Below are 68,839 nucleotides of genomic sequence, written 5' to 3'. Positions count from 1 at the left end.
TCTCAAGTGAGTCAAAGGGCATCTAGACCCATTAAACTTTTCAAAGTCAGTGATTATAAATTTTTGCGACAAGACCACATTCGGTACTAAACACAAATAAAAAACTTCCATTGATCCAAACAAATTGGTTCCTTACATGGCCTGTAGGCGCTTCTCTAGTACCTCGTATTTGTGGTTAGCTTCCTATCTGAGAGTCTATTCTTTCGCCATCCTAGAATCTAAGATCACAATTGGGGGTGTCCCAACAGACGGGAACCACAGAATTGGCATGGTGGGCACAAATAGTTGGGCACTCAGTCCTGGGCCAGTTGCCATGTTAGCGGTCTGGGATGACGGGTGCCCGTAAACGAGAGTGAACCCTAATGGGTATAAAGGTTCTTCCTCTGTTATGGCCTCAGAAACCTATGCAGCCTTCCCTTTCCTTGCAGTGATCATTAACTCCATCAATTTGTTCATCTGTTCCTTAATTTCCCTAACATCTTTGTAGTGATCCAAAAAAAAATTAATTAATTAATAATTATTAATTAAATAATATAATATAATAATATATTAATATTGTGACGACCCCAAATTTTACTTCTCTGATACCTTAATTATAACGACCCGAACCCAAAGTGGGGTACTAGGTATCCTGTCCATAATTCCTTATCAAGCACGCAACGAAAAACATAAATACCACAATTGCTATACCAAAGTTCTAATACCACCATAATTATACATATACCTTAAAAATCCTAATTATTTACATCCCAAACAATCAAAAACATATCTACATATACATACCAATATCTCACGAAAACTTACCTACATGATACTAACTAATCCCGCCCCTGAGCTCTCTGGGCTTGGTTCCTGGTACTTCCTGAAAATGTTAAAATGCTGGAGTGAAACACTTCTCAGTAAGGTGGAATAGATTATTATTAGTATGTGACAATATGAGTTTTAGTGTGGCATAAGCTCATCCTTAAATAATTAACTTTAACTGATAAATCATGTAAATCTAAACTCACATTTATATATTTGAAAACACATGTTTTCTTCTCAAAATAAGCTTTATCATAATACATATTTTTCTGCATATGTAAATCATTAATATATATATATATATATATATATATATATATATATATATATACGTAAGAAATTTTCCTCTGAATGGACAATCATATTCCATCATGTAATAACCCCACATGATTGGGTTGTGTGGCCCAAAGGCGGGACTTAGTCATGGCTGGCCTACCACCAGGCTAAGTCAAAATTCCTTACTTCAGTATGATTTGCCTACCGCAGCTAGGTCCAAACTCCAAGGGCGTTCCACAACACTTCGCAGGGTAAATCGACTTCCATTACCAACACTCTTTCTAAGCAGTGTGGTTGCACTAACATATCATAATAGCTACGGTACCATGCTTTGAATCATAACTAGTCCATCAGTTTTCTACTACCATATAATACAATTCGCATAAGTCATCTGAACTCGGCACACGGCCGTCTGAACTCAACACACAACCGTCTGAACTGTCATTTCATTATTCCACATTATTCATAACATTTTCTAGAATCAGCATAAAATCATACTTGTTCTATATCATCATAGAATATTCTAACATGTTTATTTATACAGTAAAAAGAACCTTACTCATGCCACACAATTTGAGTGAAAAATCATAATATAATAACTGCCTGGGAGAAATATATTTTTGCTGAGAAATAAATTTATAGTCATCTCTATGATTTGTTAAAACTCAAATATCTAATTTTTCCCAAATGTGCACACACATACACATATACATAGAAAATAAATCAAATTATCATTTTCATATGTGAGAGTTATGGTGTATTCCCAAGAGGGGGATGAATTGGGTATTTAAAAATTCTTTCTAGGTCAATTTATCCATATTTTAATTCCACAATCAATATAACACAACTTAGGGTCTTTCTAAACAAGCATGAATCCCACCAATAATAATGTAAATATTTAAAATAATTATAACATTCAACACAAATTGAACATAAGCATACAAGTGCGGAAAGTAAAGTACAGAAATTAAATAGAGTAGGGAAGAGGGAGCGCAAACACAAAGTTTTTAACGAGGTTCGGCAACTCTCGCCTACGTCCTCACCTTGAACAAACCACCCAAAGATTCCACTATCCGCTCCTTAAAACTAGGATAAAGCTTCCTGTTACGATCCAATTCTTACCAGGGCGAAGTTTCTTTTTACAATCCGCAGCTTACACAAGGCATAGCTATCTCTTTAAAATTAGCTGCTTACACGAGGCGTAGCTACCTTTTCCTAGTTCACAACTCGAACTGTAAATACAAATGATATGGAATTTTACATTCAAGTAAAATGCTTCTAAAATAAGTTGATTTGTACAAATAAAATTCTTAATGCACTCTCAAATGATTTTCAAATGAAACTCGGTAGAGTATGATAAAACCTCTCAAAAAATATTTTGCAATTAATTGAGTGAGTGAATGGAAAATGATTTTCTTTTCATATGACCTTTGATAAATCAAGAAGTCTCTCAAGAAATTAATATATGAGTTAAAATATGCTCAAATCTTTTTGTAATACTCAACAAGAATTTTTTCCAAAATTGATATTTCAAAGAAAGAGTAGGAGAGTGAATTTCTTCAAGATTGACCTTTAAAAAGCATCAAATAGAAAGAAGGCTTTCAAGCAATATATATTGGTATAAACATATTCTAAAACTCAAGACTTGCTTGTAAACCCCAAAAATAATTCCCCCAAAAAGATTTTCGAGAAGAAGAGTAGGAGAAATAAGTTTTGATCTTCAAAAATGGAGTATAAAATATGTTTGGGAAAGAGAGAATATGCAAGAATGCTCACAAATGGTTTTTCTAAAATTTTACAAGTGTTTGGACATGTATTTATAGGCTAAATTGGAGATATAGCAGTTTTATGGCCGTTGGGGTAATAATATATAATTTTATTTGAAAACTAGCCATTTTTCGGTCATTGGGGCGCTTTCTGCACTTCAGTTTTTCAATCATAACTTTTGCTATACAACTCTAAATTGGACGTTCTTGGTATCAACATAAATCTAAGGGAAAATCTTACAATTTTAATGTTGAACATTTTTTAAAATAAGGAGTGATTGATTGATAAAATTACTCATCAATGGGACAAAAGAAACATGAAGGGAATTTTTCTACTACAGACACCATTCATTATTTTGGATATAACATTTTCTATACAACTTCAAATTGAACTTACATGGCATCAACAGAAAGCTAAAAGCAAATCCCACAACTTTCATGTTGGACACTTTTTAAGATAAGGAGTTTTTGATAGAGAAAAGTGCTCACTAATGCGACGGAAGAAACATGAAGTGGTTTTGAAAAGCTTGTTTTGGAGTCTTCGTGCTTTGCTCCTTTGCAATCCCTTGGAATACGCCAGGGTATGATCGTTTTCGTGCTCTTACGGCTTCCATTTCCCATCTATTACCCATGCTTAGAAAAATGAACCTGTTTATACACGTAGCATACAGATGAGATATTGTTATTTGTCATAATCAAAATAAGGATTGGACTCAAAAATCCAATAATATGCCTGATTATTTAGAAAAATCATATATAATACTCCTATAATCATATACTTCAGTTTAATCAATTGAATTTCTAAAATTACTTGACATAATCTATTCCCCTTACCTTGTCCCTGTAGTGGTGCCTAAGATCCCAAAGAGCAACTCCACTCCGATTAAACTGCAAAGGATCGAAGCTGGGATCCTGAAATGGTGTTTATTCCTCAATTCTGGCTAAAATCTGGGGAGAAAATGATGGGAGAGAGAGAGAGAGAGAGAGAGAGAGAGAGAGAGAGAGAGAGAGAGTGAGTGAGTGAGTGAGGAGAGAGTGAAATTTCTAAAAAGAAATGACTTAAAGCCTATTTATAGGCTGCTATCCCCAAGCAAAACCGTCAATGGTTTTCCTGAAACCGTCGACAGTTTGGTCTTTAACCAAACTGTTTTATCGCATATTTACCTTTAACGACCCTCGGTAAATCAAAATCATCGACGGTTATCCTGGGCTTGCTAAAATCGTCGACGGTTTGGTCCTGCACCAAACCAAATTTTTATTTTATTGCTATTTTTTTTTTTATTATTTTCTGAGTCTCTACTTCCTCCCCTCCTTATAAAAATTTTATCCTCAAAATTTGCCAACCAGCTTTTATCTTATCATTTGAAAATCACTCACATATTTACTTGATTCTACAAAGAGCCAACGGCCACTCACATAGCAGCCCCGTACCAAATTTATTAATTACCCTAAATTATGGCGGAGGAATATCATGGTTATATATATGGGTTCTGGGAGATTACAAATAGTCAAATTAAAACTCCCCCAAAACCACTCAAGACTTAAACCAAAACAAAAATATTATTGAGAAGTAAGGTGTACTCCCAAGATTGGGGTGAATTGGGTTTTTAAAACATCTTTGGATACTTTAATCTAGTATAACACTTTTTAGATTAAATTAATTACAATCACACTCTCCAATTAACAAGACAATTAAATTTATCAGCAACTTCACAAGTACAGTTGATTTGCTACGATAAAGGTCAAAATTTCAATATTTAGAATTCAACTATATTAATCCAACCAATAAGGTAAGCTTGATTTCACAATAAAATAGAAATTTTAGCAAGCTTCCAAAATTCAGGTTTTGATATCAAATAAGTTGCTTGAGTTGAAGTATGTTAATGAACTTTGATATTTATCAACACACTCCCTTTAATCAAGGTTTCCGCAATCATCGTACTTCCTTTAATCAAGGTTTTCGCAATTCCCAATAACTATTTAATTTCTAACAATTAAGTAAACATCCACGCAATTTATATATACAGAAATTAAAGAGATTTAGGGAAGAGAAAGATACTGAGATTTTACGAGGTTCAGCTATACCCGTCTACGTCCTCACCTTAGGCAAACCACCCAAGGATTTCACTACACCACTCTCTTAACCGGGCAAAACAAATCGTTTACACACTCCTTCAAGTAGGATGGAGCCCTCCTCTCCAAGCAATACCCCATGCTCAGTAGTCCAATGATTCAACAATCTTGAACCGTAAAAAACAACAAGAATAACAAGAGCAATTCTTGTGTACAAAAAGCACTCTCAGTAAGAGCAGATTAGTACAAGTTAAAACCAATATACTTCAATCAAATAATAATATAGAAATAAAGCTCAAGAATTTATCACTGGGGTTCTTTTTTAGATTGAGAAATTCAGTAGAAATACAAAGAACCGTAGGCTTTAATCAACAAATTCTCAGTAGGCACTTCAGCAAGAGTTTTAGCATGATAGCTTTTTGAAGAGTAGAAAATATTAAGCTTGAATGCTGATTGTAGGTGTTGGTATGTTTAATCCTTTGATTTAACATGTATTTATAGATGGAAAAAGTTTAATTTTCGTATTCCCCAAGTTACTTGGAGTGTTTCCCAAGTTTTCATAAAGTTTAGGAGCCAAGCAATCTATTTTGGAAATATTCCCTCGCTGTTTTGTTTTGAATTTTACGAAGGTCAGTCGCCTGATCTATCAAGGTCAGTCGTCTGAGCTTATTTTGTTTCAGTAAAAATTCAAAATTAGAGTGGGGTCAGTCGCCTGATCTCATAGGGTTATTCGAATGGGCCTATTCAGTTTGCTCAGTTAATTTAGCATAAACATATCAATTGACTGATCTATTTTGGTTTGTGCATCTTGCACAGATGCAAGATGCAGAATTGGTAAGGATCAAGGATAAAGTGCAGAGTAGATAGGGAATTGATTTTAATATTTTAGATGATGGAGCTTTAAGGTTTCATAACAGGTTATGTGTACGTGATGACGCTGCAATTAAAAAGACCATTTTGGAAGTAGCGCACCATTCCCTGTATACGGCACATCTAGGAAGCACAAAAATGTACAGAGATTTTCGGGTACCTTTATGGTGGAGCAATATGAAGAGAGAAATTACCCAATATGTAGAACAATGTTTGACATGACAGTAGGCAAAGGCTGAGCATCAGATACCGGTGGGACCGTTGCAACCACTTCACATCCCTGAATAGAAGTGGGAGCACATTTCTATGGATTTCATCACAAGGTTATAGTCGGCACTTCGTGGCCAGGATGCCATCTATGTAGTCGTTGACCGATTAACGAAGACTATCCATTTTCTTCCCATCAGAATTAACTACTCCATGGGTATATTGGTAGAGCTATATATACATGAGATAGTCAGACTGCATAGCATGCCAATGTCCATCATTTCTGACCGAGACCCACGGTTCACATCTCAATTCTAAAAAAGTTTACAAAGAGCCTTAGTTTCTCAGCTGACATTCAGTACAACATTTAACCCTCAGACTGATGGATAGACAGAGAGGATAATACAGATACTAGAAGATATGCTGCAGGCTTATATGTTAGACTTTGGTGGTAGTTGGATCCAGTATATGCCACTGGTTGAGTTTGCTTATAACAACAGCTACGAGGCTAGTATTGGGATGGCCCCGTATGAGGCATTGTATGGTCGGAGGTGTCGATCTCTGTTATATTGGGATAAAATTGGTGAAAAATAGATTTTGGGATTAGAGATTGTATAGCGGACTTCTGAGAAAATCAAGCTTATTCAAGAGAGAATTAAAATAGCTCAAAGTCGACAAAAAAGCTATGCAGATTCCAGCCGACAAGCGCCGGAATTTGGTGTGGGAGATAACATGTTCTTGAAAATTGCACCAATGAAAGGAGTTATGAGATTTGGGAAGAAGAATAAGCTAAGCCCTAGGTATATTGGGTCGCTTGAGATACTGGAAAGAATCGGTCTAGTTGTCTATAGGTCAGCGTTACCCCTAGCGTTATCCAGAATCCATGATGTATTTCATATGTCTATGTTGAAGAAATATGTCCCAAATTCGTCACACATAATAATTTATGAGGCACTGAAGCTTAGGGATACTCTATCGTATGATGAAGTGCCAGTCCAGATCCTAGATCATAAAGAGCTATGCACCAAGAAAATCTCACTAGTAAAAGTACTCTGGAGGAACCATGCAGTTGAGGAAGTCTTCATAGGAGCTAGAAGAGAAAATGCTCAGAAGTACCCACATCCATTTATTATTATTATTATTATTATTATTATTATTATTATTATTATTAATGGTTCAGGTAAGGATTCGTTGTATGTAAGACATTTGTGGGATTTTTGGGAGCAGCTTATGGGTTTATTGGAAGGAGTGGATTTTTCGATAAATCATTCGTATAGAGAAGGGAACAAAGTAGCAGATGCCTTGGCTCGACAAGGTGCTATGGGGAGGAATAGTTTGTATACAAATAGTAGTCAACTCCCTAGAGTTAGCAATGGTTTGTATAAATTAAAGAAGATAGGTATGGCTTATATGAGGTATGTTTAACTGATTTCCTTTTGGTTTTTGCTTATGCTTTTTTCTGTTTATCTTTTGTTTTGTTTTTTTTGCGTGAGGTTTGTTTTGTAGGTCCTGATTTGTTTCGTTTTGTTTGGACTTGTAACCCAGTTTTGGCTGGATGTTGGTGTTGTTTTTTGAGAGATTTTTAACGTTTGTCTTTTGTTATCTCTCATTGATTGTCTTGTAACCACGGTATTCCTCCATCAAAAGTGAGGGTTATCAATAAATAAATGGAGGTACCGCCCTTCTTAAAAAAAAAGGTGAATTTAATTGTAGATTTTCATGAAATATTTTTATGTTTTGAGTGGTTTTGGGAGAGTTTTGTTTTGGATATCTATAATCTCACAGAATCGTATATGTAACCATGATATTCCTCTGCCATAAGTAAAAGTGATTAATAAAATTTCGGTGGTTTCTTTTAAATGAGGACAAAAGTACTAGATAGCAAATTTTGAGGAAGAAATTTTTATAAAGAAAGGAAGATGTAGAGACTCGGAAAATAGTAATTAAATAAATAATAAAGAAAAGATGAAAATTGGTTTGGTGAAAACCAAACCATCGACGGTTTGGGTGCGCTCAGAAAATCGTCGACGGTTTTGAGTTACTACGGCCAGGTAAGAGTAAAACGGTGGAAAATGGTTTGGTTAAAAACCAAACCATCAACGGTTTCAGCCCCATATAGTCTAATACACCCCAAAGACATGAACGAGTGTGTGGCTGCTAAATCAAATAATAAAATAGCTTTAAATGAAAGCATGTTAATCATACCTGTCACCACATCGCCGACTATCTCAGCATCTCTAGGCGTCAAAGCATAGACCCTCGCCAAAGCTACATTCCACTGCTGGCCTCCATAGGGCGCTCGATAGCCTCCCTGGTACGCTCTGGGAGCAGGAGCGGTACTAGGTGGTGTAGGGCAATCTCGCACCAGATGTCCCTGCCTACCGCAGCGATAGCAGACGGCTCTCCCCACTTGACACTCTCCCAAGTGTCTCTTTCCACAAGTCTGACAGACAGGAAAATTTTGCACCATCTGTAACTCACAACCTCTAGTCTCTAGCCTCTGTCCTCTACCATAGTTTCCTCTCCTCTACTGACCCTGCCTAGCTCCCTGCTAGAAGCCTGAAGGCGTAGATCTCTTCTTCTATCCCTGCTCTTCTACATCCCATCCACTCACTAGCCTCAGCCAATGCTGCCCTATCGACTAACTCAGCAAAGTCTTATATCTTCAACACTACTACCTGCTTGTATATTTCACGTCTCAACCCTCTTTCAAACTATCTCGCCTTCTTTACTTCATCAGGAACAATATACAGGGCGAAGCGAGATAGCTCTATAATTTTGCCGCGTACTACTGGATCGACTGTTGCCCCTACTTCAGATTCAGGAACTCTTCCACTTTAGCTTCCCTGGCAGTGGCTGGGAAATATCTGTCAAAGAATAATTCTTTAAATCGGTCCCATGTCATGACTATCGGCGTCGTCCTCTGCTGCTCCAGAAGTTTCACAGCAGTCCACCACCTCTCAGCTTCCCTTGTCAGCTTATAGGTGGCGACGAGGACCCTCTGCTCCTCCGTACACAGTAACACCGCCAAAACTTTCTTGATCTCCTGCATCCAATTTTCGATGGCTGCGGGATCAACTCCTAAAAATGTCGGAGGATTCATCTTGGTAAATTTATCTATCATGCTCCCATGGCCTGCAGACAGGCCTCCCTTGTAATAACCCGGATAATTATTGGAATTAAATAATAAAGAAAAGAGAAGGGAAAAAAAGATTTTAAAAGGGATTTGGCAAGGCCCCATCGACGAACGTGGAATGTTCATTGATGAATCGTCTGCTTGGGTTCATCGACGTGGACGTGTGTCTCGTCGACGAGAATTTACCGTGAGACTATTTTTCAGGGTTTGAAATTCGTCAACGAGACCACCGTCTTCATCAACAAATTGCCTTCATGGACTCGTCGATGAGGTGACATGGCTCGTCGACAAAGCCACGTGGCCAGCCACCTATAAATAGGCAAAAACGGGTTTTCAGCGGAAATTTCTTCTTCTCTCTCATTTTCTCTCTCTAGAAAACACACCCTCACACTTTTCTCTAGATTTCTGGCTATAATTCTCCCCGGTTCGACTATTAGAAGCTACCACGATGATCTTGGGGAGATTCTCTACAACTTAACTGGAGCAGAAATTCGATTTGAGTAGTTTGGAAACCATCCTAAAATTTGCGTAAGTAGATTTTTAGGTATTTTCAATATTACCAGTATTATTTGAGGCCAGATTTTGTATACTATAAGAATATACTGGTGTTTTGTGGAATAAATTTGGGATGTCATATTTTCAAGAATAGGGTGTTTTGGGCCCCTATAGTCATGGGTTGAGGACCCCAGCAAGTATTTGTTCAAGAACTCAGGTAAATTATGGGTTAAGAGAATTATGAATGGGTAATTTTAGGAATTATGGGTATATTGATTTATTGGAAGATATGTGAATATAAATGCAGGTTTTTGAGGTTGGTACACCGGGGGTGCGAGAATGGAGTGTTGAGTGGAGGTCAGCCTCATAGTCGGATAAGTAAGAGAAATATGCTATGTTAGGAATTTTAAAAAATTTACCAGAAAATTATGTATGTATCAGTATTATTGTTCAGTTTTCCAGAATTTTATTATTATATCAAGAGATGCAAATTTTAGAGCATGGAATTTAATTACTCTATAGTGTAGCATGAGTTTATTACAATTTAGTATAATATTTATACAGTTTTACAAATATCATGTTTTACAGTTTATTAGCAGGAAAATATTTATATCAGTTTTCAGAAAATATGATTTAAAGTATTATTCAGAATGTCATGACTTCAGATCCATAACACTCAGATATTCAGTTTATTCAGTTAGAAATTCAGATTATGCAGATCAGTTTAAAAATGTTATGGTTATTTCAATATCATGATAAAAAATTATGAACCCAACACGCACTAAATTAACGACAAGAAAAGGAAACAAGCACAATAAAATAGGCGGTAACAAAATTAACTGCGAAAAAATAATCCTACATCTAACCATTCAAACAGGGAATAAAACTTACGTTGAAATTTCGTACAAAAACCTAAAAACGAAAACTTTATTACGCAAATTACACATTCAACCTTAAAAACTTCAATCAACCACTAACGCAACCAAAATTAAATTTTTAACACAATCAAAAACTTAACAAAACGTAAATTAAAAACTAAACTTTAATAATAAACAGACAGAAATTAAAAATTCCAAGAGTAAAATTAAAACACAACTTAAATAAGCAAGATTACTTAAACAATTATTAAAAGGAAGAGAGAGAATGAAAGAGAGAGAGAGAGAGAAGAAGAGAGATGGAGCAAAAATTTATATAATAATAATATTCTTAAATTAAAAAACTAACTTAAATAAAAATTTAATCCCAACTTAGAATTAAATAAACTAAATTCTTAATAAAAATTAATTCTACACTATTGAATTCAAAAAGAGAGAGAGAGAGAGAGAGAGAGAGAGAGAGAGAAACAAGCTGTGTTGGAGAATCCTCCTCTTGCTGCGCACAGCCTCCAAAGGCCTTCCAACACCTAAAAGAAAACCTAGCTATAAAACCTCCCTAGCTAAAAGAAAGTCTAGCCTTTGATAATAAAACCTAAAGCCTAGCCCTACCTTTTTGACTTTTAAAAAGCCATTAAAAGCCCTTTTTTTTTTCTTGATTCCTGCTGCCCAAGGAGACTCCAACGCATGGCTTTTGCATGGGCTTCAAGTCCTGGTCACCTCAAAGTAGGTCTTTATTCAATTTTTTTTTTTTTTTTATTAAATATGATCGGTTTTATACATTCAAACTCGATTTTGACCTTTCTACAGTTTGTATTTCTCAAATCTCAAAACACAAAAATTGTAAAGCACTTAATCGGCTTTCCACAACATTTTGAATCGCCTTGATCGAAGATCAGACAAGAAAGTTATGCACAGATTACGAAATAGTATCGATTTTAACTTCCAATAATTATCCTACAATAAAAAATATCAAAATTCATAAATTACTCAATAAAACTCAAATATTATAAATAGAATACAATGTTAAAATATTAAGAATACTTAGGTATTTAATTAAAAATATAAATCTTAATACATGAATTAAAACACTTAATTTCACAATTTAGGCGCGTGATCGCTACCCTCACTCCTCTATTCTATCCTTGCCGTTAACTTCCATTAATTCCTACATCCCCGTTCTTTAAATATTGTAAGGATAGTGTTGATCTCTCTTATGGCTACCTCACTAAAAATTCCATATTGACCTACAAAAGCATATACTAAAAGAACTTAATTCGATATCACTTGGGGAGACAGGCGTGCTTAGTTGTGTTGTCTGCTCAACACAAGATACTACATTATTAGCTATTTATGCCTTATCTTTCTTTCAGATCCATGCCTTTAGTTTTCTTAAATTGTTGCCCTCACAAATGAATTAAAGCAGAATAAATGAATTTGATTTGGATAAGAGAAACATGTATCAAAACAATTTTTTATTGATTTATTATCAAATTATCTAGCTAATCTTACAGTGTTGTTATATTCATCTCTCCATAGCCCATTATATTAAAACTCAGCAATATCAAAAGTTAATGGTTAACCAAAAAAATACAATAAAATATGACCAATAACTACTCAAAAGAAAATTTTAGCCCAAATAAAACCTATATCCTTGTTGAATATCACAAAATTTAGGCTTTAAAAGATAAATTACAAAAATGATAAACAATAAAAAAAAAATTATGCAATTAAAACAAAGAAGGCTGGAAATAAGCTAGTGTTGTGAAAAGAGTATGGGATTGCACAGCAGAATATAAATGCAGCAAGCAACGAAGCACCAAAATAAATCCACACACGCAGTATATCATAAAGCAACAAGAATCAACACAAAAATATACGTGGTTCGGCAAAACCTACATCCACGGGAGCAATCGGCAAAGGTTTCACTATGAAAAACAGAGTACACAATACAATGGATTTACAATGATCTTTCTCTTCACAATATGCCCAGAAAGACATATTCAGCAACCCCTCGGAGGCTTCCCTCCAAATACCCAATCGTCCTAATGTTCACATTCAAAATTTGAATTCATCCTCACTGCCCCGAGTCCAATTGTCGACGAATAGGGTCAATTCGTCAACAATTAGGGTGCATTCGTCGACAATTAGGGTCCATTCATCAACGCATCAAGCATATTCGTCAATGACTTCTAAATGTCTAAGATTTATATGCTCTTGGTATCTCCACTCATCAACGATCAAGGCCCATTCGTCAACGAGTGCCTACTGCACAGCACCAATGACTTCAACATATATTTTTCTTTCCTTTGTTTATGCACTCCACCAAGTATAAAAGACACAAAAATACAACAATCTCTAACTTGGAGATTATACGCCCCTTAGGAGAACCTAAAAAACATATCTAATTGCTCCACCTTGACCTTGGAACGTTCAATTGGGACCGTCTCCTTTCTAACACTTGGAGACAAATACCAAGTCCAAGCAATGTCGCTTGAACTTGCCAATGGCAGATTCAGCTGCTACCATCAAACCTAATACAGTTATAGATGCAAAGCCCGAAGACTTTACCTTAGGCTTCCAACAAGACCATCCCACAACAGTAAACACAAAAGTTGATTTAAGCTTTATATCACCAAAGCCCCCTGCATAGTCTTCAATGAAACTTAAAACTGATGGTGCACTTTGTTGCTTGCTGAAACACCCCATTACACAATCATAGGGAACCTTTGACATATCCCGAACATCACAGCCCGTCCTTGGGTACCGAGCGGTAGATATTCCACATTGATTCTCCACAGAACCCCCTCCCCTAAGATGACAAACAAAATCTCCTTACGGTTCCATCCAAAAAGCCACCCTAAGATAACATCAATCTCCTAGCAATTTTGTTCATGCAAATCAGCAAACCAAGACCCATCTTGGTCATACCCAACACATTCATGTTAAAATCTTTCAACAGAGTTCTTAACTAATTAGCCTCAATTAAAACATTTTCATCCAATAACATGTCATTCACATACAATAGATACATCACTCCACTACATCCTATCACCCTCTTCTACACTAGAAGTCTCGCCAACTCACACACCTGGTACATATGCAATACCTCCATTTTCTCCACCATAACACTTATCCTTCTATTTTTTCCTTTGTCATGCATTGCAACTTGAAAAATAGTAGAAACCTCATTGCTGGCAGTAATGAATACATAAAATACCAGAATGCCAAATTTATACCTGAGTGGTGGTCTGATAGTGTACATGGGCCCATCGTGATTATGCTAGTCTCCCAAGCTGAAACTCCATGCAATATGACCAATGTCACTTCTACCCTGAGTCTGTAGCTCCACCTGCATCACACACCCATTCATACCATGATACAGTTGACCCGAGGTAGAACTCCCCGCATTTCTGTCCTAAGTCCCTAACTCCACCTAAATAACATGATTGTTGATGCCGCAGTTTTATGGCATTTGTTTCTCTTCCTTTACCTGAGTACGTTGCTCCATGACTTCATCAACAAAAGTCATGTCCTCAATCACCCCTTTGTTTGCCACAAGATCACCTAACTTGCACCCACCTTTCTTATATACTAGAAAGATGTACTGTCCGAACATAACACCAAGCCTAAATCTTCCATCACTAGAATAGTGCACCAGTGGACATCCACTCACAACCGAGTAGTCTACCGCAAAACCTGCCCACAATTCACCTGCAACTTTCCCATCTAGCGATACCTTTGGTGATTGGTCACACGAGAAACGTGTCATGCTCACTGGCTTCACTAAGAAGTACCCTACAAATCCTGCATATAACCTTCCCTACTCACAAAACTTCTTGAACAAAATCAACATACTTAGTCCCAATTTCTTACCTAATGATTTCTCTCCTGATCTGGTACTCCACCTCAACCACAAGTTTAACCCGGTAAACACATCAACATCAGGCTTATGCCACATGAGATATCATGATACACCCATGAAAATCATATGTCTGCCCCATGACGCCATCCTTATTGGTCCCTAAACATCTAAATACATGTAGTCACTCATATGCTCTAACCACATATGTCACGAAATATTTGACTCAGATTCAACAACTACAGCTCCACCTACAACTGTAACACCCTGCAGTGAATAGATATTTCCCCTTACTTTTTCTCCTTTCATCACTATCAATTCACCTTCACACACTTTCATTTCTCCACTTTCATACTTGTAACAATATCCATTACAGTCTAAAATACCCAATGAAATAACATTTTTCCTTAGACTTGGTGCATGCCTTACATCATATATGGTTCTTACAACACCATCATACATTTTGATTTTGACATTTTCAATACCAAGTATTTTGCATGAAATATTATTTCTCATCAAAATATAAGCAGTATTAACTAACTTGTAGATGTCAAACCATTTTCTATTTACTGTCATGTGATAAGAGCATCCGGTATCTAGGATCCAAGAGTCATCCGTGAGGAACTCCGAACTCGATGAAACACATAGCATATCCCCTTCACCGCATTATGAATCTCGTTCTACTACATTTGCAGATTTTGATGAACTTGTCTCATTTTAAGAATTCTCTTTCTTCTACTCCGAACATTCCGGTCTTATGTGCCCAATTTTATCGCACTTAAAACATTTCACGTCTTTCTTCTTCCCAGACAACAACCGAGATTTACTTTGGGAGTTATGTCTCCCATGTTCTTGGTTACTTTTCACAACAAGTCCTTCATTATGTGAAGCTTCATTGCTAACCATTTTTCTTTGATGAAAACTGAGCAATGCACTTGTCACCTCTTCCAAATTCAAGCTATCTTTGCCCTATGTAAAAGTGGTAATCAAGTTCTCATAAGTTTGAGACGTAGCTCGAACTTTATATCAAGACGCACCAAATCACTCACAATCAGATTGAAAGTGTTGATATGCTGATTCAAATCCAAACCCTCCACCATCTTAAGCCAATACAGCTCTTGCTTAAGAAAGAGTTTGTTTGATAAGGACTTGGACATATACCATCTTTCTAGTTTATGCCAAACTGCTGTCAGAGAATCCTCTTCCATCACATAATAGAGTACTTTGTCAACCAAACATAGACGTATTGTGGAAACTGCCTTTGCCTCCAATTCTAGCTCTCCAATTTGCCTTATCCATACCTTTCGGTTGAACACCATACAAGGCCTTCACCATCCCCTGTTGCACAAGTAAATCCTTCACTCTCCTACGAGACAAACCGAAGTTTCCAATTCCATCACATTTGGCAACATCAAACCTTAGAGAAGAAGAACCCAATGCCATAACAACAATGCTCTTATACCAATTGTTGTGAAAAGAGTATGGGATTGTACATCGGAATATAAATGCAACAAACAATGAAGCACCAAAATATGATTCACACATGCAGTATATCAGAATGCATCAAGAATCAACATAAAGATATACAGGGTTCCGCAAAGCCTATATCCATGGGAGCAATCGGCAAAGGTTTCATTATGAAAAACAAAGTACACAATACAATGGATTTACAATGATCTTTCTCTTCACAATATGCCCAAAAGACATATTTAACAACCCCTCGGAGGTTTCCCTCCAAATACCCAACCGTTATAACGTTCACATTCAAAATTTGAATTCATCCTCGCAGCCTCAAGTCCAATCGTCGACGAGCAAGGTCAATTCGTCGACGATTAGGGTCCATTCGTCGACAAATCAGGCATATTCGTCGATGACTTTTGAATGTTTAAGATTTATCTGCTCTCGGTATCTCCACTCATCGACGATCAAGGCTTATTCATCGACGAGTGCCTGCTGCACAACACCAATGACTTCAACATATGTTTTTCTTTCCTTTGTTTATGCACTCCACCAAGTATAAGAACCACAAAAACACAACAGTTAGGTCATATTCTTTTCTTATGAAGAAATAAAAAAACCATTAACTAAATTATAAAAAATTCAAATCAATCAAAAATTCTGATAATCAATTAAAGAGAGGTGGTTATAGTATGAACCTGAGATGAATTTAAAGAAATAGAATAAAGAGAATAAAAAGATTGACCAATCTCATACCTGATTTCACTCATGGGAACTACTATATATTAACCTACAACTGCAAACTTGAATAGCATATGTAATACCAGAAAATTGGGTTACATGGGCACAAGCAAAGAAACAGGAATGACCCATTAGAATTGAAATTTTTTTAAAAAATAATAATAAAAGGGTGTTTAAAACATCTAAAATATTCCTTATTCTTAAACCTAACAATAAAAAATAAATAAATAAAAACTAAACTTGTATGTACTCCAAGGATTGGGTATGAATGAAAGGTATACATAATACTTTATACATAAAAGAATTCCTTTTCATCTCAAGCAATATAATCATTGTTAATCTTTTCAATAAACTCTAAATTGAAAGAAGGCTCACCAATATTATTGTGAGTAAATCAATTAGATTAAATCTTGCCTTCTTGAACATTCCTAAATTCATGGTGATTCACTTAAAAATAAAGTTAATTAACTGTAAGAGGTTTAAGTCATGAAAAAAGCCTTCTTTCATTTCATCACAATGAAACAAAAGAACAACTCTAGCACTCAAACTAATAATAATAATAATAACACAATTTATGAAGTTAAAGATTCAAAAAAAAATTAATGCTAGAAGTCATAGTGTCAGCAACCACGACCCCCATGTACCTCTCTAGTAGCTCACTAGTGGAGCCACTAGGATCACCTTGGGCAATTATGCTACTGATGCCGAAAATCTCAACATCATTGATGAAGATGTAGAAGCCCTAATAGATGTTCTCCCTACTGTTTGTGGCATTATCGATGAGGGCAAGCCCAGCATTAATGAGGAAGCATATCTGCATGTAGATTCATCAAGAGTATGAGGTAGAAGGAGAGAATTGATATTGGAGTTCATTGATCGTTGATTGCATGAATGTTTTCAAGATTTGTGTGGATACCGATTCAATAAAGAAAATTACAGGAATGTAAAAAGCAAATTGTCCAAAATGTCAAAGGCCATAATGGTGGGATCATTAGGGCTGTGACGTTGAGATTCAATGAACAAATTACCCATAACCACCCAGGGCAACTAAAGAGGCATGCGAGAAGCTATAATGGGGTTGTCCAGCTTTGTGTTTTGGGATATAAATGGTATTTTAATTTTGTATGAACAACAAATAGAGGGTAAGTTAGGAATTTCAATTTTTGTCACTTGGGGACTATCAATTTTTCTCCTTTATGCTTTTATAAGTAGTTTAATTTAAAAATTAAAATCAAAAAATAAAATTATTTTTCATTAGTAAACTAGATCTTTTATGTAGGCAAACAGGTGTGGGCCCATAAAGTAGAACCCTAGTCTTTATGGGCCATATGGATCACCCTTCCTCCAGCCCATTAGTCTTGTAAATGCGCCAAACTGGACCTAAGGCCTCCAAAACAGTCTCAGGTTTGAACCTGTCTCAGTTGAAATGGGCCAAGCTATTTACAAGAGCCCAGGTTCCTTTGGCAGCCCATTGAAAATGTTTTTTTTTTTTTTTGCTCTTAAATCGGAATTAAAGAGCATGTTCTATGCATCCCATTTATAATTTCATCATTTTTTGTTAAGCTGATATTATATTTTCTCTTCGAAAATCAAATTTTCTTTTTCTTTTTTTCTTTCAGCATTTATTTGACTTCTATTCGGTTATGTTTTTTTGAATTTCATTGTAGACAAAAATTTTAAAATAAAAAAAAAATATATATATATATATACTGTTTTATTTTTTTTAAAATTAAAGGTCGTTAGAGATTGTTATAGATGGGTTTGATTTTAGAAGGACAATGATGCGGAAGCTATTAAAGTTGCGGAAGTGCGTCGTTGAAAATTCTATATATATGTTAGTGTAAAATATACTGACCTCCCATAAGGTTTTAAAAATTTCAAACACCTTTTTTGAGATTTCAAAAATTTTAGGAACCTCCCCTAAGGTTTCTTAAAAATACACAAATCTCCCCTTGTATTTTATAGAAAAATGACAATCTTTTTTTATGAGAGGTCTGTGCTTTTTTGGCAAATGTCAGGGGAGGTTTATGACTTTTCTAAAACTTTAAGAAAAATTTGTAACATTTTTTAAAGTTCGGAAAATGTCTTTATCTTTTTGTCAAACCTCAAGAGAAGTGAATATTTTTTACCCTATAATGTATTCGATTTACCATATGTTATAATGTTTTGTATGCTTGAACAAGATTGAATAAAAATTCATGTGAAAAATATACAAAATTACAAAAAATTAATTTTATTATATTTTTACACGTACACCAAAACAAATCATATGATACTAGGAGGATTATTTAAGTGTTCTTTCATGTTTACATACTCTGCATATACTTATGCATATTAAGTATAGTAGTGGTTTAAGAAATATGGTATAAGAGAGGGATAGTACGAGAGAGGAGAGAGAAAGCAGAGAAGTGTTTGTAGGAAGAAATATATGGTGTATGTAAATGAAATATTGTGTTTGTTAAATTTAAGGTGAAGTACGTCATTGGCATCTATCTTTAAAGACCCGTTTAGATCAAGAATTTTATTTTAAATAAGAGAATGAAAGGAAAATAAGAAGAAATCTCGTTTTTTAGTATATTTTCCCTTTATACAAAATGCTACTAAAAATGAAAATAATTTTAATATTGTTAAAAATAAATAATAAATTAAATAAAAGTAGTGTGTAAAATCATTTTTTTTTATTGATTTGGTTTTTTTTTTTTTCATATTTTCCTTGATGATCAAACATGAAAATATGTATTCCTTCATACTTTCCCTTCCTTTCCAAAAGATTTTTCAAGTTCCAAACAGAGCCTAAAGTTTACTAAAAAGATACGAACCTCCTCTAACTTTAAAAAATTGTAGGGTAGTGTTAGGAAGCATGAATTTTTAGACTTTGATTTGAATTTATATGAATTTGAATGAAGGTCAATACAATTTTATATTATGTTTTACCTAAATCTATAAAATATAAATTCAAGGTCGTAATTTCATGCTCTCAAAAACAATATATATAACAATTTCTAGACATTTTAATATAATGACAAGTACAATGAATACTCATATCGTCCTTATTAGTCCACTGTTAGCATATGATGTATTTGTCTTATTATCAATTTTAGTAGAATAATCACAAATATAGAAGAAATGGAGTTTTTTTTTTTTCTAAATGCTCTCACAATTTGAATAATAATTTCAAAGAAGATTAAAACATCAACTAATATTTGTTGTTATGTAAACTAATAGGGAAGTCCCTATATTTAGATGTTTGGGAGTGTCAACATCATCTCTTGATAAACCTAAAAATGTTAGTATATTTTGCTCACAAACTTAATAGCTAAATTAAAATTCGATAATATTTTATGATAGTGAATTCAATGAATGCAAGCAAATGTAATAATTTTGATATAATTTCAATAAGGTGTTGTCCTGTAGTAATTCAGGAAAAAAAATATTAATTATTAATTAATTAATTAATTATTAAATTAATTACATAAATAATTAATAAATAAGGAATGGTGTGAAAAAAAATTAAAATAAAGATATATATTAAGTTTTATATATATATATATATATATATATATATATATATAATGGATTGCATTTAATGCAATCCAATGTGATTGATATTGTGTGCAATTGAAATGGGTTAATTTCTTCGGATTCTGGAGCCTTCTCTCGGCACCTCTCAATTTCTCTCAGACTCTCTCACGCTCACTCTCTCTCTCTCCTCCGTTTCTCCTTCTCCTTCTCCTCAATTTCTCGGCAAATATTCGATCGATGAAAAATTGGAGGATAACATTGAGCTCCATTTTACGCCACCGACATTTCTATCAGAGTAAATTTGTCATAGGAGTTACGTAAACATATCTTCTAGAGTAAGGTAAATTCTCACTCTTATCTCAATTTTTCTTAAATTATAAGTCAAATTGACGATCAAACACCAACATAAAAATTTAAGGATGATTCTCTACAAGTCTAGCAGAGCGAATTTCTCGTGGGGTTGTTGTAGGCATAGCCCCAAAACTAGGATAAAAGGGTTATTTAGAAATTAATTGTTATTTAATTATTATATATTAGGAAATATTAAAATAGTATTTTATTTTGGTTGATTTGATTGAATCATGGTTTGGGTAAGCGTCACGGGTATAATTTTAAGAACCCTGCAGGTGTGGTTCAAGAAATTAGGTAAGGAGGAATAAAATTATATCAGTATTTTATTAAGGTGAAATAGTTATTTACGAACATATGAAATCTAGTATTTACCTATATGATTTTTAGAACAACCTAAGTACTGTAAAATGATGGTTTTGTTTAAAGTTATATTTGGAATAATTACGTATGACATTAAATTCATGTGGCATGAGAATAATTTTTCCTAATAAATTGAATATTAATTTCTGTGGTATTTGGGTTTGCTTGTAGGAGGGTATTTGGAATGATTATGACATGATGAATGAATTACTATGTTCGACTTATGTGTAAAAATGTATTGATCTGTTGAACTCCTGTATGGAAATGTATTGATATGTTGGATTACTGTGTAGGAATGTATTGATCTATTGGATTACTGTGTGGGAATGTATTGATCTGTTGGATTCCTGTGTAAAAATGCATTGATGCGTCTGTGTGAGTTAATTGGTGTGGTTATTCGTATGCATCTCAATATAATGTTGGTATGAGAAGGTTGTTATATTGTCTAGATATAAATCATGATATGACGTTGGCAGGTCGAAGAGTTGGTTATATTGTAGTTTATATGGGGTAGGAAATTAGCAGGTCGAGGAACTTGTTCAACTAATGTACTACGGGTAGATAATGGAGATTGGATACTGGTAAAAAGTGGTGCTTGGGTGGGCCACGTGTCGCGGAAGCCGGAGTGGTGCCTGTGTGGGCCGCGTTATATCATGTGTGGATGATGGCGCCTATATGGGTCGTGTTATGTATCCTGTGTGGATGGTGGCGCCTGTGTGGACCATGTTTTGTACCCTGTGTGGATAGTGGTGTATGTGTGGGTCACATGTATATAAGGAATACGTAAGTGCCTGTGTGGATCACGTACTGATGTGTACGCAGTTGTTCTGTGTAGGCCACGTACTGAGGACATTGGAAGATAAAGTATAAGTTGCATGATTCCTATGTAGATGTGTTGTGCGCATGTGAATTTAATTAAAACATAATAATAATGGTATAACATATTGTGAATGCATGTGTATGCATGTGGCGAGGTAAGCATACCGTTGGGGGCTTGCTGAGAAAGGCAAGTGCTTTGATAAGTATTTTCTTGGTATCAATGCAAAGGAATGCTACTTGTATGGGGGAGTAGACATCCCGATTCTCGGAAACCTTCGCTTTTAAAAAATTATATAAAGATGTGTATACTGGCGGTAAGGTAATTCTTCACCTAAGGGCTTACTGAGTAAGGTGAGTGCTTTGGTAGATATCTTTTAGATACCAGAGCAGAGAGAAGCTACTTGTATGGGCAGGTAATCTTCCCTATCCTCGGTGACTTTCGCCTACATAAAAATTATGTACTTGTACATATTGGATGTGTGTATAATATTAGATGTCAATGATATTATTAATGATGCGTTTTCTCAACTATTGTTGATTTTATATGAGAAACAATTCATTTTGATATATATATATATATATTAAAACTCATTTGTCACACGTTGTTATAATTTACTTCCACCCTTACTAAGAAGTGTCTCGCTCTAATGGATTATCAACTTTTTAGGTTCTTCTAAAGATCAGACTTGAAGACCTAGGCTGGGACTATTTTTGATAGTCTTCTTTTTGGGGTATTGTGAGATACTGGTAAATATACAGATATATTCATATGGGGTTATGTTTTAAATGCTAGTTATAGATACAAATATCTGGATATTGTAGTGTTAAATTTTGGGATGTGATATAGAATTCTGGTATTTATTTGAGGTTATTTATTTATATTCCTCTACGTATATGTTAATTATGGTATCAGAGATGGGGATTGAACAGCGTGGCACTCGGGTCCCACTTAGGGGGTTTGGGGCGTCACATGTCCACTTTGGTCTAAAGGTACCTCGAAAGGTTGAAGTACAAATCATTCTTATATATATAGTTAAAATTTCTGTCGCATATGTTCAACATATCACTCTGATAAGCTCTCTTATCCAATCTATAACGCTCTCATTAGAGTGTCTTGCATCTCTGTGTGAGAATTACATCTCTATTTGAGATTTACTCACCCACATAATAGTAGAACTAGGGTTTAACATGACTTTAGTAGTAAATGTAATAGTCTTAACCTAATTCTAGTGAGTTATTGTTTTCTTTAGCCTATTGGGTCCAAGATTTTGTCTTATAAAAGACACTCATAATATTGAAGTTTAAATTTACTTTATATGATCAAGATCTCTTAGTTTGAGAAATTATTAGGTAGATCAAGTCTACCACGTCATCAATAGACTAACCAACTAAAATAGTGACAACTCATACAAGTACAAGTAAACCATAAATAAATTTTTTAAAAAAATTCATGATTAATTCTCCTTCATAGAAATTACAAAGAAAAAAACATAATTACTTTTCCTTCTCAAAACAAATTACAAGAAATCCATGGTTTAAAAGTACAAAATATATATATAGTTATATTTTTTTTGTAATTAGTAGAAACTTGTGCAATGCATAAGAGTTTTAAATCAATATTTTCTTCTATTATTCATTTTTGTCCGTTCATTTTTATATTAAAAAGTAAAATATGTTAGCATGTAATAATTAATTTATTGAACACATCATTATTTTTTAAAATGAACTTTACTTTTTTCATATAAAATAAAAGGTGCAACATTATTATTTATCTACAATTTATAAAATTTATGGTTGGGCCAAATAAAATGTAGAACATATTTTAAATAATCACGTGATCAAATATTTTAATGTCTAAAAATTAAATAAATCTATTAATTTGTCTATGAAAAATTAGCTTAATAGTTTTATAACATTTACTATAAAATAAAAGATGAACTTTTTCAATGCATGACCAATGATATACTGAAACCACTAACTAAATTGGAACTTTAAACTCATTTATTTTGTTAAATAACTATATATATATATTGATGATCCGAAACTCCAACTTGGGCGAACCCTTTGAACCTTTGGAGGATGAAAACATTATCATCCGTCCATTGAGGCATCCCTAGTAATTCACCAGGAAAACTACAATTGGAGAATCGAATATGAGACCTTAGGGTTACCAAAGTCCAATTTCGTCCTTACCATTTGAGCAAACCTAACTAGACGTTAAATAACTATATTAACTGTGATTTTTTTTGTTGCACTTATAGAAAAGAAAATTAATCATAAATTTGTATTTATTTATAAGAGAAATTTATTCATAATTTACTTATATTATTTCGTGTATGAGTTGTCATTGCATGATTAGATTAATGTATGAATGATGTGATAAATTCAACCTTTACATATTCGACCTAGAAGGGTGATATTATTAATTATTATTTATTTATTTATTATTAAAAGTTGAACTCGGGGCACATAGGTGTTAATTGGAGAGGCGCCAACTTGTCCATTTAGGTGCCATGTGTGTTCGCCTCGTAGTGTTTTATATTTGTTTGTTTTATAATACAAAAGACAAATTATTGCCGACTACTTTCTTTGTTCTCTAGCATTGTGTGGTAAGCGTGATTATTGCCAAAAACAAAAAACAAAAAACAAAAAAAAAATGGCTACATATGCATGTGTGAGCTAGACACAATGCTTTGTTTATCAGTTTAGTAGGATTCTCTAAATACAAATTAATTATCCATCAAAAAATTAAGTCCTTTATGTTCCTTTTCGATTATTTCAATGTTGAAAAATTCGAGGCTTACCATTTTATTTTGTGTTTTCTCTTCAAGTGTTATATACGTGTTGTTTTTATGTAAATTGTGAACTTATTATTTGTACGCTGATAATTTATCAATTCTTTTCGACTTAGAATATAAAGTATTTTTTATTAAAATATTGTAGAAAGCAACAAAGTTTAGTGAAAATATGATGATGAACACCAAAATTTTGATTTGCTTTCGTGTAATTCATATTTGTTGTTAAATTTAAATACTAAATACAATTATAATGGGATTTTGATTTGCATTCCTTTTTTTCTAGTGTTTTTTTTGCTAATAGTTACTTCTAAATTTTTGTTCATAGATTATTTATAATAAATAGGTACAATGCATGGGGAAAGAATCCCATAAAAACAAATTACAATGAAATCGATTTTATCATTATTAATGCATTGAATATAGAGAATAAGGAAACTACTTTATGAACGATGAAAACAATGGACAACAGATGAAACAATAAATTCTAGGATTACATTCTTGGTTCATTGAATGTTCATTTTCAGTAATAGAATGATTATAATAGAATTATCTGATAGTTTAAAGGAAAAAGAAAGTATTATTACTATTAAACAGGCGCCAATAGAAATTTTTATGGTAAAACTTAAAAGACATTGACTTCCATGAAGGTTTGGTGCAAAGACAAATACCTCCTTAAAGTATCAAAAATTTCGCAGACCTTTCTTAAGATTTGATGAAAAGATATAGATTTTGCAAAAATCAAATGTTAAGACAGGATTGTATGATTTTAGAAACCTCAAGTTAAGTGTCTGTCTTTCTTTTTGTTAAAGCTGAGGGAGGTCATTGTCTTTTGAACAAAGGATGAACTATTCTCAAATTTCACCATAAGAATGTTTATTTCCATCGTGCTGCATTTTAGATTTATACTATAAACTTTTATATGAAAGATTTTACCTTAAAATGTTACATTATCTTCTCATTCTATTTAATTTTGTTCCTATGGAGAGACATTTTATGAACCAATCATAATTTAAGTGCATGCTTCTTAATCTTAGTTTTTTTTTTTTGCAATTTTAACATTATTTGTTTGCCACTACTAGGGTTGCAAATGAATCGAACCTCTTGTAAGCTACTCGGTGCTCGACTCAATAATAGCTCGTTCGAACTTGTTTATTAAGTTAAATGAGCCGAGCTCGAGCTCGTCAACTAAACGAACCGAGTTCAAGCTAGTTCATACTTGACTTGTTAGGCTTGCGAGCAAGCTCATTTACAGAACTTGTGAGTCGGCTCGTTTTAGAGTTCACAAGTCAACTCATTATTAGCTAGTTTAGTAAGTCGTGAACTAGCTCGATATTAAGCTCGTGAACAAACTCAATATAAATCACATTAAATATTTGATTTTAAATTGTTTACTTTAAAATATATATTTTCTCAAATTATATTTATTAATTATTAATTAATTTAATTTGTTAGTGGTTTGGTTTGTTTATTAGTTTGAAATGAGTTTAAGTTGAGCCAAGTTTGAGCTCAAGCTCGAGCTTGAGCTCAAACTTGGCTCATTTTATATGTGAAATGAGCTTTAGTCGAGTCGAACTCTAGTTATATATATGTTAAACGAGTCAAACTCAAATAGAAAATTTTAAGCTTAAGTTGTTCGAGCTCGCTTATAATAAACAAACTGAGCTCGAGCTTGCCAAAGCTTGGCTCGTCTCAACTCATCTACAACCTTAGCCTTTATCCACAATATAGAATAATTTTAATGATAATATTTATTTTTATTTTTTGAATTATTAATGCATTTAATGTAGTTAATTAAGGTAATTTGAAGAAAGCATACTACTTTTTTTTTTTTTTTTATTTTTAGATAACATCGAGTGTCCAAGCATATGCCCGACTAATCCCACGCTAGGAGTAGCTAGCTCATCACATTCCTGGATGTAAACGCGAATGTGTAGCATAGTGGTAGGTTTTGAACCCATGCCCTCACATCCCAAGATGCCAACACAAAGGCTGCTCTTGCCACTGCACCATATGCCCAGGGGCTAATGCATACTATTTAGGATAAGCTTTAGATATGCAAAAATATCATTTTGAAACCTACATACACTAGCAATGAATGTTGCGCTTGAAGAAATTTAAGAGCATTGATTTGACACTGTGCGAGCCACAAAAAAAAAAAAATAATTTTTGCTTCATTGGAAACACTTAATATTGTGCTATAAATAACCATTTATTTGGTGATTTTTAGGATAATTTTATCTTTTTCCACTATTATTATCCTCAAATTTGTAATGAATACAAAGGAAGCATAATGACGTTTGTGTTAAGGTTAATGGTTGTAATTCCTCTTGATGATCAATATTTTTGTTTATTATTTTTATTGAAGTAATCACATTTTTTAAAGGATAATTTGATAATTGCTATTTATATTTATTTGCGAATAGTTCTTTAAGAAAAGTTAATCATATTTCTTTTCTTTTTTTTTCAAGAATGCCGAAATTGAAGTAACATTATTTTTATTCTAACTACTATAAATAAGCATTTTTAGGACTTCCTATATAAAATCTAATTAGTTCAAGTTTTGAAAATGCTTTCAGGAACTTTAATATTGAGGTCGGCAAGTTATAATTGGACGAATGTTTTGAACAAGAGATCTCAATTGCTAGATTTCAAGTTTATTCATGAACAAAGAATATGATATTTTTTTTCTTTAGTTATCAAGTCAATAGACAATAGAGATCCCTAAACAAAATTACTCCAAAAAAAAAAAAGTTGAATGATTATCTTTTTAAAAAGGTTGTTTAAAGATTGTAATTCCTTTTAAAACAGATATATTTTTTTAGAACACGAACACCTAAATACAAATTTACGAATAAAACTCAGTATGAATGATTCATGACCTATGTGGACCTGAAAGACATTAAGCCTAATAACTGAGCTTATTTTTTGCATTTATTGAAAGCAATGGTTACGCCACTCGAAAGAAAAAAAGTCACAGAATATTAAAGTAAAAGAAATGTGATTGTAAATAATAAATAATGAAAAAATACCTAAAGTGGAGTATTAATTTTTAATTTATTTTTTTATTTAAAACTCATTTAAGCCTTTAGTGGGGTTGCCACCTTATTTTATTTTAAAAATAGAAAATAATTACAACAAGCACATCAATAAAAATTTATTCTTTTATTTTTTATATCTAGGCACAAACATACCTTAGGAGACAAATTGGACTGCACTTGACTAGAATCTTCTAGAACTGGTTACTTTATAAGGCTAGTGGGAAAACATGTAACCCATGGACTCAAGGGTTAGTATAAATAAAAACTCAAACTCTCATATTGATTCACTGATCAAAGTGAGCATTTGAAGTTTTGAAGCAAAAATTTTGAGTTCGAATTCAATCTTTTCTTCTCCTTCTCTTATTTAGATGTAATGAATGATTCGTTTTATCAACTGGTATCGTTTTCGCATTTGATTAAAGGAGAATTACAATTCTGACAAACAAGTCATCAATGGCGATTCTCCGAACAGAAGAACACAGCCTGTGTCAAAAGTAGCCATCTTTTTAAAAGAAGAGAGAAACGCGCACACACAGACACACAATTTTTTAGGGGTTGTTGGTTATTTTTTTGTCGGAAGTCGGTTTCCGTATGACTTGTTTGTCAGGGTTGTGATTCTCCCTTGGTAGCGTGGAAATGATAGCAGTCGATAAGAGGATTTTCATGCGTCTAGGTTTGAGAACGAGACGTTGAAATTGATCGGTGACAGCGACGGTGACCGCGACGGTTACGGCGATGGCGCGGTGACGGCGAGATCTTTCCCCGGGTGTAAGTTTTGAAATAGCAACCCTAGGGTTAGGGTTTGTTTTTGGTTTTTTTTATTTATTGATTTGTGAATTTATTCCTAACTTTTTTTCTTGTTGATATCGCGGGATTCAGAGATTTGAAGAGTCGGGAGTATCTGAATCGCTGGCATTGAGCCGATTCGTATTTTCGTGCACTCCAGCATGCTCAGTAAGAGATTTGATGGAGAAGTTTATCGCATGCTGTTCAGATCATGCTGCCAGGAAAAAAAGAAAAAAAAGGAAGCCGTAGTTTTTACTCTGGTTATCGAGGAATTGCTTTCATCAACGTGTTCTTTTTTTCTTCTTCTGCCAATGCATTTAGCCTGGCGTGCATGGTAAGCGATTTAACGCAGGATTTGTAGTTGTTTTGCATGAGATGGAAGAAATTACATCAAAGAGTAACGGATTTTTATCCATAAAAAATGGTTGATGAGCTTCTGCGACAAAAAATTTAGTCAAGGAGAATGGTTGTGAAGCTGGGGTAATGCGATAACCTGGAAGTGTTGATATAGTGGTTGCAAACAGTGTTGAGGTGATGTTGAAGCAGAATTCGGACATTTGAACAAAAGAAATGTGATTTTAAAAGACGGTACGAGTGATTTTTAGAACAGGATCCGTCGATGTTTATACAACTTCATTGAATGTTGAAGTGCTGATATAAGCATTTTTTTTTAGAGCAGGATCATCTAAATACAAAATTATGTGTGAAACTCAGTATGAAAGATTCACAACTCGTGGAGTAAAATAGATCAGTCTAATGACGGGAGCTTATTTTTTAGCAGTTATAAAGAATAATAATTAGAGAAAAAAAAATGGTGTTGGATATTAAACCAAAAGAAATGCGATTTGAAACAATCAATAGTGAAAAAAAAAAAAAAATTTTGGCTATGATGGAGTATTAATTTTTAATTTGTTTTTTTTTTCATTTGGAATCATTTAGGGCTTTTGTGGAGCTGCTACCTTATTTTATATTTAAAAATAAAAATAAATATAATATCCACATCAATAAAATTTAACTTTTTTTTTTTTTTTTTCTATTTTCTAAACAAAAACACACCTAGGAGACAAGTCGGATGCACTTGACTAGAATCTTGTAGAACCAATTACTTTATGGGGTTAGTGGAGAACATGTAACAATGGAACCACAAGGGTTAGTATGAAACTCAAAAGTGATCCCCTAATGAAATTGAGCATTTGGGAGCACAAAAATTTTGGATTGAATCGTTCTCTTTTGCCTCTTTCTCCTACTTAGTTTGTTTTATCGATTGCTATCACACAAACAAACCTAGGAGACAAATTGGATGCATTTGGCTAGAATCTTCTAGAATTGGTTACTTTATAGGGTTAGTGAAGAACATGTATACTATGGATTCCCAAGGGTTAGTACCAAATTCAAATTAATCCACTAATGAAATTGAGCTTTTGGGACCACAAAAATTTTGGATTGAATTGACCTCTTTTCTCATTCTCATAGCTTGTTTTATTGATTGGTATTGCACAAACACATTGCATAGGAGACAAATTGGATGCACTTGACTAGAAATTTTGGATTGAATCAATCTCTTCTCTCTTTCTCCTACTTAGTTCATTTTATATCGACAAGTATTGTTTTTGCCGTTGATTAAAGGAGAATTACAATTTTGACGAACAGGTCATCATGGTGCTTTCTCCTAACATAAACAAAAAAAACTCAAGTAGGCTCAAAGTAGCCACTTTTCAAAATGAAGAAGAAGCACACGCACAGACACACAAGCTTTTAGGATTGTTTGTTATTTTTATCGGAAGTGAGTGTCCATATGACACATTTGTCAAGGTTGTGATTCTCCTTTGTTAGTGTAAAAATGACAGCATTCAATATAATGATCTTCATGTGTCTCGGTTTGACAAAGAAACATTTGAATTGATTGGTGACGGCTATGGTGACAGTGAGCTCTCTCTCCGGTTGTAAGATTTGAAATAGCAACCCTAAGGTTAGTATTTAGGGTTTTTATTTTTTATTTTTTTTGTTTGGTTTGTGACTGTTATTCCTAATTGTTTGTTGATGTCATGAGATTGAGAGATCTGATGAGTTGGGAGTTTGTGAATCGTGGGCTTGTGAGCTGATTCATGCACCCCCAGCATTTGCAGTAAGAGATTTAATGGAGAAATTTATTGCATGCAGTTCGGATCTGATCTTTATGGTGCTGTATAGGAAGCTGTAGATTTTAATGTTGTTACTGAGGAATTGTTTCATTATATATATATATATATATATATATATATTCTGTCGATACATTTAGCAGGGTTGCATGGTTAGTGATTTAACACAGTCTTTGTAGTTCTTTTGCATGAACATAAAAGAAAATACATCAAAGAATAATGGATTTTTACCTATAGAAAAAGGTTGATGAGCTTTTGCGACAAAAAAATTTAGTCAAGGAGAATGGGTGTGGAGCTGGGATAATAGCTATAACCTATAACGTTAAGGAAGTATTGATATATAGCAGAAATGTGATTATAAAGAATAATACAAGTGATTTTAGAACAGGATCAGTTAATGGTGATGCAAATTCAGTGAATGTTGAAGTATTGATATAAACATTATTTTTCTATAACAAGATCATCTAAATACAAATTTATGTGTGAAACTCAGTATGAAGGATTCACGACTCATGTGGCTTAAAACAGATCAGGTCTATACTCTATAACATGAGTTTATTTTTTGTGGTTATTAAAAGTAATAGTTAGAGAAAAAACAAATAACTTTGGATATTAAGGCAAATGAAATGTGATTTTTTACATGATCAATAATTAAAAAAAAAATTGTCTACGGTGGAGTATTAATTTTTTAATTTTTTTTTTCATTTTAATCTCATTTGGGGCATTAGTGGAGCTGCAACCATGTTTTTATATTAAAATTTTAAAATAATTATAATATGTGCATCAATACAATTTTAACTTTTTATTTTCTATTTGCCAAACTCAAACACACATAGGAAACAAAATGGATGCACTTGACTAGAATCTTCTAGAATTGGTTAATTTATTGGGTTAGTGAAGAACATCTCTATGGACTCCTAGGGGTTTGTATAAAACTCAAAGTGATCTACTAATGAAATTGAGCATTTGGTGCACAAAAATTTTGGATTGAATTGATCTCTTTCATCTCTTTCTCCCACTTTGTTCTTTTTGTCGACTGGTATGACACAAACACACCTAGGACTCAAATTGGATGCACTTGACTATAATGTTCAAGAACTGGTTACTTTATAGGGTTAATGGAGAACATGTATACCATGGACTCCTAAGGGTTATTATAAAACTCAAAAGTGATCCTCTAATGAAATTGAGCATTTGGGGGCACAAAAATTTTTGGAGTGAATCAATCTTTTCCATCTTTTACTCCTTCTTAGTTCATATTTTTTTATTAGTGTTGCACAAACACACCAAGGAGACAAATTGGATGCACTTGACTAGAATTTTCTAGAACTGGTTAATTTATTAGGGTTAGTGGAGAACATGTATGCCATGGACTCCCTAGGGTTAGCATAAAACTCAAAGTGATCGTCAAATGAAATTGGGCATTTGGGAGCGCAAAAATCTTGAATTGAATTGTTCTCTTTCTTTTACTTAGTTTGCTTTATCAACTGGTATTGTTTTTGCATTTGACTAAAGGAGAATTACAATTTTGACAAACAGGTCATCTCTGCATCTTCTCTGAACAAAAAGTGTTATCATCAAAATGCGACAATTAGGATCATGTAGCCACTAAGGCTAACAAAAAGAACTCAAGCAGGCTCACTGTAGTCATTTTTTAAAAAGAATAAAAAAAACGAGATATACACAAGCTTTTAGCGGGGTTTGTTATTTTTTGTTGGAAGTTGGTGTCCTTATGACTTGTTTGTCAGGGTTGTGATTCTTCTTTGATAGTGTGGACATAATAGCAGTTGATAAGAGGATTTCTTCATGTGTCTTGGTTTGAGAATGAGACATTTGAACTGATCAGCAACGGGGACAGCGACAATGACGGCGAACTCTCTCTTCAGTTGTAAGATTTGAAATAGCAACCCTAGGGTTAGGGTTTTAAATTTTTTTGTTATTTTGTTTTTTTTGCTTTATTTGTGACTGTTATTCCTAATTGTTTGTTGATATCATGAGATTGAGAGATTTGATGAGTCGGAAGTTTCTGAGTCGCTGGCATCGAGCTGATTTGTGCTTTCCAGCACGGACGGTAAGAAATTTAATTGGGAAGTTTATTGCATTCTGTTCAGATCTGATCTTTATCATGTGGTAAAAGAAGTTGTAGTTTTTATTATTGAGGAATTACTTTCATCAAAAGATTTTTTTCTTCCTTTTATGTCGATGCATTTAGCCGTGCATACATGGTAAGCAATTTAACACAGGCTTTGGAGTTCTTTTGCATGAAGTAGAAGAAACTACACCAAAGAATAATGGATTTTTACCCATGGAAAAAGATTGACGAGCTTCTGCGACAAAAATTTAGTCAAGTAGAATGGTTGTGAAGCCGGGATAATAGCCATCACCTATAACGTTTGGAACTGTTGATAGAGCAGTTGCAAACAATGTTGAGGTGATGTTTTAACAGAATTCAGACGATATGTACAAAAGAAATGTGATTATAAAGCATAATACAGGTGATTTTGAAACAGGACCAGTCGATTTTGATACAAATACAGTGAATGTTAAGTGTTGATATGAACATTATCTTTTTAGAACAAGATCATCTAATTGCAAATTTATGTACAACATTCCATATGAAAGATTCACAAGTTGTGTGGCCTAAACACTGTGGGTCTAATAACCTGAGCTTATTGTTTGCAGTTATAAAAAATCAGAGGAAAAATTCCTTGGGATACTAAAGCGAAAGAAATGTGATTTTAAGCTGTCAATTGTGAAAAGAAAAAAAAAATTATGTCTATGGTGGAGTGAATTTTTTTTCCATTTTAAATTTATTTAGATTTTTTGTGGGGCTGCCACTATTTTAGTATCTTATTTCAGAAATAAATAAATAATTACAGCATGTATATCAATAAATTTTAACTTTTTATTTTCTATATGCCAAACACACCCTAAGAGACAAATTGGTCTCACTTGACTAGAATCTTCTAGAACTAGTTACTGATAAGAGGATTTTTCATGCCTCTAGTTTTGAGAACGACACGTTTGAATTGATTTGTGACAGCGGTGCGTAAATGATATTTGACGAATGAAGCTTTATTAGGAAGTGATTTTGGAGTGGATGTGGAGTCCTTATGGAAATTTGTAGCTGTAGGCATGCATAGTAAAGGTGCAGGAGGCTTGCATAAGATCTCATCTTGCTGTTTTCTAGAGAGGCATTTTGAATGTTGCAGATATAATCTGGAGGTGTGCTACACAATAGATATGGAGGAAGGTTTCTCGGTTTCTTTTTGGAGTGATTGTTGGTGAGGTCCTCATCCTTCCAGTCCCCTCTCATATTTGGTTTGCCTACCAACTAGGAGGCAAGGTCGATGATATACTACTATGCTAGTGAGGGAGAACTGGAGAAGTCAATTAATTATTGAAATCCTACTTCTTATATGATTATGATTCTTAACTAAGAGAAGAAGAGGAGGTTGTGAGGCTTATCCAATGCTTTATGCTGTTGTAATAGTGCCAAATTGAAGCAACAAGATGTTATGATCCGTAAATTGAAGCTCTAGGGAGTTTTTTTGGTCAGGTTTTTTTATATGGATTTGGTTGAGAAAGGTAATATTATTTTTTTGGTGTGGGAGCTTTAATGCCTCAAGTAGACTAGTTTGCTAATATATTCTATCTGGACTATTATTGCCGTTATTATTATCATTATTATTATTATTATTATTATTCTTATTATTATTATTATTATTTTTTGAAATTTTTTGTAATAAAATAAAAATTAAGGTCCCGGTCTGACATTTGTGTGTCTAAAACAGCATTTGAGAAGTGTTTGAAATTAGAACCATATTTTAAAATAGTTCAGAGATGAGCTACGTTCTTGGTTTGTAAACATTGGGTTTGCTGCAATGGGATACGAGTGCAAATAATGGGAAGATTGTTCTAATAAAGAAAGAAAAACTAGAAGCCAAATTGGACGGCCTTAGAATGCAGATGATTTGACACTATAATTTTACTTCTATACTAGCATGCCGTGGTTTGGGAAATTATCATTGACCTAAAATTAGTTCTGGAAGAAATTTCGACAATTAAATTCTTCCTAAAGTGAGATAGGTTCAAAATTAATTTCTACCTCCAAAAATGTGATTTCTAATTAACCAAGGGGTTGATGCCTGATGGCTATTCAAAAATTAACTCTAAATCATAAAATCACTTTAAATTGAAAGCTATGTTGAAAAGACATGTGTGAGCTGAGTAAATTATTTTGTTTAGTAATTATGACAGGAAATTTTGGGGGTTGTGTGTAAATTGAATAGAGATGGGGTGGATGGAGATTAGGTGAAATTTCTTATTTGAAAAATTGTTACTGCAAAGAGAATATTATTAATATTGTGAAACGATAGGGTTTAAATGGGATGGTGAGAAGGCATATTGCAAGGAATGAAGTTTGCAAATGGAAGGCAGATATTATACATTTTAAAGAATCTAAATTTATTTTGTCAATAAGGCTATTATTGGTGGTATTTAAGATTCTTTTGGTGTGGAGTGGATTTTTTGTTAAGCTAAAGGCACCATGGGGGAGTTTTATTTTCTAATGATGAGTAAAGATGTCGTTGATTAGGTTGATGATTAATGAATAATGACTAATATCCAGTTTCATGTTTTTTAAAAAATCGACCTGATAATTGTGAATATATTTTCTGTTTTGGCAGTCTATGGGACAAATGGCTATGCATGTTATTGTTGACATTTAATTGGTCATGTGCCTGGGAATCCTATGCCCCTTCCAATGATTCGAGTTACCAAAAAATAAGATGGTTATATTTTATGGGCATACTAGGCTCCTAGAAATCCTCAAATGCCCACCATGTTCGATTACCTGAATGAACGAAACGTGAGCCTCAAGTATTCCCAACTAACATTACTAGAAATTCTCTAAAATTTTGTGAACTAAATGACTGGTTATTATCTTCCTCTATGACACTCATCTCAGATATTTGAGAACGAATCATAATTTACTACTTACAATAGATGCTTTAATGGTCTTGTAATTCAGAAGAGTCCCGATTATCTAGGGTGAATGTTTTTTTGGTGACATTTAATTGGAAGATCATTATCTAAAGGTCTAACAAATAGCCTACTGAGAATTTTATCAGATCATTGTCCTATATTATTGGATGGAGAAGGTAGTAGCCAATGTGAGGGCCCTTTTTGGTTTGATAATATAATGGCTGAAAGAAGCAGCTTCAAAGATCTCATGAGAAAATTTTGGGGATCATCTCAAAGGTAGGGTGATCCTAGTTATACACTTGCGAATAAGCTGAAGGAGAGTAACAAATCTGAAAGATGGAAGATCTTGTCTGATTTGAACATAGGAAAGAAAGTCATTCCAGGAATGTTATCTGAGCTTGATCAAAAGTAAGTGGAGATTGGGCTGCGGGAACATACAATTTGCAGAATGAATGGAAAATCTTATTTGAATACTGTTATAAAAAAATGATACTTCATTGAGAAAAAATCAAAGGAGATCCGGCTGAAATTTGGACATGAACCAGTTGAGGCTGATATGAAGCAAAGGGGGTTGTCCTCGGGATTGTTTTATATTTTCTGGACCAGTGACCAACCCTGTAAAGCCACTGGCTGGTCGAACCAGTTGGACCGGTGAATCAAACTGGTGGTTGGATTGGTGATATTAAGGTTTTATATATATAGAATGATGAAAATGATGACGATGATGTGATGATTGTTACTATCAAAAGCAAAACAAGTATTAAAAAATAACGAGAGAGGATTTGATTAATTCATAAATATGGAGGAAGAGAGAAAGGGGGTTTGATTCAATTTAGAATTAATTTAAGGTAAAAGAGTTCAAAATTTGACTAGATCTATAAAATTTGATCAAATTTAGAATTTGATTATATTTCTATATATGGTTGTCAAATACCAATTTGAGATGATGTGAATCAAAGGAGGCTAACACAGGAACAGAAGGTTAAGTCCTCAGAAATGGAAAGCAATTTGCAGAGTAAATGTAAATGTTAATTTGCATCCTGTATTGGAAAAGGAAAATATTTTGCTGGGACAAAAATCGAAGGAGAGATTTGGCTGAAATCTGGTACAGACACAATTTTCTCTGCAAGATGGCTTCAGCTCACGGGAAATGATATTTATAGAATATCTGTTAGCAATTTGTTTTATGAAGATGAAGGTAAGATGAAGAAAGCCATAATGGAGTTGCATAGCATTTTTTATTCGATTTTTGGAGTTCTGGTGAAGTTAAAATGACAACTTAAAAGGTTGAACGATCATGGAGGGAGTGGTTGGAAATATCATTAATGGAAGCGAGGTTGTTTAGGCCAATTGATAATTGAATAAATCATCTGGTGCAAACAGATTTACTTTGGTCTTTTTCATCAACTTTGGAATGTATTTAAAAACGAAGTTATGGTGGTAATTAATGAATTCTGTCTTTAAGGAAGAACTTGAGAAAGGCCGGTAGTTTCAACTCTTAGTTCCAAAGTCTAAAGGTCCATACTCTTATTAGCAGTGTTTAGAAGATTGTCCAAGGTTCTGACAGCTATGCATAAGTGCATTATTGAATGTTTAATGTCTGATAATCAACACTTATTAAGGGGAAGGCAGAATTCTGATGCATTGTACTTTGCCATATATATTATATATATATATATATATATATAGATATATTTAATGTAAACTAGACACTAGGAAGTCATAGAAGATGTTCGCTTTTATTATTTTATTTTATTTTTCGAATTATTTGTTGGAGTTGATTGGCTTAGGATGTAATGTGAAGGAGTTGTTTCCAATAGCTCTATAGATCTTGTATGGTGCATTATTTTTATTACTCAAGTTTTGGATGCAAAATAGAAATGTAAGTGGGATTATATCCTGTTTACTTCTTAGGCAATGTCGTGATAATGAGATATTTTGTATGAATTTGAAATGAGGAGCTAGAAACCTAATATAGTTGAGAGGAATTTGTTGCATTTTGAAGCAGTATTGTGTCTTAGGTGCATCTGGCCAACAGTGAACAAATACCTGCTGGGAATTTACAGAATGTAGATTAGCTGGCTAATATATTTGGTTGGGCAACATACATTAGATTCCCAGTGGGGAGCTGAATCAAATGTTGTTTGTTTTGGGATTCTGTGATAGAGATAACTGGCATGGGGATCTCAATTTTTTAGAGCTAAATTTTTGTAGAGAAGTAGATTAAGTTTGGTAAAAGTTTTTTGAACAGCGTAATTATTTATTTTTACATCACATGACAATTCCTGAATCTAATAGGTTGTGATTAAAAAGTTTAGAAGGGAATTTTTTTTATAAGGCAATGGTGATTTGACAGTACTGTGGGATTGAACATGGGGGGTTAAGCATAAAATCCTCATATTTGATGAATGAAGCTTTATTAGGAAGTGATTTTGGTGGGTTTTGGAGCTTTGGAGTGGATGTGGAGTCCTTATGGAAATTTGTAGCTGTAGGCATGCATAATAAAGGTGAAGGAGGCTGGAATTTGTTGTATAAGATCTCATCTTGTCGTTTTCTATGGAGGCATTTTGAATTTTGCAGATATAATCTAGAGGATGCTACACAATAAAGATAGAGGAAAGTTCATTGATTTCTTTTTGGAATGATTGTTGGTGTGGTCCTCATCCTTCCCAGTCCCCTCTCGTATTTGGTCTGCCTACCGATTAGGAGGCAAGTTCGATGACATACTACTATACTAGTAAGGGAGAAGTCAATTAATTATCGAGATCCTACTTCTTATGTGCTAATGATTCTTAACTGAGAGAAGAAGATGGGGCTATGTGGCCTCTCCAATGCTTTATGCTGTTGTGATGGTGCCAAATTGAAGCAACAAGATCTTTTCAGCTAGCTCTTCTTATATGGAGTTGGTTGACAAATGTAATATTATTTTTTTGGCGTGGTAGCTTGAATGCCTTGGATAGATTGGTTTGTTAACGAATATGTTCCATCTGGACCATCATTGCCGTTATTTTTTATTTGAAAGTTTGTGGTAATAAAATAAAAATTCTGATCCCAGTCTGACATTTGTGTGTATAAAACAGCATTTAAGAAGTGTTTGAAATTGGAACTATATAAACATTATTTTTTTAGAACAGGATAATCTAAAATGAAAGATTCACGACTTTTGGCCTAAAACAGATAGGTCTAATTGTGATGCCCCGATTTTCGTACAATTTAAAAAAAAGAAGAAGAAGTAATAACAAATAAATTTTCACTCGTCATTAACAACATTCATAAATCGGCCACGTCAACAATCCTACTGCCATTCATAAAACCCGACCCACATTGGGTGCCGGGTGAAAAGTCAATCTATTTATATAACCTAACAGCGGAAGATAATACATATTTAACAACCAGAATACAATACTTAGAGTATCAACATACATACAAATATATACACTACCATCCCATACTCAAAAACAATTCAACTCTAGGGGAATTACACCTCCCCTAGTCCAAAACTCACCCTGTGTGTCAGGGTCTCAGCTCCCTAAGGTCTCGGCGCTCTATCGTCTAGCGTATCTCTGTTCCTTGAAAAATTTAGATAATTTGGGTGAGATACATCTCAATAAGAAGGAATAAATTATTTACAGTGTGTAGCCATATGAGTTCAGTTATAATACACTTTACTTTTCAAATCAACATTTCATCTAAGAAAAATACACTGATAAATATATTTTCATAATCATATAGATATACAACACAAGCTTTTATAAGCTTTAAAACCATTTCTCAAATTTAATTATTTCCAACACATATTTACCTGCGAAGTTTCTAAGAATAGGGAAGATTACCCGCCCATACAGGTAGCTTCCCTCTGCCCTAACATGTTATGCAGCCAGGTATGACCACATCTGATACCTATCAGGGCACTCACCTTACTTAGTAAGCCCTCAGGCAGAGAGTTTCACTTTACCTTAATTATTTATATTATTAACTCACACAGTTCCATTTCTCAATTTTATCAATCTTTATTTCTCAATTACCATTATTTCTTCCATTTCTCATTTTAGCCAATTTAATCATTCTTTCACTTTCCATTTCCATTTCACTATCCAGCTCATGAGTATCCTTGGTACCTTGTACCAACATCGCGTCTGTAACTCATGGCTATCCTAAGGATCTTTCTTTTCACGCCATGCTTCCCCACATGGTCAAGGTTGTGCGGTCCAAAGGTTGGATCTAACCACAGTTGGTTGACCTGGTTAGATCAAATAGCATATCACATATTGCGTCTGTAGTACGACTGGCTGGCTTATAGACTTGATCTGGACTCGGGGGGCCCAACAACCCTACAAAATGGCATAGTCGACTATCACTCCACACGCTCCAGGAGTCCGTGTGGTTGCACCACATCAGTAGCAATGGTACCGTACTCAATATCACAACCCATCATTAGGGTTTCCATAGCCATCCATCATGGTTCACTACCACATACCCGCAATCATTATGCAATATTGATATTTCATCAATCACATTTCAATTTCATATTGCAGTATTCATATTTTCCATTTTCATATTTTCATATCAATATACATCATTAATCTCATACAAGTATATCTCAATTCATCTCAATATAAATGTTCTCATCATTTTCTGTGCACATTTCATCATCTCATAATAATATATATCGTGTTTCACGAATTTCAACATTTCTCAAAATACCAATTTCAATAATTCGCAAAATTTCATTTTTCATGCAAAACATTTCTACTCACATATTAATATCATATTTCATTATTTTCCACTAATCACATCAATAATTCTCATTTCAATATTTTCTCAGAAATTACTCATCGTTATATTTCACATTTTTCAATACACGTCATATGCCACATAGTTTTCATCTAATATTCATAATATATTAATTTCACACTCCAAAATACCACAATTTAATATTACTCAAATGCCACACAATTTATCTAATATTTATATCATAATAATTTTCAGACAAAATACCATATGCTCATTTCACTTATTAATTTAAACAGTAATTCTAAAAATACTGCTATAATTTATTCCCCTTACCTGACTTACTGAGAGGCTCGTTAGGACCCAAATCCTACGCCCTTGGCACCCGAAATTCAAATCCTGCAATTTGCATTTTTCCCAGATTAATTAACTCATTTTCCCAAAATAATATCCAACTAACCTTTCCTAGGCTCCGTATACTCCAAATTAACATTTAAACTATTATTTAACAACCTCACTTAATTTTCTGAATTATGTCTGCAGGTCCCAAAATTACATCCGCGGCGCTCACCCGAACCCTAAATTTTGAAAATCCAACTTCAACCTCAGATACTCAACATTCTAGTATTTCTAAATCAACCTTAATTAATTAAAAATAAGCCCCTTAATAACCCCCATATCCTAAATTTGGGGTTATGCCCACGACGACTCCACGAGAAATTTGTTCCACTAGACTTATAAAGAATTATCCTTAAATTCTCGTGGTGGTGTCCGATTGTCAATTGAACTTATAATTTGCAAGAAATGAGGTAAAAAGGGAGATTTGACTTACTTTAGGAGATACGTTTACGCCGCTCCTACCACCAATTTGCTTCGATAGAAATGACGACAGCGGAGAATGGAGTCCAGCGGTGTCTTCCGATTTTCGATCAGGCGAGAATCCGTCACGGAACTGAGGAGAAGGGGAGAGAGAATGAGAGGAGAGGAAGAGAAATTCAGAGAGAGAGAGAGAGGGGCATGCAATTTAGAAAGAAGCTTCAAGTGAATGATAATAATAATAATAATAAATTAATATTAATAATAATATATTTATTACTAAAAAAAAAAATTAATTATTATTATTTTTAAATTTTAATTAATTAATTAATTAATATTATTATTTTTGGAATCACCTCACTAATCTTGTATAGTCATTTTTGGGGTTATTACGCTAATAACCGGAGCTTACCTTTTGCGGTTATAAAAAATAATAGTAAGAGAAAAAAATGTTGTTGGATATTAAAGCAAAAGAAACATGATTTTAAATGATCAGTAGTGTAAAAAATTGTCCATGATGGAGTGTTAATTTTTTTAATTTTTTTTTAATTTAAACTCATTCAGGGATTTAGTGGAGCTGCTACCTTATTTTATATTGAAAAATAAAAATAATAATATTCACATAAATAAAATTTTAACTTTTTATTTTCTATTTGCCAAACACAAACACACCTAGGGGACAAATTGGATGCACTTGACTAGAATCTTATAGAACCGATTACATAATGGGGCTAGTGGAGATCACTTATACCATGGACCCCCAAGGGTTAGCAAAATTCTAAAGTGATCACCTAATGAAATTGAGGATTTGGTAGCACAATAAATTTGGTTTTAATCAATCTCTTCTGTTTCTTTCTCCTACTTAGTTCGTTTTGTCGATTGGTGTCACACAAACACACCTAGGAAACAAATTTGATGCACTTGACTAGAATCTTCTAGAATTGATTACTTTATAGGCTTAGTGGAGAACATGTATACCATGGACTCCCAAGGGTTAGTGCAACACTCACAGTGAACCACTAATGAAATTGAGTATTTGGGACCACAAAAATTTTGGACTGAACCGATATCATTTGTCTCTTTGTCTTAGCTCGTTTTATTGATTGTATCACACAAATACATGACACACCTAGGAGACAAATTGGATGCACTTGACTAGAAATTTTGGATTGAATTCATCTGTTCTTTCTCTTTCTCATACTTAGTCTTAGTTCATTTTATATCAGTGGGTATCATTTTTGCAATTGACTAAAGGAGAATTACAATTCTTACAAACAGGTCATCCATGGCGTCCTCTCCTAACAAAAAGAACTCAGGCAGGCTCAAAGAATCCATATTTAAACCGAAGAAAAAGCACACTCACAGACACACAAGCTTTTAGGGTTGTTTGTTATTTTTTTGTCGGAATTTAGTGCCCATTTGACTCGTTTGTCAGAGTTGTGATTCTCCTTTGATAGCATGGAAATGATAGCAGTCAATATGAGGACTTTCATGCGTCTTGGTTTGAGGAGGGATTTGAATTGATTGGCGATGATGATGGCGGTGGCGATGGTGAGCTCTCTCTCCAGTTGTAAGAGTTGAAATCGCAACCCTAAGGTCAGGATTTTAGCATTTTTTATTTATTTTTTATTTTTTATTTGTGACTGTTATTCCTAAGATATCATGAGATTGAGAGATTTGATGAGTTGAGAGTTTCTTAATCGTGGGCTTGAGTTGGTTTGTGCACCCCAGCATGTGCAGTAGGAGTTTTAATGGGGAAATTTATTGCATGCAGTTTAGAGCTGATCTTTATGTTGCTTTATAGGAAGCCGTAGATTTTACTATTGTTATTGAGGAATTGCTTTCATCAGCATATTTTTTCTTTTCTTTTCTTTTCTTTTCCTGTCAATACTTTTAGCTGTGCTTGCATGTTAAGTGATTTAACACAGGGTTTGTTGTTCTTTTACATGAACATAGAAGAAAACACATCGAAGAATAATGGATTTTACCCATAGAAAAAGGTTGATGAGGCGATGAGCTTTTGCGATAAAAAAAATTTAGTCGAGGAGAATGGCTGTGGAGCTGGGATAATAGCTATAACCTGTTATGCTAAGTGTTTATATATAGTGGAAATGTGATTATAAAAAATAATACGAGTGATAGAAGAACAGGATCAGTGGATGTTGATACAAATCTAGTGAATGTTGAAGTGTTGATATAAACATTTTTTTTTTAGTGATAGGATCATTTATTTACAAATTTATGTATGAAGTTCAGTATGAAAGATTCACGACTCATGTGGCCTAAAGCAGATCAGGTCTAATAACCTGAGCAGTTATAAAAGATAATAGTTAGATAAGAAGATGTTGTTGGATATTAAAGCAAAAGGGATGTGATTTTACACGATCAATAATGAAAAAAAAAAAAAAAAATGGTCTAGGGTAGAGTAATTTTCGTTCTTTTTTTCAATTTTAATCTCATTTAGGGCATTAATGGAGCTGCAACTTTATTTTTATATTAAAATTTTAAAATAATTATAATATGCACATCAATAAAATTTTAACTTTTTATTTTCTATTTGCCAAACATGAACACACCTAGGAAACAAACTGGATGCACTTGATTAGAATCTTCTAGAATTGGTTACTTTATAGGGTTAGTGAAGAACTTGTATACGGACTCCCAGGGGTTAGTATAGAACATTAGAACTCAGTGATCCGCTGATGAAATTGAGCATTTGGGGCACAAAAATTTTGGATTGAATCAATCTCTTCTGTCTCTTTCTCCTCCTTAGTTTGTTTTATCGACTGGTATCCACTTAAGCACACTAGGATACAAATTGGATGCACTTGACCATAATCTTCTAGAACTGGTTACTTTATAGGGTTAGTGGAGAACATGTATACCATGGACTCCCTAGGGTTAGTATAAGTGATCAGCTAATGAAATTGAGCATTTGGGAGCACACAAATTTTGGAGTAAATTGATCTCTTCTATTTCTTTCTCCTACTTAGTTCGTTCTTTCTCCTACTTAGTTCGTTTTTTCAACTGGAATCGTGCAAGCACACCAAGGAGAAAAATAGGATGCACTTGACTAGAATCTTATAGAACTGATTCCTTTATTAGGGTTAGTGGAGAACATATATACCATGGACTCCCAAGGGTTAGTATAAAACTCAATGTGATCCGCAAATGAAATTGAGCATTAGGGAGCACAAAAATTTTAGATTGAATCGTTCTCTGTCTCTTTCTTTTTAGTTCATTTATCAACCGGTATCATTTTTGCATTTGATTAAAGGAGCATTACAATTTTGACAAACAGTTCATCCTTGCATCCTCTCTGAACAAAAAGAACTTAAACAGGCTCATTGAAGCCTTTTTTTAAAACGAGTAAAAAGCACCGATGCATACACAAAAGCTTTCAGTGGGTTTGTTATTTTTTGTTGGAATTTGGTGTCCGTTAGACTTGTTTGTCCGGGCTGATAAGAGGATGTTTTCATGCATCTTGGTTTGGGAACAAGACATTTGAGTTGATTGGTGACAGTGATGGTGACGGCGAGCTCTCTCTTCAGTTGTAAGATTTGAAATAGCAACCCTAGGGTTAGGCTTTTAGGTTGTTTTTTTGGGCTTGATTTGTGACTGCTATTCCTAATTGTTTGATGATATCATGAGATTTGATAAGTGAGGATTTTCTGAATTACGGGCATCGACTGATTCGTGCACCCCAGCATGGGCGGCAAGAGATTTAATTGGGAAGTTTATTGCATTCTGTTCAGATCTGATCTTTACCACGTGATAAAAGTTGTAGTTTTTACTCTTGCTATTGAGGAATTGCTTTCATCAGCAGATCTTTTTCTTTCTTTTTATGTCAATGCATTTAGCTGTGCATACATGGTAAGCAATTTATCGCAAGCTTTGTAGTTCTTTTGCATGAACATAGAAGAAACTACACCAAAGAATAATGGATTTTTACCCATGGAAAAAAGATTGACAAGCTTCTGTGACAAAAATTTAATCAAGGATAATGGGTGTGAATCTGGGATAATAGCTATAACCCATAACGTTTGAAACTGTTGATAGAGCAGTAGCAAACAATGTTGAGGTGATGTTTTAACAGAATTCAGATGATATGTACAAAAGAAATGTGATTATAAAGCATATTACAGGCTATTTTAAAACAATCAATGTTGATACAAATACAGTGAATGTTAAAGTGTTGATATAAACATCATCTTATTAGAACAGGATCATCTAAAGGCAAATTGATGTACAACACTTGGCATGAAAGATTCACAGGTAATGTGGCCTAAATGCAGTGGGCCTAATAACCTGAGCTTATTGTTTGCAGTTATAAAAAATAATAATTAGAGAAAAAATTCCTTGGTATACTAAGGCAAAAGAAATGTGATTTTAAACAGTCAATGTGAAAAAAAATTATGTCTATGGTGGAGTATTAATTTTTTTCATTTTAATTTATTTAGAGATTTTGTGGAGCTGCCACCCTATTTTAGTATTTTATATCAAAAAAATAAAAAGAATTACAACATGTATCAATAAAAGTTTTACTTTTTATTTCCTATATGCCAAACATAAACACACCCCAAGAGACAAATTGGACTCACTTGACTAGAATCTTCTAGAATTGGTTACTTTATAGGGTTAATGGAAAACATGCATATCATGTACTCCCAAGGTTTAGTATAAAACTCAAAACTCACGAAGTGAACACTGATCCAATTGAGCATTTGGGAGCAAAAATTTTGGATCGAATTTGATCTCTTCCATCTCTTTCTCCTACTTAGGTGCGATGAACAGTTCGTTTTATCAGTTGGTATCATTTTGACATCTGATTAAAGGAGAATTACAATGATGAAAAACAGGCAGTCCATGGTGTTTTTCCCTGGACAGAAAGAACACAAGCAGGCTCAAAGTAGCCATCTTTTAAAAAAAGAAAAAGTGCACATACAGACGCTCAAACTTTTAGGGTTGTTTGTTATTTTTGTCAGTAGTTAGTTCTGTATGACTCGTTTGTTAGGGTTGTGGTTCTCTTTTGGTTGCGTGGAAATGATACCAGCCGATAAGAGGATTTTTTCATACCTCTAGGTTTTAGAACACGTTTGAATTGATTGATGATGGCAACCGCACTCAAATAATATTTGACGAATAAAGCTTTATTAGGAAGTGATTTTGGTGGTTTGGAGCTTTGAAGTGGATGCGGAGTCCTTATGGAAATTTGTAGCTGTAGGCACGCAAGTAAAGTTGAAGGAGACTGGAATTCATTATATAAGATCTCATCTTGCTGTTTTCTAGGGAGGCATTTTCAATGTTGCAGATATAATCTGGAGGTGTGCTACACAATTGAGATAGAGGAAGGTTCATTGGTTTCTATTTGGAATGATTGTTTGGGTGGTCCTCATCCTTCCCAGTTCTCCCTCATATTTGGTTTGCCTACCAATTTGGAGGCAAGGTCGATGACATACTCCTTTACTAGTAAGGGAGAAGTCAATTAATTATTGTAATCTTACTTTTTATATGATTCTTAACTGAGGGAAGAAGAGGAGGCTGTGAGGCTTCTCCAATGCTTTATGCTGTTGTGATAGTGCCAAATTGAAGCAAAAAAATGTTATGATCCTTAAATTGAAGCTCTAGAGAGTTTTTTTTGTTAGGTCTTTTTAAATGGGGTTGGTTGACAAAGGTAGTATTATTTTTTTGGCTTTGGAGCTTGAATGCCTTGGGTAGACTGGTTTGCTGAAGAATATATTCTGGACCCTAATTGCTGTTATATACTTTTTTATGCAATTTTTGTAATTAAATAAAAAGTAAGATCCCAATCTGACATTTGTGTGTATAAAAAATTATTTGAGAAATGTTTGAAATTAGAATGTATTTTAAAATAGTTCAAAGAGGAGCTATGCACTTAGCTCTTAAACATTGGGTTTGTTGCAATGGGTTATGAGTGCAACTAATGGGAAGATTGTTTTGATAAAGAAAGAAAAACTAAAAGCCAAATTGGGCAGCCTTAGAATGCAGATGATTTGACACTATAATTTTACGTCTATACTAGCATGTTGTGGTTTGGGAAATTATCATTGACCTAAAATTAGTTATGGAAGAAATTTCAACAATTAACTTCTTCCTAAAGTGAGAGGTTCAAAATTAATTTCTATCTCCAACAATGTGATTTCGAATTAACCAAGTGGTTGATTTTTATTCAAAAATTAACTCTACATCACAAGATCACTTTTAATTGAAAGCTATATTGAAAAGACATGTGTGAGTTGAGTAAATTATGTTGTTTAGTAATTATGACAAGAAGTTTGGGGGCAGAGGGGGGGGGGGGGGAGCATGTGAATTGAATAGAGATGGGGCGGCTGGAGATTAGGCAAAATTTCTTATTTGAAAGATTGTAACCACAAAGAGATCGCTATTAATATTGTGGAATGATAGGGTTTAAATGGGATGGAGATGAGGCATATTGCAAGGAATATGTTTGCAAATTGAAGGCAAATATTATACATTTTAAAGAATCTAAATTTATTTTGTCAATAAGGCTATTATTGGTGGTATTTGGGATTCTTTTGGTGTGGAGTGGATTTTTTGTCAAGCCAAAGGCACCATGGGGGAGTATTATTTTCTAATGATGAGTAAAGATGTCGTTGGTTAGGTTGATGATTTAATGACTAATATCCAGTTTCAAGTTTTTTTAAAAATTGACCTGATAATTGTGAATATATTTTCTGTTTTGGCAGTCTTGGGACAAATGGCAATGCAGATTATTGGTGACATTTAATTGATTGCGTGCCGGGGAGTCCTATGCCCCTTCTCATGATTCGAGTTACCTAAAAATAAGATGGTAATATTTTGTGGGCATACTAGGCTCCTAGAAATCCTAAAATACCCGTCTTGTTCAATTTACCTGAATGAACCAAACGTGAGCATCAAGTATTCCCAACTAACATTCCTGGAGATTCTCTAAAGTTCTGTGAACTAAATGACTGGTTAGTATCTTCCTCTATGACGCTCGTCTCAGATATTTGAGAACAAAATCATAATTTACTATTGACAGTAGATGTTTCTGATGGTCTAGTAATTCAGAAGAGTCTAGATTATCTAGGGTGAATGTATTATTGGTGACATTTAATTGGAAGATCATTATCTGAAGGTCAAACATAGCCTACTGAGAATTTTATCAAATCATTGTTCTATATTGTTGGATGGAGAAGGTATTAGCTTATGCAAGGGCCCTTTTTGGTTTGATGATAATATAATGGCTGAAAGGAGCAGCTTCCAAGCTCTCATGGGAGAATTTTGGGGATCATCTCAGTGGTAGGGTAATCCTAGTTATACACTTGCGAATAAGCTAAAGGAGAGTAACAAATCTGAAACATGGAAGGTCTTGTTTGATTTGAACATAGGAAAGAAAGTAATTCCAGAAATGTTATTTGAGCTTGATGGAAAGTAAGTGGAGGATGGGCTATGAGCAGAAACAATTTGCAGAATGAATGGAAAATCTGGTTTGAATACTGTGATGGGAAAAAAAGATATTTCATTGAGAAAAAATCAAAGGAGATCCGGCTGAAATTTGGGCATGAACCAATTGAGGCTAATAGGAAGCAAAGGAGGTTGTTCTCGGGATTGTTTTATATTCTGGACCAGTGAGCAACCCTTTAAATCCATTGGCTGGTCGAACCAATTGGACCACTGAATCAAACTGGTGGTCGGATTGGTGATATTATGGTTATGTATATAGAATGATGAAATGATGATGATTGTTACCATCAAAAGCCAAACAAATATTAAATAATAATGAGAGAGGAATTGGTTAATTCATAAATATTGAGGAAGAGAGAAAGGGGTTTGATTCAATTTAAAATTAATATAAGGTAAAAGAGTTCAAAATTTGACTAAATCTGTAAAATTTGATCAAATTTAGAATTTATTTTTTATATACTTGTGCCTAGGTTTAAATATATCCATGTATATGGATGTGCAATAGCAAATTTGAGATGATGTGAATGAAAGGAGGCTGACACAGAGGAAAAGAATGTTAAGTCCTCAGAAATGGAAAACAATTTGCCGATTAAATGTAAAAGTTAATTTGCATTCTGTAATGGAAAACTAAAATATTTCATGGGGACAAAAATTGAATGAGAGATTTGGCTGAAATCTGGTATAGACACAAATTTTCTCTGTAAGATGGCTCCAGCATACAGGTAATGATATTTATGGGATCTCTGTTAGCAATGTGTTTTATGAAGATGAAGGTAAGATAAAGAAAGCAAGGGCGGAGTCATATGACATTTTTTATTCAAACGATGGAGTTCTGGTGGAGTTAAAATCACAACTTAAAAGACTGAACGATCATGGAAGGAGTGCTTGGAAATATCATTTGTGGAAGCGAGGTTGTTCAGGCCAATAGATGATTGAATAAATCATCTGGTGCAAACTGATTTACTTTGATCTTTTTCATCAACTTTGGAATGTATTTAAAAACGAAGTAATGGTAGTAATTAATGAATTCTGTTTTTTGAGGAAGAACTTGAGAAAGGCCTAAGCCTTATAGTTTTAACTCTTAGTTCCAAAGTCTAAATGCCTGCAGCCCCAACTCTTATTAACAGTTTTTAGAAGATTGTCCAAGGTTCTGACAGTTGTGTATAAGTGCGTTATTGAATGATGATCAATACTTAGGGGGAGGCAGAATTCTGATGCATTGCAGTTTGTCATGTATATATATCATGTAAACTAGACATTAGGAAGTCATAGAAGATGTTCACTTTTATTGTTTTTTTTTTTTTTTTTCCCGAATTATTTGTTGGAGATGATTGGCTTTGGATGTAATGTGAAGGAGTTGTTTGCAATTGATGTATAGGTCTTGTATCGTGCCTTATTTTTATTACTCAGTTTAATATGCAAAGTGGAAATGGAAGTGGGATTTTGTCCTGTTTACTTCTTTGGCAGCGTGGTGATAATGAGCTATTTTGTATGAATTTGAAATGAGAAGCTAGAAGCCTAAAATGGGTGAGGAATTTGTTACATTTTGAAGCACTCTTGGGTCTTAAGTTGCATCTGGCCAACAGTGAACAAATACCTGCTGGGAATCTACAGAATGTAGATTTGCTGGCTAATATATTTGGTTGGGTAACATACATAGGATTGCCAGTGAGGAGCTAGAATCAAATGTTGGTTGTTTTTGAAATTTTGTGATAGACAACTGTGACGGGGATCTTAATTTTTTAGGGCTTTAAGTTTGGTAAAAGCTTTTTTTAAAACAATGTTATATTTATTTTTATGTCACAAAGGGGAGCTTAGGCGCAACGGTAAGGTTGTCGTCGTGTGGCCTGGAGGTCACAGGTTCGAGGTATGGAAACAGTCTCTTGCAAAAATGCAAGGTAAGGTTGCGTACTATAGACCCATTGTGGTCCGCCCCTTCCCCGGACCCCGCATACGCGGGAGCTTTGTGTCCCAGGCTGCCCTTTATATTTAGTTTTATGTCATGTGACTATTCCAGCATCTGATGGGTTGTAATTGAAAATTTTAGGAGGGAATTTTTTTTTATATGGCAATGGCAAGTTGACAGTACTGTGGGGATTGAACACGTGGGATTAGGCATAAAATCATCATATTTGACAAATAATTGAAGCTTTATTAGGAAGTGATTTTGGTCGTTTTGGAGCTTTGGAGTGGATGTGGAGTCTTTATGGAAATTTGTAGCTGTAGGCATGCATAGTAAAGGTGAAGGAGGCTGGAATTTGTTATATAAGATCTCATCTTGCCCTTTTTTTGGGAGGCATTTTGAATGTTGCAGATATAATCAGGGGGTGTGCTACACAATAGAGATTGAGGAAGGTTCATTGGTTTCTTTTTGGAATGATTGTTGGTGTGGTTCTCATCCTTCCCAGTTCCCTCTCTTATTTGGTTTGCCTACCAATTTGGAGGCAAGATCGATGACATCCTACTATACTAGTATGGGAGAAGTCAATTAATTGTTGAAATCCTACTTCTTATTTGATTCTAAACTGAGGGAAGAAGAGGGGGCTGTGAGGCTTCTCCCATGCTTTATGCTGTTGTGATAGTGCCAAATTGAAGCAACAAGATGTTATGGTCCGTAAATTGAAGCTCTAGAAAGTTTTTTCGGTTAGCTCTTTTTATGTAGAGTTGGTTGACAAAGGTGATATTATTTTTTTGGCGCGGGGGCTTGAATGCCTTGGATAGACTGGTTTGCCAAAGAATATGTTCCATCTGGACCATTATTGCTGTTATTTTTTCTTTGCAATTTTTTGGTAATAAAATAAAATTCTGATCCCAATATGACAGTTGTGTGTATAAAACAGCATTTGAGAAGTGTTTTGAAGTGGAACTGTATAACATTATTTTTTTGGAACAGGATAATCTAAATAAAAAATTTATGTTGAAACTTAGTATGAAAGATTCATGACTCGTGCCGTAAACCTGATCAGGTCTAATAAGCGAGGCTTATTTTTTGCGTTGTAAAAAATAATTGTTAGAGAAGAAAATGCTGTTGGATATTAAAGTGATGGAAATGTGATTTTAAATGATCAATAGTGAGAAAAATTATGTCTGTGATGGAGTATTAATTTTTGTAATTCTTTTTTCCTCTTAACTCATTTAAGGATTTAGTGGAGCTGCAACCTTATTTTATATTAAAAAATTTTTAAAAATTATAATATGCACGTCAATAAAATTTTGACTTTTTATTTTCTATTTTCCAAACACAAATACACCTGGGAGACAAATAGGATGCACTTAACTAGAATCTTCTAGAACTGATTGCTTTATGGGATTAGTGGAGAACATGTATGCTATGGACCCCCAACGGTTAGCAAAACTCTAAAGTGACCCCCTAATGAAAATGAACATTTGGTAGCACAACAATTTTGGATTGAATCAATTTCTTCCGTCTCTTTATCCAACTTAGTTCATTTTATCGAGTGTTATCAAATAAACACACCTAGGAGACAAATTGGATGCACTTGACTAGAATCTTCTAGAACTGGTTACTTTATAGGGTTTAGTGGAGAACATGTATGCCATGGACTCCCAAGGGGTAGTATATAACTCAAAGTGATCCACCGATGAAATTGAGCATTTGGGACTACAAAAATTTTGGATTGAATCGATATCTTTTGTCTCTTGTTCTTAGCTGATTTTATCGACTGGTATCGCACAAATACATTAGACACCTAAGAGACAAATTGGATGCACCTGACTAGAAATTTTGGATTGAATCGATATCTTCTTTCTCTTTCTCATACCTAGTTCGTTTTATATCGGTGGGTATTGTTTTTGCATTTGATTAAAGGAGAATTACAATTCTTACAAACTGGTCATCCATGGTGTCTTTTCCTAAAGAAAAGAACAGCAGGCTCGAAGTATCCATTTTTTAAAACAAAGTAAAAGTGCATGCACAGACGCACAAGCTTTTAGGATTGTTAGTTATTTTTTGTCGGAATTTAATGTCCGTATGACTCGTTCGTCAGAGTTGTGATTCTCCTTTGATAGCATGGAAATGGTAGCAGTCAATATGAGGATCTTCATGTGTCTCAGTTTGAGAAGGAGACATTTGAATTGATTTGCGGCTGCTATGGTGATAGTGAGCTCTCTATCTGGTTGTAAGATTTGAAATAGCAACCCAAAGTTTAGGATTTAGGGACTTTTATTTTATTTATTTATTTATTTTTTATGTTTAATTTGTGACTGTTATTCCTAGTTATTTGTTGTCTTGTTCATGAGATTGAGAGATTTGATGAGTTGGGAGTTTCTGAGTCATGGGCTTTCAGCTGATTCGTGCACCCCAGCATGTCCACTAAGAGATTTAATGGGGAAATTTATTGCATGCTGTTCAGATTTGATCTTTATGGTGCTGTATAGGAAGCTGTAGATTTTATATTGTTATTGAGGAATTTCAGCGTATTTTTTCCTTTCTTTTTCTGTCAATGCATTTAGCTGTGCATGCAATGTAAGTGATTTAACACAAGCTTTGTAGTTCTTTTGCATGAGCATAGAGGAAAATGCATCAAAGAATAATGGATTTTACCTATGGAAAAAGGTTGATGAGATTTTGCGACAAAAAAATTTAGTCAAGGAGAATGGGTGTGGAGCTTTGTGCACCGGGCTGCCCTTTTTAGAATGTGTGTGGGGCTGGGATAATAGCAATAACCTATAATGTTAAGTGTTGATATATAGTAGAAATGTGAATATAAAAAATAATGCGAGTTATATAAGAACAGGATCAATCAATGTTGGTGAAATTCAGTGAATGTTGAAGTGTTGATTTATAACAGGATCATCTAATTACAAAATTATGTGTGAAGCTCAGTATGAAAGATTCGCGACTCATGTGGCCTAAAGCAGAGCAGGTCTAATAACCTGGGCAGTTATAAAAATAATAGTTAGAGAAGAAAATATTGTTGGATATTAAAGCAAAACAAATGTGATTTTACATGATATAATGGGAAAAAAAATTATGTCTAAGGTGGATTATTTATTTTTTAGTTCTTTTTTCAATTTTAATCTCATTTACTGCATTAGTGGAGCTACAACCTTATTTGTATATTAAAAAATAAAAATAATTATAATACGCACCTTAATAAAATTTAAACTTTTTATTTTCTCTTTGCCAAATGCGAACATACCTTGGGGAAAAATTGGATGCACTTGACCAAAATCTTCTAGAATTGGTTACTTTATAGGGTTAGCGAAGAGCATGTGTACCATGGACTGCTAGGGATTAGTATAAAACTCAAAATGATCCTCAATGGAATTGAGCATTTGGAGCACAAAAATTTTGGATTGAATCAATCTCTTATGTCTCTTTCTCCTACTTAGTTTGTTTTACGGATTGGTATCACACAAACACACCTAAGACACAAATTGGATGCTCTTGACTATAATCTTCTAGAACTGGTTACTTTATAGGGTTAGTGGAGAACATGTATACCATGGAGTCCCAGGGGTTAGTATAAAACTCAAAAAGTGGTCAGCTAACCATTGGGAGCACAAAAATTTTGGAGTAAACAATGTCTTCCATCTCTCTCCTACTTTGTTTCTTCAACTGGTATCACAGACACACCAAGGAGACAAATTGGATGCGCTTGACTAGAATCTTTTAGAAAAAGAGAGAGAAAGGGGGAGAGGGGGGGGGGGGGGGGGGAGGCCGTTGCACAAAGCTCCCATATATGTGGGATCCGAGGAAGGGGAGGACCACAATGGGTCTATAGTACGCAGCCTTACCTTGCATTTTTGTGAGAGGCTGTTTTCACGCCTCAAACCCCTGACCTCCAGGTCACACAGTGACAACTATACTATTGTGCCTAGGCTTCCCTTCACTAGAATCTTCTAGAACTGTTACTTTATTAAGGTTAGTGGAGAACATGTATACCATGGGCTTCCAAGGGTTAGTATAAAACTCCAAGTGACCCAATTTCATTATTGAGCATTTAGGAGCACAAAAATTTTTGATTGAATGATTCTTTTCTTTCTCTTTCTTTTTGGTTGATAAATTTTGCATTTGATTAAAAGAGAATTACAATTTTGACAAACAGGTCTTCCATGCATCTTTGAACGAAAAGAACTCAAGCAGGCTCACATTAGCCAATTTTTTAAAATGTATAAAAAGCACACATATACGCACAAGCTTTTAGGGTTTTTTTTTTTGGTTGGACTTCAGTGTCCATATGATTTGTTTGTCAAGGTTGTGATTCTTCTATGATAGCGCGGAAATGATAGCAGTTCGATAAGAGGATTTTTTTTCATGCGTCTCGGTTGGAGAATGAGACATTTGAATTATTCAGCGACAGTGACAGTGATGGCGAGCTCTCTCCTTGGTTGTAAGATTTGAAACAGCAACCTTAGGGGTATGATTTTAGGTTTTTTGGTTTTTTTTTTTTTTTTTGGCTTGATTTGCAGCTTTCTTTTATTCCTAATTGTTTGTTGATATCATGACTCATGAGTTTGAGAGATTTGATGAGTTGGGAGTTTCTGAATCACGGGCATCAACTGATTCGTGCGCCCCAGCATTGGCAGTAAGAGATTTAATTGGAAAGTTTATTGCATTCTGTTCAGATCTTATCTTTATGATGTGGTAAAAGTAGTCATAGTTTTTACCCTTGTTATTGAGGAGTTGCTTTCATCTGCAGATCTTTTTTTTTTCTTTTTCTGTCAATACATTACTCCAAAGAATAATGGATTTTCATCCATGGTAAAAATTGACTAGCTTTGCGACAAAAATTTAGTCAAGGAGAATGGGTGGGAAGCTGGGATAATAGCTATAACCTATAATGTTTGGAACTGTTGATATAGTAGTTTGCAAAAAATGTTGAGGTTATTTTTTAACAGAATTCAGACGACATGTACAAAAGAAATGTGATTATCAACGAATAATGTTGATACAAATTCAGTGAATGTTAAGTGCTGATATAAGCATTATCTTTTTGGAACAGGTTCATCTAAATGCAAATTTATGTACAACACTTGGTATGAAAGAGTCACTAGTCATGTGGCCTAAACACAGTGGGTCTAATAACCTGGGTTTCTTTTTTGCAGTTATAAAAAAAAAAAATAGTTGTTGAAAAAATTAGCGTGGATACTAAAGCAAAAGAAAAATGATTTTAAATGATCAATTGTGAAAAAAATTTGTCTATGGTGGAGTTTTAGTTTTTTTCCGTTTTAAATTTATTTAGAGGTTTTGTGGGGCTGCCACCCTATTTTAGTATTTTATATAAAATAAAAAAATTTACACCATGTATATCAATAAAATTGTAACTTTTTATTTTCTATATGCCAAACACAAGCATGGCCTTAGAAACAAATTGAACTCACTTGACTAGACTCTTCTAGAACTAGTTACTTTATAGGGCTAATGGAAAACATGTATAACGTGGACCCCCAAGGGTTAGTATAAAACTCAAAAATTCTCAAAGTGATCACTGATCCAATTGAGCAGTTAAGAGCAAAAATTTTGGATCTAATTTGATCTCATCCATCTCTTTCTCCTAGCTCCTACTTAGGTGCAATGAACAGCTCACTTTATCAACTGGTATCGTTTTTGCATTTGATTAGAAGGAGAATTACAATTATGATAAACAAGAAGTCCTTGGCATTTTCCCTGGACAGAAAGAAACCAAGAAGGCTCCAGGTAGCCATTTTTAAAAACAAGAAAAAGCGCACATAGAGACACTAACTTGTGGTGTTTGTTATTTCTTGTTGGCAGCCGGTGTCCGTGTGACTTGTTTGTTAGGGTTGTGGTTCTCCTTTGGTAACGTGGGAATGATAGCAGCTGATAAGAGGATTTTTCTTGTATCTAGGTTTTAGAACAACACATTTGAAATGATTGGTGACAGTGACAGTGACGGGGCTCTCTCCCTCTCTCTCTGGCTGCAAGATATGAAATAACAACCCTAAGGTTAGGGTTTTGGGGTTTTACAATAACAACAACAAAACCAAACCTTAAGTCCCACTAAAAGGGCATCAAGGGGATGCCAAACTGTAGTACAAGAAATCAATCACCCTGTTGGGTGTGACAAATCAAAAATCATATTAAACTTATTTGCAACAAGTCCGCTATGCCAACTAGTAACCACTGTAAACCACTTCTCTTTGCTGAATTGAAGTGTCGAGATTGAATTTTTGAAAACCTTTCTGTTCCTCTCTTTCCAAGCACACCAAAAAATTGCAAGAGGAATGAGACATTAAGCTTTCCTCTTTTCCTTTTTGCCTTGATCGCTCTCCAGGCTCAGAGTTCCCCTCCCGCAGATTTAGCAGAAACCAGCTTTGTCCAATAAGGGACAAAGCCACATTCCAAAGATTTCTAGTCCAGGGGCAGTGGTGAAGGGTACGGGCAACTGATTAAGCCTCAACCACACAAAGGGCGAATCTGTTGGCAATGGAGAACTCACTTATCTGCAAGTTGTCCAGGATCAAGATCTTACCATGAGCTGTTTCCCAGGTAAAAAAAGTAACCTTATTTGGGGCAGCTGCTTTCCATAATTCAGACCAAGGGGAGTGGATGTTGATTGATTTCCGGATAAAAAGTTTCTTGTAAAAGGATCTGACTGTGAAGGCCCCCTTCTTGTCCAAGGACCAAACAGGGAGTTCATGAGTGTTTCGGGGCTAGATTTTGTAAAAATGACATTGATGAGTTGAGAGTTTCTGAATTGTTGATATCATGTGATTCACAGATTCAATTCTAGAATTTCTAAATCGTTGGCATTGAGCCAATTCGTCCACCCAGCTTGCATGGTAAGAGATTTAGTGGGGAAGTTTGTTGTATGCTCTTCAGATCTAATCTTTATGGTGTGACAAAGGAAGCTATAGTTTTTATTTCGGTTATTAAGGAATTGCTTTCATCCTCATATTTTTCTTTTATTTTCTGTCAATGCATTTAGCCCTGTATGCATGGTAATCAATCTTATGCAGGCCGTCTAGTTCTTTTGCATGAAAATAGAAAAAAAATTACATTGAAGTCTGATGGATTTTTACTCATAAAAAAGGAGAATGAGTGTGAAGCTGGGATAATAGCTATGACCTATAACATTAAGGAAGTGTTGATATATTGGTTGCAAATAAGGTGATGTGGAAACAGGATTCAGAATTGGGTGCTTAAGGTGAAGATAAGATGTTTCAGCATGCAAGTTGAATAATATAGGGGTTTGTTATATTTTCAAAAGTTCTAGAAACTAAAAGCATGAACACAACACCAGAATTAGAAACTAAAAATTGAAAACTGGAACTGACGACCAGTTTGGTAATGTTGTTTCTAATACTAAAACAAAAGCTAAAATTTTGACTGCATGCGTGTTCATTTATTCTCTGGATCAAATAATAGTTACTTATCATACCACCCTTAAACCACTGTCAAATTCGGCTTGACATTTGATTTAGGGACACTTACACCCCTAAAAAATTTTGTCTTTTTGCAAATACGAGGGGAGGTTAGTGTCTTTTTGGCAAACCTCAAGAGAGGTTTGTAGAAATTTTGAAATCTTAGGAGAGGTCCTTTAGGTTTTTGAAACATCAAGAGAGGTTAGTGTCTTTTGCCCTAAAATAAAAAATAAGATCCCAATCTGACATTTGTGTGTATAAAACAGCATTTGAGAACTGTTTGAAATTAGAACTATAGTGTAAATATTGGACATGTCTTAAGGAGTGCTAGACGTATGTTCTACATGTTTGAGACTAACAAGACTGGTAGACAACTTTTCTATCAAGTGTTTATGCTAACTAGGAGACCAATTAGAAAGTTTGTCCACATATAATGTGATGGAAATTTTCAAATCAGGTAATAAGATGCATTAAGAAAGTTAATTTTGCAGTATATTTGAGTCCATTTGATTGCCATTTGATTGTTCAAATCTGAATTGACTATTTATGATTGTTTTGATTATTTTTTAAAGTTGATGCTTTATATGTAACTGTCTCAGACAAGTGGTCAACTAACATAAACCAGTAGTTTTGATTCCGAAGGCGGAAAACTTGAGTATAAGAATTTGAAGTTCTTATTGCAAAATAGTGCAAGGAGAAATAGTGGAGGTGAATATGGATCGTTATTGACTTGTTCAATGTCAAAGGAATGACAAATTTTTTAAATTAAATTTGAAATAAGGTTCTAATAGCATTCTGAAGTAAAAATGACTTTTATATTGGACATGGCTGTGTTTGTTGGTGTTACCATGCTAAAGGAAAGCTAATATGAACACTTCTGGAAGGAATTTGTCTGCATGTATATATCATTGTGTAATGGATGGTTACTATTCAAGCTAAAATTATAAGTCGTGAAAGGAATACAGATATAGAAACAGGTTCAACTATAAAGGCATCTTTATAATTGCATGATGGTTATGATAAATTGAATGGAGGGAAAGAATGGAGTGAAAGTCTGGGAAATTTTCTGAATAACTTATGGTGAGTAAGATGTAGAGTATAGCGCATGAAAGGAATATTGATATGGAAACATGTTGAACTGCAGGGCAACTTTATAATTCCATGGTGGTTCTTATAAATTGAGTGGAGGGAAAGAATGGAGCAGAAGTCTAGAAAATTTTCCTTATAGCCTTTATCTTATGGTGGGTAAGTGCATGACTGTAATTTGTAGATATGATGTAGAGAGACACGTAGAAATGCAATGCGAATGCTGAACAATGTTTATGAAAACACAACTTTGATCTTATTTATTTATTTTGTTTAGTGGCATTGTCATAATGTCAAAATAACTTGATCTTTGGCAAGCATGTTTTTGTATTTGAGAGATAAAACTTCAGCTCTTCGGCATTAATTATTCTAGTATAATACCACATATGGCACTCTCAGGTTTATGTTTCCTCGACAAATCATTTGTCATTTTTTAATTTTTTTTTTCCTGGGTCAACAATCTGTCTTTTGAATTTTGGATTTCTGTGGTGACAGTTATGGTTGTACTGTGGATGGTGAACCTGTTGTAGGTTTCAATATCTCTGCATTTACCCAATGTGTGGTTGGAATGAAATGGGTTGAAAGTAGATTGGAATAAAAAATGATATGGCAAACACATAATTCTATACAAGCGAATTTCATTCCATTCATGCATACCAAGTAACTTATTGATGTACCCATCGTTGCTTTCAATTAATGTGTTTCCTTTCTGTTTCAGTCAACATTCCCCTATATGTATGATGTACAGATGAAGCAAGACAGTGTTGAAACTCTTATTGAAACAGAAAAAAAAAAGAGAGATATTAGTTGATGGAAACTTAATTTCGGGTGAAGGTACACCCCCCATCTTCGTTCAAGAGGGAGGTCAGAGGAGTCAGAACTGGAATGGAAGCTCTAATGGAGTTTAAAACCCAGTGTATTTCTTTGGCTCTAGTTCAGCTCATGTTGATGGGCTTACGCCGATGACAAATGATTAGGTTAGGCTATTTAATCATACCAAACATGAGTTCAAAATCACATGGGCCTAGAAATTTCCAAGGCTGAATCTTTAGTGGATTTTTGTTTGTTTGGGAAGAAGTGTACTGAAATAGTAATGCAGTCGAGCATAATTATTGTAGATAAACAATTAAAATTCCTCAGATGCGAGTTATCCATTTCAAGTAAACTATTCATAATTCTGTGAAAATTATTTGTGATTCAAAGCTTTGTGTATCTGCCTGTAATTCGATGGTACCCAAAACTGATAACGAGTTTTTCTGTGGAAAGTCTCCAGTTTATCTTGTACCATGAAATGGTAGTATTGACCACTTTCATGCATATATAATAGGGTCTATCATTTTATGTGCAATTATATAGTAAACATAAATTCATGTAGTTTGATCGAAAATATTTTTTAAAAAAATTATGGTACTACTTAAAGTAGTTGACCTTTGTTTAGCAAAAAAAATTACTTGCAAGGTATTGTCATCCACTCAGAATTTGGTATGTACCCTGCATGACAATATGAAATTTAACAGTGATATATGGTATTTATTCTTGTGACTTGGTGGTGATGGGTGTGTTGAAGTGCTATTCCAACTAGGCACAAAAATGAACCCATCACCATATGCCTAGTTGAGATGGCCCATGACACGGTAGTTGGTCGAACAACTTCAAATCGTACAAGAAAGAGCACACTTGCACATGCACACATATGTAGTCACTCATAAACATATCTCTTTCTCAAAAGTCTGGATAGCATCGGTAGCATATCCATCTTTTATTATGTTTGATTTGCAGATGAAATAGAAGCATGAAGGAATGCAATGAAAATTTAAATGGAGATTATATGACGAGATCAAGTTATAAATTTAATTCTTTTTTCTTTTATTTTATTCTATTTCTACCTGCCATAGGTGCCAGGGAAAAGAAACTGAAATGTGTCGGTGTGTTATGCCTTGATGAGCCAGCCACGTACATAATAGGTAAAAATGAAATATTCAAGAAGGTACATATTTCTCTGCTGGCTCTTTTTATGAAGCTAGTAGCTTTGAGCGGGAAGCAAGGGGATGAAAAAGGAAAAGAAACCCTAGGCTTGGCTTGGTTTGGTTTCAATGTCATTTTGTCATCATTTGCAGTCTATAGCTGTCGCAAAATACAAGAGCTGTAAAGCGGTGGTGCCTGCTTCTCTTTGGACGGTGTGGGATCCTCATCCTCCACATGTGAAGCAATCCATCATCACTTGGACATGCCTCCAAATGCACTTTTACCGTTGTACTTGTACTTACTAACCGTTGCCATGAAATAATTACAGAACCCTCAAAATCAAACTTTGAAATTAAAATAGCATATCCATTGGAAAATCAACCGATGGAGCTATAGAGTAAAGGCAATTTGAAATTTCTTATCCAACCCACTAAGTTTTTGACATTGTCTTAGGTGGACTGAGCATTAAATTTATTCATCTCATTCAAAACTAGGACAGTTAAATGATTAGAACATAAGATGCCTCTTATAAAGTAACATATTGTAATAATTCTATTATGATTCTATTATGATCAAGTTCGGGCATTTGCTTATTTTCAAAAAATATGACATTCATAACATCTCATTCTCGTACTTGTTTTGGAGTACCGCAATGACACCAGGAAATATGAATATTAACATATTACATCACTACATGATTCCAAAACAAAGAAGAAGAAGAGAAGAAGAAGAGTTTAACATACATAACAAAAAAAGAATTGAACTAGAAAAGGGGAATCAATGCATTTGCTAATCTGAAAAAGCAAAGCTAAGACACATTAGCAACAGACAACAATGAAGAGACAGCTAATTATACTACTTTCACTGGCCCTTTAACCATACAGTGCTGCACCGAAAGTGCTCCCTTTTACCCTTTTCATGCTTTCATTTCTTTGCTTCCTCTGTACTCGCCGGCTTCCCTTCCTCCGGTGGCGCTGCCGCCTGAACACCGCCATCAATGCAGCTCCTACACTTCTTCTCTATCCATCCTTCTATGTCATTCTCCCCGTTTCTGCCAAAATGCCGCCCCCCGCATATCCGGGCAATGATCCCAGCTATGACCCCGGCGATCGTGATCACTGCCAACACCACCACGAGTGTCTCGATGGACCGGCGCTGGCAGTGGCCCGGGGGCGGCGGAGCCACCACTGCTGGGGGTGGCTGATACTGATAGTTCAGCCTGCTCACCCCTTTACCCATAGTACCCATGAACAAAACCATGAGAGAGAGAGAGAGAGAGAGAGAGAGAGAGAGAGAGTGGTGGAGGGAGCTAGAAATGAAACAGGATAGAGAGAATTTGAAAACAGTGTGGCTCTTTTTGGTTCTTTACTTTTGGGGACTTTGGAATTGGATATTCAGTGTTGGCGTGATTGTTTCCTTTTAAATCTTTTTTGTTTGCCTTTTTCTATGTGTATGTATGAGTGTACGTATAGTTTAGATTGAATTTCTGTATACTCACAGAAAGAAAGCTTTGAATTTCTACTAAAACTTCCAAAGGCTACACTCTGTTTGTGTCAGTGTCTGAAAACCCCAAGTGGAAAAAAAATATTTGGATTTTACTTCCCAAGTTATCACGTGCACGTTGGTGAATCCCCTCCCCATCGTCTTGTATGATTTTTTTATTTTTTTTTTCATTTCTTGGAGACAAGTTTATCTCAAGAATTTAAATATTTCTCTTAAATTGTGTTTTAAAGTATGAATTTCGAGTTTGAATTTGAATATAGGTAAATTTTAATAAATTTTTTTAAAGCAATGCTAAAAAATGGCAAACCCACATGTCAACAACGGGTTGGATGACAGTATGGGCCCCACTAATTTCATTTGAGACATGGGCCCGTGTTGTTTGATCTTTCTCAATTTTTATGGCAAGTTTATCTCAAGAATTATGTTTGAGAGTATGAATTTCGAGTTATGAATTTGAATTTATGTGAATTTAAATAAATTTTAATAAAATTTTTTAAAGGAATGCTAAAGAATGGAATAGGCCCACATGTCAACAACCGGTTGGATGACCACATGGGCCCACTAATTTCATCTGAGACATGGGCCCATGATGACACGGGCCGTGTCGATCAACCTTTTTCAATTTTATATGATATTTCATCTAAATAAACAAAAATTCAACTCCAACACTCATACCAAACACAAGATTAGTAGATTTTCTTTTTCTTATCTTGTGTTCAGGAGCATAAATTTTGTCATTTCAAATCTTATATTTGGATTTTAAGATTTGTATGAATTTGAACAAAAAATAGTAAAAAAATTTAATTTTTAAAATTTAAACCCTAAAATCTTTGCTCTAAGATGCAACAGTAATGTTTTCTCCTTTGTATGTTTTTTGTATACTCTAATACAGTTGCTCCTTTGTTGTTCAAAAACATAAATAAATAAATGCAACCTAAAACATGAAATTTGAAAATTATAATTACTAATTAAGATGTTTCCTAAGAGACTTGGTGTATGGTTAGCCTATATAGTTATTCCGAAGAAGAAAACAAGTTTTGATCAAACATTTTTATTAGACTACAATTCATTTCTTAGACTTCTAATTGCAATAGTTTGGTCCTTACCATAGATTGTGTTACACTAAGAATTTTGTCTAAGAAAAAAAAAAGTCAAAGAAAAGAAAGAAGAAAATTTATTTTTCATGTATCAAACCCGTTTAAATATAAAAATTACTCTAATATAATTAAAAATAACAAAATTAAAGGCTAATAATGTAAATATCAAATTTTTAATTATGAAAATATCTACGGACAGACACCAAAAAGTGACTTAAATATAAAACTTGCAAGCATCAAATTACGACAATTTAAACTAAGCAAAATTTCATGAACATACGATGCAATTTTTTTATGTATTTATTTTTTAGATTTTTGGGAAAGCTTTCCCATTTTGTCCCTAGTAATGGTACAAACTTCGTCCCATGCAATATCATGATATAAATTTCAGATAGCAAAATAATAACATCTAAAAGTGTGAATTTTGCAGCATAAATTCAAATTTAAATTTAAATTTGTATAGATTTTTTAAGAAATTAAATATAATTTTAAGTTGTCTTCCTTTCAATTACATCTAAATTCAAATTCATATCACCAGAATTCACCCTCTCAAAACACACTAAAATTTTAGGGGCATGATGTGTAATTTATCTTTCTAATTTCAGAGGTAACTTTCACAGTTTGCCCTTGGTGAAAGGAGAGGTAATTTTACCAGTTTGTCCCCAGTAATTTGCTGTATTAGTGGCATTGTCTCTTGAGATGCGGCTTATGTTCCTCTGTTTTCCCCTGCCTGCAATGGTGAGTAGTTGGGGTCATTTTTGTCCATTTGCGAGAAATTTTAAATTGGTAAGTAAATTCAGATGAGTGAGTTTTAATGGTGGAAGAAGCTTGAAGAAATCTTCAATGGCGACTTTTCAAAGATGAAGCTCTGACTCTACTGACCAGCCTCTGCCTGCAGGCTATGTTTGTGTTCAATGAATATTGCAGGCAGGGGAAAAATGTAAGGTAGCAAAAATACATAGTCAGTACACCATTGGCTTATAAATGAAAATAATAGGGCCCTAGAAACTTGTATCTCAGAGATATCTCGGGATTCGGAAAGGCACAAGTCCGAAATGGGCCCCACACTTGACGTCGGACTATCATAATTTTATTTTATTTAAAAAATTATTAAGTTAAGCAATCTAATCACGATATATTTTAGACAACTCATCATCTCAAAAAATGGTCAAAAAAATTGCTTGAAAAAACATGTATAAGATTTTGTTTGCGGGTTTCCAAGTTGTATAATTACCACACAACTCACACAAACAAAACTAAATATAAAAACCCATATATTTAATAAAAAGAAAACTTAACTTACTCTCACATGTGGTACGAGTTTTCGAAAAGATAGCCCTCCATACTAAAACTCATGATTAATACATTTGGTTTGCGAGATCAGTTCTCAAGTAATTAATTATGAAATATGATGCTTTTGTCATTTCATATATGACTAGTTTTCATATCAACGGGACGCAATTGTCGTGTTATATTTATTAGAAATAAAATTTCTTATAAAATATAAGAAAACAATTCTCAAGAGTCTCGTAAATTTTTATAGACATCATATTTTTGGAACGACTAGTTAAATATCTAGACATAAAATATCGCATTAAATTATACTATTATTGCATATTATTGTGATTTTTTTTATGACCTAGAATTTCAATCTGGACAAGTCCATTGAACCCATTTAGGCAGTACCAAATCGGGGGTGAAAACATTTTCATCTGTCCATCCATTGACATATTTTTGGTAATTTATTAGGTAAAATACAAATGAGAAATCGAACTTTAGATGCACACTATTATGATAATTATATAAGATGCTAAAAATAGGAAATAATAATATTATTAAGGGTATTGAAGCTCCTTTTTTCCCTTCCAAGACTTCTTATTATTATTACTTGCATATGAAAGAAGTTGGGCTGAAAAGTAATGGGTGGAAATTTTTTGGGCTGAAAAGTGGGCTGGTCTAAGCTTTGTTGGCCTTTGTCTAAAGATGCATGGGCTGGGTTGTTGAGTTGATTTCATAATGGAATAATATTTTAGTATTTAAAATGCTCTTAAATATTTGAAAAAAGACTTTTAAAAAACGCTTCCGTCACATAAAATTTAAAAATCACAAATTACTGAGTGTCACATTAGCGTGTAGGTTTATATAAAATAGAAAATTTACTAAGCAAGATAATTTAATCATTTCATATTTTATGCAACTAATCGTATTCTTTGATTTTGAATGATTTTATAAAAAATTAAATTAAGCAATTAATTTTTTTATTCAAAATCTAAAAATATGATTAGTTATCTAAAACATAATGTGGTTAGACTGTCTATTCTAATGTTTTCTCATGAAAAGTGTGAAATATAATTATATGGGTCTTGTAAAGCTTTAATAGGATCAAGTATTAACATAGCATTTTCTATAATCGGTAGATTTCAAATCTTATGTGGAAAAATTGTTTCTTCTAAATATTTTATGTATGATTATTTTTCTTCTCCTCTCCCTTATTATTGTGCAAGTGCCTCCATATTATATTCTTAAAGTGCAATTATTTGTTTGTGAAGAAAGTAAATAATAATGGTGTTGATAGTTTTATTTTAAAAGATTTATCCGATTTGAAAATAGTTATGTTCAAGGAAATTCACATGATTTAAGAATAGTAATGATGTTTAGATTTTTAAAAACTAGCATGGTTTGAGTTTCTATTTTGATATGGATTAGGACTAATTTCTTATATTTTTTTCTTACATGAATCAGAATTTGTTAATTAGTAAAAATTGTTGATATAGTTACCAGAGAAATTAATACACAAGATAATCGCAAGTTGTCATATACAACTTCAACTATTATGACACAAAATAAATTATTAATAAAATAACAATAAATTTATATATGAAAATGACTGATTATTTGACCTAAACCACCACCAATCTATCACTTAAACGAGTTGAATATGAATTATGATTTCATCCAATAATTCACCTAATCTGTCACAGATTATCCTACCTGATCTACTTTGCTAGGTCTATCTTAAAGGATCAATAGTGTTTCAAAAAAAGATTGAGGACTTAAAAGTTCTTACAAAATACTTTGATCAGTGTGTCTTAGTACTCTAGTAGGTAAGGTTTAGGCAAGCATTGTCCCACATTAAAAAAAAAAAAATGTTAATACCACCCTTCCCTAATAATTAGTGTTACAACAAAATTTTATCGAAAGATTAGGGTCTATTTAGTTATGGAAAAATATTTTTTATTTTTTATTTTGATTAGTTTTAATAAAATTATAAAAAAAAATTTACATTGATTTTTAATTTTACAAAATTTATGCGAAATTAATGAATAACAACAAACAATTTTGGTACTATTTTCTCGTGGAAATAGTTTTATTTTTTAGTCAAATAATTGCAAAATATCACCATATTTTTTTAATTTTTTAAATTTATATAGAAAAGTTGGAAGACATCTTTTCATTATTTTTCTAAATTTATAAATTTTTACTTTAAAATTTTAATTTGTACGGATTATGCATAGAGTTTATTTTAAATCAACACAAATTCAAATTCAAGTCCCAAAATCCATAATTTCAAATGTTATTTTATAAATTTTAGAAAATTAAAAAACAAATTAAATTTTTTGTAATTATTTTTAAATTTACAAATAAAGATTAAAAGAATTATTTTGCACACTTAAACAAACTTTTTATATTCTACTTTTTTAATATAAATCTTAAAATTTTTTAAAATAGCTAAATTTTTTTATAAATTTTTGAAAAATTAAAAGTTAAAAAATTAATTTTGCACTACTTAATGGACCCAAAATAAAATTAGTTTAGAAATCAATTTAAAGATCAATGTAAATAAAATTTGATTAAATAAATATGAAAATACGTATTTACCATCTAAATTCTCAATGAAGATTAGTGAAATTTTAAATTGTAAAAGCAAATCAATTATAAAAATAAAGATACAATCAAATTATCATTTAATAAATAGATACATATGACTATAAAACATGTTTTTTGTAATAACTCAAAAAATGGGTTATAGAAGATTAGTAGAGTGATTCAAAAAAAAAAAAATATTAATTAATTAATTAATTAAAAATTAATTAATCGGATTTTAAAAATAATAATAATAAGAAAATAATAATAATTAAAATTTATTTTTATTTTTATTAATAAAATATATTATTAATATTAATTATTATTATTATTATTATTATTTCTTTCCTGGAGTTTCAAGAAGTCTTTTTCTTCTTCTTCTTCTTCTTTCTTTTCTTTTCTTTATTCCTGCATTGCAGGACGCTCTCTCTCTCTCTTCATTCTCTCTCCCTCTTTCCTCGATTTCGTGACGGATTTTTATCCGATCGAAAATCCAAAGATACCACTGGACTACATTCGCCACTGCCGTCATTTCTACCGGAGCGTATCGGTGGTAGGAGCGACGTAGGCATATTCCTTAGGGTAAGCCATTTTTTTTTTTTTAATTTCTTACAAATTATAAGTTCAATTGATTAACGGATACCACCACGAGAATCTATGAATGATTCTCTATAAGGCTAGTGGGACGGAATTCTCATGGGGCTGTCGGGACAAAACCCCAAATTTGGGGTGTGGGGGTTATTAAGGGGCTTATTTTTAATTAATTAGCATTAATTTATAAATCCTAAAATATTGAGCATCTTGTGTTGAGATAGGATTTCTGAAATTTAGGGTCCAGGTGAGTGCCGCGGGTGTAATTTTTGGACTCGCAGAAAAAATTCAAAAAATTAAGAGCGAGTATTAAATAATAGTTTAAAAATTAATTTGAGATATATGAAGCCTAGGGAAGGTTAGTGGGTATTATTTTGGATAAATAGATTAATTAATTTAGGGAAAATACAAATTGCAGGAGTTAAATTTCAGGCGCTAAGGGCGTAAGATTTTGATCCTAACGAGTCTCTCAGTAAGCCAGGTAAGGGGAATAAATTATAACAGTTTTTTTTTATGAAAATTATGGGTTGATAAATATGTGAAAATGATGTATGTTATTTTACCTGAAATTTATTATGATATAAATATTAGATGAAATTTGTATGACATATGATTTACATTGAGAAATATTTAAACTAAGTTAGATGATTTACCCTGTGAAATATGTGATACTGAAATGTGTTTTAATATGAGAATTGAAATGTGGGAAAATGATGAAAGTAAAATATGTAATAAATGTATTTTTTGAGAAAATGAAGAAAGGTGAAATATGAAAATGTGTTTTGAGAAATATTGAGTAATTGTGAAATAAGATATGTATATGATAGTATGAGATGAGATGAATTATAAATTGAGAAAATATCATTTAAATGATGAAATGTGTTGAGAATACTGATTTTGAAATGTGAATATGTGAAATAAAAATATTACAATATTAATTCTGCAATATGAAAATGAGAAATGTGGAAATACGTGAAATATGAATGATGCCGCATAATGATTGCGGGTAT

The 68,839-nt window shown here is 33.6% G+C and overlaps 1 protein-coding gene and 1 long non-coding RNA gene across 2 annotated transcripts; one reads left to right on the top strand and one right to left on the bottom strand.

Moving 5' to 3' along the window:
• Positions 1 to 27,757: 27,757 nt before the first annotated feature.
• LOC131167357 (uncharacterized) lies at positions 27,758 to 59,995 on the top strand. The gene is made up of 5 exons (XR_009140107.1): positions 27,758 to 28,216; positions 28,328 to 32,443; positions 32,643 to 32,867; positions 42,184 to 42,501; positions 59,528 to 59,995. It is a non-coding gene; the product is annotated as an uncharacterized LOC131167357 (long non-coding RNA).
• A 1,308-nt stretch (positions 59,996 to 61,303) lies between these two features.
• On the bottom strand, positions 61,304 to 62,157 carry LOC131167356 (uncharacterized). Its single transcript, XM_058126134.1, has one exon. The coding sequence runs from the start codon at positions 62,032 to 62,034 to the stop codon at positions 61,699 to 61,701; it is 336 nt and encodes a 111-aa protein (XP_057982117.1). The 5' UTR covers positions 62,035 to 62,157; the 3' UTR covers positions 61,304 to 61,698.
• Between the last annotated feature and the right edge of the window lie 6,682 nt (positions 62,158 to 68,839).

The sequence above is a fragment of the Malania oleifera genome, chromosome 11 (assembly GCF_029873635.1).
Source record: "Malania oleifera isolate guangnan ecotype guangnan chromosome 11, ASM2987363v1, whole genome shotgun sequence".
Lineage (NCBI taxonomy): Eukaryota > Viridiplantae > Streptophyta > Magnoliopsida > Santalales > Ximeniaceae > Malania > Malania oleifera.
The sequence above is the reverse complement of the archived record's forward strand: the minus strand, read 5'-3'. Positions and strand labels throughout refer to the sequence as shown.

What these genes read in the sequence shown, in the direction of transcription:
- LOC131167356 (XM_058126134.1), bottom strand. Translation starts at nt 62,034, where the DNA reads ATGGTTTTGTTCATGGGTACTATGGGTAAAGGGGTGAGCAGGCTGAAC.